At 54.5% G+C, this 69,357-nt stretch overlaps 3 protein-coding genes across 10 annotated transcripts in view; 2 read left to right on the top strand and 1 right to left on the bottom strand.

Moving 5' to 3' along the window:
• The window catches only part of LMAN2L (lectin, mannose binding 2 like), a 17,727-nt gene extending 12,007 nt beyond the window's left edge, over positions 1-5,720 (bottom strand). Inside the window, exons 1-3 of one of the 2 annotated variants that reach the window (XM_032790312.2) lie at positions 5,571-5,720; positions 4,759-4,877; positions 1,154-1,271 (exon numbers count right to left, since the gene is read on the bottom strand). In XM_032790312.2, coding sequence (XP_032646203.1) covers positions 1,154-1,271; positions 4,759-4,877; positions 5,571-5,700 — 367 coding nt within the window. In that variant the 5' untranslated portion in view covers positions 5,701-5,720. The remainder of the gene's footprint in view (positions 1-1,153; positions 1,272-4,758; positions 4,878-5,570) is intronic. The other variant, XM_032790311.2, reaches the window with a different exon arrangement.
• A 5,130-nt stretch (positions 5,721-10,850) lies between these two features.
• On the top strand, positions 10,851-62,634 carry CNNM4 (cyclin and CBS domain divalent metal cation transport mediator 4). 2 transcript variants are annotated; one of them, XM_032790351.2, is made up of 7 exons: positions 10,851-12,150; positions 38,454-38,597; positions 38,971-39,108; positions 41,196-41,365; positions 41,739-41,838; positions 52,344-52,525; positions 55,462-62,634. In XM_032790351.2, the coding sequence occupies exons 1-7, from the start codon at positions 10,875-10,877 to the stop codon at positions 55,666-55,668; spliced, it is 2,217 nt and encodes a 738-aa protein (XP_032646242.2). In that variant the 5' UTR covers positions 10,851-10,874; the 3' UTR covers positions 55,669-62,634. The 2 variants fall into 2 exon arrangements, with proteins under 2 accessions (XP_032646242.2, XP_074918811.1); XM_075062710.1 differs by lacking the exons at positions 52,344-52,525; positions 55,462-62,634 and adding an exon at positions 50,063-50,723.
• A 6,382-nt stretch (positions 62,635-69,016) lies between these two features.
• The window catches only part of CNNM3 (cyclin and CBS domain divalent metal cation transport mediator 3), a 330,211-nt gene continuing 329,870 nt past the window's right edge, over positions 69,017-69,357 (top strand). For 4 of the 6 annotated variants that reach the window (XM_075062715.1, XM_075062716.1, XM_032790317.2 and 1 more), the window contains exon 1: positions 69,235-69,357. This exon is cut by the window's right edge and continues 554 nt beyond it. In XM_075062715.1, the coding sequence (XP_074918816.1) occupies positions 69,320-69,357 (38 nt within the window). In that variant the 5' untranslated portion in view covers positions 69,235-69,319. The other 2 variants (XM_032790318.2, XM_032790316.2) reach the window with 2 other exon arrangements.

Raw genomic sequence — 69,357 nt, 5'->3', positions numbered from 1 at the left:
AGATGGCAGATTGTGAACAATGGGCAACACAGCCTGTGTGCTATCGCAGTCTAGTAGAGACAGTGGAGTGAGTGCTTTCCACCCCGTGTGCGGGTAGATTTACTCCCCAAGCCATCGATAGGCCCCACCTTGGAGCAGAACCACAAGAGTAGCTTGAAGAGGCTGCAGTAATATTTGGTAGGATCAGACAGACATTTACCTCCTTGTAGCCAACGAGAACCAGTGGAGCAGCCTCCATCTTCATGGAGATGCCCATTTGAAGGAGTTTTCCCCTAAGGATTTATGCCAGAGATGCCTCCAAAGGTAGCTTTGTCTTGGAGACAGTAGCAGCTCATAAGGAATGTTAGCAAGTGGCAGCAGATGAATCACCCTTTACCTTCTCCCTTCCCCACAGGGGATTCATTCCTTGGTCTGTGCTTAGGGGGCCTGAACCCCCATCCACATAGCACCATTCAGCACTTACAGAACAGCAGAGCCCAGCACCCATGTTACAGGTCCAACACCTCGCAGTCCCAAATTCAATCCCTGGGTCTGCCACTCCCCCTCTGTACCTCTCTTCCCCCATCTGTCAAATGCAGACAGCAATACTCTCACCTGATGAATCACTTTGCAGTCTACATAGGAGTGCTAGATATCAGAGCTCTTTACAAACAATAACTCATGAGGTAGGCAGGCACCCTTGTTTGACAGATGGGGGAACGGGAGCAGAGTTTCAGAAGATAGGTGTTCCAGGCCCGTGCTCAGCCCACACAAGTCTGATTTCCTGAGCTTTGGAGCCACTGCACCCTCTAGTCCTGCAGTAGGAATGGGGCTTGCTTTGCACCTCTGAAAATCAGAGCAAGCAGTTTGCTACTGCACAGCTGAATTCATAGCCAAGTTGGACTCCTCCAAGCCCCCATCAATGGTCACCCCAAGCTTTTGCAGAGCAATGTCAGTACTAGCTACAGTGGGTTCACAGTCGCTCCTGGCTTCCTCCTTGTCGGTCCCTGCAAAAAGGAGCAGGATGGCAGCAACTACAGATGCACTCTACATCCACAGCCAAGGGCGACGCTCGTCTGGCCAGCGTGTCTCCACTGGGGCAGAAGGCGGCCAGCAGCAGAGGCTCTGTGCAGCACTTCCCCTTGCAGACAATGCCTCCGTGAGAGCATTTTACCTGGCTGCATGCGATCCTTGGTGTACCAGATGGCAAAGCCATCCCCATTCAGGTTCTTCTTGCCTTGTCCGTGGATTTTAAAATGGACCTGCATCTCCCAGTCTCTCAGGTAACAAGGCTGCAAAAGAGAAAGGGGGAGAGTGCATGCAGCAGTCAGGGGGACTTTTGATAACAGACTACCACCCCTTGCAATTCACAGCCCTTCCGGCTATTGGCTTGCAGGCAGATAACGTTAATAATGGACACCATTTCCGCTGGTATCTATTCTGTCTGGATGGGGAGGGACAGCTGCAATTGGCTGCAGTGTCCCCAGCCAGACAGTACAGCTGCTTTTCTGCAGCCAGCAAGCCGTGGCACCAACACACCCACCACCTCATGGAAAAGTGCTGGCCTGCCTTAGCACAAATACATCTGCTAAATGGAACATGTGGCAGAGATTTCTTCATCCTTTATTTCCCTTGCTAATAGGCTGCACTGCCTTACTTTGCGTATTTCAGCAAGAGTAATTAATCACAGGGGGCACTGTTAAGATTAGGGAACCATGGATATAAAACCAAAGAGCTTGATTCTGATCTTGCACTGTCCTAAGCCAGGAGTAACCAGTGAAATCAGGAAGAGAGATCAGAATTGGGTCCGGAGGGGCTTGAATTTCATCACTATAGATGAACAAGCTACACCCCCTTATGAACATTAGATGAAGCACAGAACCAATCGGGGCAAAGAATGTAAATAGTTTTATAACAGAGTCATCCAGACTGGATACGAGTTAGTGGCTAGACAGGTATTTCGACTCCCGGACTCACACCATATAAGCAGTCAAAAGCCCACTTCAAAGTCACATCTGTACAATATTATCAATGCCACAAGACAATAGGTTTTAAGAATCTAGTGCATTTTTCACTATATAAGCAGTTCAGTGTCCTGTATTTCATTCAGCTTCAGCAACAAAACTATACTTGTCAGGTTAATTTTGAGCTGATGTGAACCACAACCACTTCAGGGGAACTACCAATCCAAAACATACACACACACACAGTGACATTTTTTTTTAAAAATGAAAAACATTTTACGACTTCTCAAAAAGCTACATTTGGGTCCTTGACTACAGCCCTTTTTAAGCACGTTATTTGTACTGAATTTCCATATAAAAGAACAGAAAGATCCACAGTCAGAAACATCTTGCAGTAGTGCCCATAGCTGAGGATTGATTGCCAAATGCAGCAGCATCAAGCCCACCCTGTACCAGAGGTAGGTGGCAACTCACTGTGGAAGGTAGACTCACGATAGACAATTAGAACAGGTTCAGGTCAGAGACACGCACTTACATCATACAGACAATTGTACAGAGATGAAGGCCTCCAAGCTCCATGGAGACAATTTACACAGCTCTTTAATATAAAGAGGCAGCTGTCCAACCCGCTCTGAAGGCTTGGAGATGTCTGACTTAAAACGGTCTCATTCCATGGACTAAAAGGACGTGGCTATTAACTGACAGGACTCTGCCCTCCTGTGCAGAATATCCCTGACACAGTGAGCTGCAAGAAGAGTACTGACCTGGAAAGGCTTGGTACAGCTACAGTGCCTTTGATCTTGGAACAAGCTACCTTTCTCCAACACACGGTCAACTAGTCTGAGACTCAAATGGCCAGGCAGAATCAGACAGGTACTTGTGTGGAGAGAGCAGAAGTCATAGTAGTTCTACAGGAAACTTTCTAGGGAACCACAGTGATGCGCTTTCATGTACTATCTACCCCACAGTAAATTCCATCCCAAACTGTCATGTCTTTGAGTGGCTCCTACTGTATATCCCGTTATAGGACTTAGACAAGGCAATTCATTGCCTGCGCAAAATGCAGACAAAAACTGCAACATTAAAAACAACTGCATAGCCAGGCATTATAAGGTGTGATCTGTAGTCCATGACCCCAACCTGAGCCAGCAGACACAGGTGTGACGGAGGTGTGACCACTCTGGCCTTTCCATACTACTAAATGGGAGGGGGCTTCCTGCTAGACCTGTGAGAGACGGGAGAGGGTCTTAATCTGGAAGAGATTGGGAATCACTGCTCCAGTTACTCTGCCAAACAAACACACACTTATAAGCTATGTCACAATCCTGCACCATGTGAATATAGACACAACAAGATGATGGGCGCCACGGAAGACCCTAAAAGAAAGCCTCTAACAGCAAGCCCTTCTGTGTCCACATCACATCTAGAAGACCACACTTCCCTTCGCCTGGCAATTGCACTCACCAAGAATAGGCATTTTTCAGCTTTGGAAAGAAGTGTGTGATTACTACTATAATCCAGAGAAACATCCCATCAAAGCTTCAGTTTTGTGTGATTGAAGCTTGGACATCGTATATAATTACTTGTTTTAAAAAGTAGCATCCACTATAGGCACTATAAACATTAAACAACTATAGTCCAGCGAAGTAAGACTATATGACTTTGTTGGAGGGCTCAAGCAGATATAAGTTGAGAAGGCCTGCACTGAACAGCACAGGAGGATATACAGATCATAAGACACTTTCTGGCTCAAATTCCAGCTTTTCACTTAATAAGCAAATTATATCGACTCCTTAGGCAAGACTTAAGTTAGCTAAACATTCGATGAGAGCTGAATTTGTGACTCAAACTGACAGCCACCAAAAAAAGGCAGAGAATCCAGCTACATGTGCTGCTGTGGCCACGTATTAAAGGTAGATGTGAGGTTAGTTGTTTTCAGATTCTGGTGGAACCTTTGCACATGGGAGCAGGAGAACGTCAAATCAAGTTTACAGGATAAACTCAATGTGCCCAATTCATACTGGTATGAGCAGGTACGAGTCCACTGACTTACCTGAGTTGCAATTACTTATACCAGGTCTGCCTTTGGTCTAGTGTTCTTGTGTGCATCTACACAGTTCACATTCCCCCAGAACAAAAAGCCTTTTTCATAAGTTACTGTATTCAGGGGATATGGATCTGCGTCTACTCAGGATCTAAAGAATGTGCCCCGTACATGGAGCATAACAGAATGGTGATCCTGAATGGGATTTCTGAGCTATAATCATAGAGGGAGTTAGGATCAAATCCTATAATAGAATTGGCAGGGCTATTGCACAGGAGCAAGCCATTTAGATGCACCGCCTTTTGGCACTTTTAGTCAAAGGAAAAGCTCAGTGGAATGGAATATTGTCACAAAGTTAATGATCTCCTGTAGCTACACCAAAAGCAGAGACACTGCCAAGACTCTGATTTAGCAACAGTCTTGTTTCAGATTAACCGTAGCTACCGTAGTTTTGCACAACCATTCCACAAATCTGTCTGGCCAGTAGTTTTCATGAGAGCAATCTGCCTGAGGCCCATCCACCCTTCATTTCGCACTTGAGCTAAGGATTCTCACCATCAGTACACCACTTCCGGTGACCTGCAGCAGCAGATTCCCATGAGAATCTTGACTCCATAAATCAAGTCATCTCAGTTACCTTCTTGTTACCCCTCACCATCTTGAATTCAGACATACTGGCTGCAACCCAAAGATAGAAATCACTTCTGCACAAGATACAAAACCCTGGCGTGCCAGCACTCCTCACAGATTGCTAGAGAACATTATTCTTACCACTCTGTTCCACACGGCCCCCTGTTTGCTCTGCATGTCTGGTGTGAGGCGGACATACTGAGTCGTGACCATGGCATTGCCCATAAGGTCCCAGAGAGAGGAGCTGGAAGATCCAACACCTGGGGGGTAGAGGGAAAATATTTGCACCACCCGTACAAGGGTACAGTGCTGTGACTTTGTCAAGAGCACTGACTGCCCTGTGCTCTCTCTCTTCTCACCCTTCCATCCATCTTCCCACCCACCTCCCTTCTCTGCGCTGTTTCCCTCCCAGACTTTCCACCTGGCTACCCTTCTCTTTCCCAGGTGCACAAAACACCACAGATATTTGCTTCCACCCACCCCACCTACATAGTTCATCCCCCAGCCCTTCTCTCTCGGGGTTCCCAACCCACTCTCATTCTGCTTCTTCCCTGCCCCCCAAATAGTGTCATACTCTAGCCACTGCCCACAGCTTCCTCTGCACCCCCACCCTGCCTTTCCCTTCCCCCAACACGAGCTGCCCACTGAACGCACTACCTCCAGTTCTTTGCCTGCCCCCTCCCTATTCCCCTTCTCACACCCTTTGACTCGTGCCACCACCCCCATCTTCCCTGCGCCAGGTACTGCCTTCGCTTATCCCACGACCCTGCTTCCCAAACATCCTAGCCCCTCGCACCCAGCTCCTCCTGCATCCCCTTCCATCACCCCCACACTCCTGCTGCCCTGGCCGCCCAGCCGAGCCCCCACACCGCAGGGGGCCCCCCAGCCTATCCTCCATCGTGGGTCCCCCACATGGGACCCCCAGCCTAGCGCCGCCCCGCGGGGCCCCTCACCCTGGTAGGGCTTGGTGAGCGAGTGCTCCCGTTTCAGGTGCTCCTCGGTCTGCTCGGCGCGCGCCCCCCGCAGCAGTAGCACGAGCAGCCCCGGGAGCCCAGCCCGCCACCACCGCGCTACCGCCGCCATCTTCCCCCGGCCGGACGGGCGGCCCTAGCGCCCGCCCCCGCGCTTCTCATTGGCTGCAGGGAGCCCCCACCCCACTCCTCCATTGGCTCTCTCCAGGCACCGCCTACTGAGGCGAATCGTGATTCTGGTTGGTTGAGGAGCACACCCGTCACTGGGCCGAACTGCGCTAGCCGCGCGAAAGGCTCTGGGAAATGTAGTGCCTTCGCCGCTTCCGGGCACGGAGCTGCTTAAAGGAATCAGGTCCCCATTTCTCGGGGCAGGGGCTGCGGGCCCTGGGTCCCCAGCGGGACTGTGACACGCACGGCCACAGTTGCCTAGCGACATGGGGACAGCGGTGCCATGGTGACGGTGGTCTGGCGACAGGCACCGTAGTGATGCAGTGATGGGACCAAGCGTGGTGCTGGGGGCCAGAGGGTGCCCCGCCCTGACTGTGCCTCCCTGCCTCAGTTTCACCATCGAAATGTCACTGTTACTTCCGTGGCACTAGACATTGCTCAGCCCTCTCCCCCGCCCCCCACTTCTTGGAGCCTGTGCCCATCTCAGCAGTCACGATGCACTAACAGGCCCTTTTACACCGTCCATCGCTGCATCTCCCCCTGCGGCAGAGACCACAGCTCCCTGAGTGCTGGGTCAGTGTGACTGACCCCATTGTGTGTGGGGAAACTGAGTCACAGGGAGGAGGAAGGGCCTTGCCCTAAGGTAAATGATGGAGCTAGAGCCAGCTCTCCCACCCCCTAGTCCTGCTGGAGCACAGGGTGTCCATGCTGCGAGAGACTCCGCAGCATCAGCAGAGCTGTGGCTTGGGGGGGAGAGGGATGGGGTGGCCAAAGAGGAACCAGGCGCCATCACTGTGGTGTTCATGTCAAGAAGGGGAATAGAAATCATCTGATGCAGAACTTTCCTAGGGTTTCTCTGAACAGAAGTGCCAGCTGTTTCTTCCTAAGACCAGCTCCGTTGAGAAGCTGAAGAATGCTCTCCTTGGATGTAACGAGCAGCTCTGACAGGGACTGCCAGCCTCGCTCAGACCCAGCCTCTGCCAGTGCTCAGTGAACAGGCTGCCATAGCCCGGATCTTGGCATTGTTCAGCCTGGATAGGAAATGGGGCTGCAACATGCTGCTTTACTGTGGCAAGGCACCTTGAATGATGTCACTTGACTCCCATTTGTCCAGAGCTCACTCAGGCGTTGTGCAAACCATGTTGCTTATGCAGCTCTGCCAATGCCTTTTAAGCCTGATCTCCAGCACCAACTACCTGTTCCCTTCCTGAGCTCCCCCCACGCACTCTGCTCTGCTGATGCCCTTCAGAATCCTGACCCAATTACTCTGGTCCTGCATCCTAACGTAGTCTGCCTGTCCACCTCAAGCCTGACTCATGGCATCCCTTCCTGGTCTCACCTCGGCCCAGCCCTAAGCAGAGGTGGAGAACCAGCCAGACTAATCTCCACCCAGGAGCAGAGCCAGCCAGACTGATCTCCACGTGTGAATTAACCCAGGAGCCCAGCTCTCCAGCAATGATAGTCAAGGGCTGCATTAGCATCATGCATCTTCTTGCTCTTTCTGCCTGAGCCCAACAGCTCCCTCACAGGCAGTTATTTTGCTGGTCCTTGTTGCTATAGAAACACATTCCAGTGGACTATAGATTTCTGATGGTGAATTTGAGGTTACGGTTCCCAAAGGCAATGCATTAATTACTGCTTGCTTTTCTCTTGGCAAGAGCAGGAATGAGACCTGGCTCTTTCTGTTGCCTGCGGTTGGGTCACGGTAGTCTGAGACTGGGGAACAGAAGGAAAGGAGCAGTGTCAGGCCATCTGTAGCTAGGTCAGAGCTGCCCAGCGAGTGATCTCCTCTTCCTGATGTAATCGGGGGTGAAATCACCAGCGCAAGTTGGAGCGACACCAGCCCGAGCGAGAGGAAAATGAAGCCCAGCTGCTCTAGGATTGTGCACCTGGCAATGCTGGCAGAAGAAGTTCTTTACATCCGCCTGGAGTGCCTGAAGGAGCTCCTTGCGGCAATGGGTCCAAATATAGCTAGCACAGAGCCTGTGTTTATAGAAGGCCCTCGCACTAGTCTATGTGATCATTAAAGTCATGGGGAACTTTTTCTGGCTGGCAGTTAGAGCCCTGTTGGAAACTTTAAACTAGAAATCCATTTCCAGTCTTTAAAAGGGATATTTTTAACACGTTGTTAACTTGTTAACACGTTAACATGCACTGAGTTGTTCTGATAGAGTTGCAGTGGGTTATTATCGTAAGGCACTAGAGCAGTCACTAGGAGGAAGAGGCGGAGCCAGCTCTGGTTAAGTGGAGCAAACGTAATGCTGGGCATCAGGACTCCTGGGTTCTACACCTACTTGTGCCCTTTCTGTGAGTCCATCACTGTTGCCGGGCCCAGAACAAACCCTGGGTGCAGTTTCTGGTAGAAGAGAGGAATCAGAACTGGTCTCCTTGTCCCCTGGAAAAGCTGCATGAAACCCCCTGCTGGAGGTGAAGAACTGGGGCTTGATTGCAGTGCTGACCCTGGGGTCATTATATTGTTTGTGAGCCAAGTAGGCATTCCCACCACCCACTGTCCTGTCTTTGAAAGTCTCTGACTCACTAGGTTTTGTTTCGTTGCATCATACACTGACATGACTCTCCTGGAGTGCTGTAACCCCAAGCTCACCTGGTAACTGAGCACTGTCACTCTGGGGTTCAGTGAATGAGCCATCTAATCACTAGCCCCACAGAATTGCCTTCATTCAAACATCCCATTCCCATCACGTCCCCACACAGGCCTGCTTTGTGCAACTCAACTTTATTCAGCTGACAGGCACCAGTGACTGGGCAAAGCCGCTAAGGGCCATGGGCTGTTTAAAAATACTGAGGAACTTGTGTCAAGGGACCAACCAGGTTGTTTCCTCTCTAATCATTCAGGGTCAGATTGAGCTGATCTGATGCGCCTGGTAGGGCTGTTGCCCTTCTCTACCAGCTACCTGGGGCCAGCACTGAAGAGGGACTTTGCTCAACAAGGCAGCATCAAAGCTGTTAAAGGAGAAGTGCGCTCTGTGCTGAGCTGGCTAAACTCTTTATGTATTAAAGTGCTCTGAGCAGAACAAGCTTCCGTCGTTCAATATTCAGTCCGAGATGGGAACTGCCGGTACTTGGGCAAACGATCCAGTTGGTTTGGCTGGGTCTGTCTGAGTGCCTTTGGGCCATCTGCCGAGATGCTTTTATTAGTGACTTCTTGTACATCTGTCCTGTTCACTAACTCCTGACTTACCGCCACCCCCCTCTCTGCCTCCTGAAGTGGAGGTACGAGGCATGTTACCTAGCCAGGGCTCTTTGTTCTCCGGGGTGGAGGTGCAGCCTCCTGGCAGAAGTCAGCATGTCTTAGCCCCGTTCCAAAGTCAGTAATTACATTCCACCTCTTTACATCCCTCCTGCAGTTTATTTGGGTACAGAATTTCCTTCAACTTCCTTCCTACAGCCTGATTCAAACCAGGCTGAGTGTCTTCAAATCCCCTTTAAAGGGAGTTGAGGATGGTCAGTACTGCACAGACTTGAGCGCCTAAACTGTTCCTAGTGTTAGTATGAGCTGTTAAACAGCTCAGATGTTCCACCCCAGAGATAGCTGCATTTCAGGCCCGGTAGGAGTGACCACTGTGTGCTTTGTTATAACAGTTTGCAAAGCAGTCTAGGATCCTCCAGGGATGGAGTACAATCTAGAATTGCAAGATATTTATAGACCCCTTCACATGCCAGCATTACCCAGCGGCACGGTGCCAGGTGCACAATGCAGGTTTTCTCTGATGCTACAATAGGGAGCTATTTCTGCATGCTGTTTGGAGGACAATTGCCTCTGCTGTAATGTGTCTGTTACAAAACCCACCGCAAGGAATGCAAAGAAATGCACCTTGGAAAACAAAATCCCAACTATACATATCAAATGATGGGGTCTAAATTCGCTGTTACCACTCAAGAAAGAGCTCTTAGAAACAATCTGAAAACAGTGGCAGTCAAAAAAGTGAACAGAATGCTGGGCATCATTAAGATAGTAAGACAGAAAATACCATATTGCCTCTGTATAAATCCATGGAACGCCCACATCTTGACTAGTGTGTGCAGATGTGGTCGCCCCATCTCAAAAAAAGATATATTGGAATTGCAAAAGGTTCAGAAAAGGGCAACAAAAACGATTAGGGGTATGGAACAGCTTCTGTGTGAGGAGAGATTAAGAAGACTGGGACTTTTCAGCTTGGAAAAGAGATGACTAAGGGGGGATATGACAGAGGTATATAAAATCATGACTGGTGTGGAAAAAGTAAATCAGGAACTCTTATTTACTCCTTCTCATAACACGAGAGAGATTGAAGGCTGCAGGATGATGCTGGGCAAGCCGCCACAGTGTCGTCCCCTTCCTGTGTTTACTGACTCCTGTGTTTTATGGCAAATTGTAAAAGTCATGAATCAACAAAAGGAAACAAGGGGCAAAGAGAAGAAAATTCCATGCAGTGGGTGGGTCATGATGTGGGGGGGGTTTAAGAGGCATGAGTCCCCTGCCGCGCCCTAGAGAGTATCATCATGTCCCTCTGTAGGCAACTAGCCCCCATGTTAACTATGGGATAGCATTTTACACCCAGGGCAGAGAGGCTTAGGCATGGCAGGGCTGCCTCAAAGGACCCACCACCATATATCCCTACACCCCCTTCCCTACCCCCTAAGAATCACCCTCGCCCCATAACAGCCCTCCCCCGCCCCAAGTATACCCACCCACAGCACAACCCCACAACCGGCCGCCTTCCCTCCGCACGTCACACTGCCCATAACACCCCACCCACGAGAATCCCGCCCCCCCCATGTCCGCCCACTCCCGGCTCCACTCCCAGGACGGGCGGCCGACGCCCCTTAAGCTCCCAGCCGGCGCCACCTAAGGCGCGCAGGGGGCGTGGCCTGGGGCGTGGCCTGCCCAGGGGGCGGGCCGACCGCGGCGGGTGACGTGCGCGCCGCCAGCCCAAGCACGGCGCGGTTGTGCCTTGCGCAAAGCGGGCGAGGCGCGGGGCGAGCGAACATGGCGCTGGGCTGTGCGGGGTGCGGCGTGCGGGCGCTACTGGGGGCTGGCGCTCGCGCTCCCCCTGGCGGCGGGGCCGGGCCCGCCCGACACAGCGCAGCAGCAGCAGCAGCAGCGTGATCCTGGGCATGCGGCTGGAGCGCACCAGCAAGCCCGCGGCCGCGGCGCCCGACGGGGGCGTCATCCAGGTGACCGAGGACAGCGAGGTGCAGCTGCGGCTCTTCGGGCTGGACATCGGGCCGCACACCGGGGCCCTGGTGGCCTTCGCCGATCTGGATGCCAGGGCCGGTGCCAACGCCAGCGCCCGCGCCAACGCCAACACCAGCTGCCCCCTGCACACCCAGGACCTGGTGGTGCAGCCCAACATGAACGACACGCACAACACCTCGGGAGTGCTGCACGTGCAGGTGCAGCCCCTGCGCAAGAATGAGCGGGCCAAGATCTACGTGCTGTGCACCAGGCGTGACCTTGGCCAGCCCTGGCTGCGGCACGAGGGCAGGGACGGCCGCCTCATGGTGCTGGAGGAGAAGAAGTTACTGCTGCCCCTCTGGTTCCAGGTCATTCTCATCCTCTGCCTCCTTGTGCTCTCCGGCATGTTCAGTGGCCTCAACCTGGGCCTCATGGCGCTGGACCCCATGGAGCTGCGCATCGTGCAAAACTGCGGCACCGACAAGGAGAAGCGCTACGCCCGCAAGATCGAGCCCATCCGCAGGAAAGGCAACTACCTGCTCTGCTCCCTGCTGCTGGGCAACGTGCTGGTGAACACCACCCTCACCATCCTGCTGGATGACCTGATCGGCTCCGGCTTAGGCGCCGTCATTGCCTCCACCATTGGCATCGTCATCTTCGGCGAGATCGTACCGCAGGCGCTCTGCTCCCGGCACGGCCTGGCCGTGGGCGCCAACACCATCGGCATCACCAAGTTGTTCATGCTGGTGACATTCCCCCTCTCCTTCCCCATCAGCAAGCTCCTGGATTGCATCTTGGGCCAGGAGATCGGCACCGTCTACAACCGTGAGAAGTTGGTCGAGATGCTGAAGGTGACAGAGCCCTACAACGACCTGGTCAAGGAGGAACTCAACATGATCCAGGGAGCGCTGGAGCTCCGGACCAAGACAGTGGAGGATGTCATGACGCCGCTTCACGATTGCTTCATGATCAACAGCGACGCCATCCTGGACTTCAACACAATGTCAGAGATCATGGAAAGCGGCTACACCCGCATCCCTGTCTATGAGGAGGAGCGCTCCAACATCGTGGACATCCTCTACGTCAAGGACCTGGCCTTTGTGGACCCAGACGATTGCACCCCCCTCAAGACCATCACCAAGTTCTACAACCACCCAGTCCATTTTGTCTTCCACGACACCAAGCTAGATGCTATGCTGGAGGAGTTCAAAAAGGGTAAGCCAGCCCAGGCTGGGTTCTTCTTGTTCCGCTATTGTCTTGAGGCGGGGCTGGAGCACTAGGGCAGTAGGTGTGAGGCATTAGTGGGCAGAGGGAGGAATGCCAGGGGGCTGTGACTAGAGGAACAGTGAGAAAGGAAACTCTAGGCTGACCATCACTGGAGACTTTCCACCACCGGGTTCAGTTACACCAGTGCAAATCCAGAGACATCCCTGCTAACCTGAGTGGAGTTAGATCAGGGAGTTGACATCTAGTGACATCTGCCAGAGGTGTCTTCTCCCAATGGGAAGTGCTAGAGTCCCAGGCACCTGGGGTGTTTAAAACTAGACTAGATCAACCATTTGCAAATATGCTGCGAGGACCAATTCTGAGCTGGGACCAGTGAAGATGAACTAGATGGCCCCTAGTAGGGGCAACATGTCCATCTCCAGCTTCTATGACATGTACCGGCTGCAGCTCCCAGGGGAAGGGATGCACTCCTTCCCGACTGTTTAGCAGTGAGGATATTTAAAACCGAGCACTGTGGGGGAGGGAGAGACTTCTATTTATATCGAGACGAGGCAAATTCTGTTCAATGCAAAAATTTAGAAATACTTTGTCTGCAAAAAAGGCTGGTTTATTCTCTGATCAGCATCCCCAGAGACCCATTCATGGGCACTGATGGATTCCTTAGGCCTCAGATGGAGGTTTTGCTCTAAAAAGTTTCAGAAAGCTAATATTTACATAAAATATTATATGTGCACACAGCCTTTGTTTGGGGTTTTATTGGTATCTGGAGCTAACCACTTCCCCACGTGTTTGCAACCCAAACATTGCAGGACCCGCTAAAGCAGAGAACCTGAAAGTGAAACTGATGTAGGAGTGCCAATGAAATTGAGGAATCTGTTTTCTTTCTGCATTTCATTCCAGTGGGACAACAAAGTGTGTGTGGAGGGTCAAGTTGTGTCTCGGGGGGGTGGGGGGTGGGGGGGTCAGTTTAGTGTTTTTTTTTATCATTTTGGATGTTGTTAGCCCAGGGAAGCAAATGTCTTTACTCAAATATGGGGTTTTTAACTTGGTAATGTCTCTTTAATTCAGACTGGGGGTGATTTTATTATTTGTGTTTGAGCATTCCTGGTGCCAGGTGAGCCAAGTGCATGTCAGAGACTCGGGGTTCAGCCAGCATGAAAGGGTGGGGGGTCCAAGACAGAAGTGCTCCCCCCTCATGCTGTCCCTTAGATGGCACTTCTGTGTAATGTGCTGAGGGGGGTCCCTGTGTTCAATCTGCAGCTTGTGTTACTGTGTAAACCAGAAAGTCAAAGCAACAAATTGCTTGTATGCCCCTTACCACTCCCTCCACCCCCCAGCAATGGCAGTGCTCAGAGCTTCTAAATATGGGTCACTCTCTAGCCTCCGTATATGTGGGGCAGGACTTGAGCCCACCAGCGGTGCGGTGACTGGGACAGTTAACTAGCTTTGCTCTCCAGCTTAGCGGGAGGAGACGCAAACAAGCCAGGAAGCGCTGCATGTTGTCATCTGATCTCTTTCCAGTCTAACAGCACTTGCAGGGTGCCCCTGGGCACCAGGGTCACTCTGCTGCCTTCGATGTTACCCGCTGGACCCAGTGGTTCCATTCAGCAGACTCAGGGCCCTGGCAGTGCGCTGCAGAGACGCTTTGGAAGCGAGTCAGCTCTGGCCCAGAGTCCTGGCAATGCGATGCCTGGTTTGGGGCCTGTGCACAGAGGGGGGAGTTGTCACGCTCCAGTTCCTGATGGAAAGGGGTCCAGCCCCTCCCCACCAGCACCCGAGGACAGTCAGAGCAACGAGTCCAACATCTGAGCAGGCCATGGAGACAGAAGTCCCCTCTCACCCTAGGCCTTAGTGCTTTGTTTGTGTCTCCTGGGAGTAGCTCCAGCAGGGGCATCCCAGTCTGTTTGGGGCTTGATCTGTGTTTGTTCTGTGTTGTGGAGGTTTTGTCCTTGTGCTGACCCCACAGCCAGGCTGGCAGGGCTGGGGCAGGCGATGCTGTCAAGCCTGCAGCCTTGTGGGCACTGCACTCCGAGAGTCCCACCCCAGGCAGCACAGGACGAAACACTGGGACCATGTTTACTGCTTCTTATTCAGCAGCACGGGGCTGCGAGTCTGCAGGGATCACCTGAGCCTGCTGGGGAACCTGGTGGGAACATATTACCCACGTTCCCCCTCCCAGCTGAACAGGAATCCACTCTACCTGTTACCCCCCTCCCTCCCCAACCACAGGCCCAGCTCGCTCACATTGTAGTGAAAGGGACTTTTCCCCTTGGCTTTGAAGGGAGCAGGATTGGGACCCTTGCCAGTCCCCTTCCTCCCCAGGCCAGGCAGCGATGGAGGTGGGGAGAGACTTGTTTGCTAGAAGCGTCGCTGGGGCACTGCCAGTTAGCGCCTGAAAATCTGGAAGCTGCCACTGTGCCAGGGCCCCGGTGCCTGCCCTGTTCACCCCCGTGATGGGCACCATGGACACGTGACGTGGGTCTGGTTTGAGGTTGGGACAGGAGCTCAGGTCACTTTCATCTGATCCCTTGTCCCCTCTGGGTTTGGTTCTGGCTCTATCGCCTGAAATCCAGATGCAGCCTCCCGTCTGGGCTTTTCTGCTCAGCTGGTCCAGGCGTGGTTCGCGCTGCACGTTGGACCCAGTGAACCTGGTTCCCGCCTGCCCCGCCTGGCAGTGGCGAGAGGCTGACAGGAGTTTGCACAGTGAGAGCACTTGGGGGAACGGTCACATGGGTCTCTGGAGTCCCCACGCCCCAACAAGAGCCTGTGCAGGCATGCACCCCTGAGGCACTATTGTGTGTGTTCTGGGGCCGAGGGCATGGGACAGGTCACACCCCGGCCACGCTACCCCCATGACGCCAGGCAAGGCCTCAGTCCAGCCAGCTGAAAACCTCACTGAGCTGCAGCTCTGGCCACAGACTTCCCTGGAAGGGGAGGAGAGGGGTTATGAGCCCCTGAATGTCAATATCCCCAGTCTTCCCCACCCCCCCTTAAAAAACCTAAGTCAAGGAATTAATGGCTAAGCTTCAGATTTACTCAGCCCCGCCTGCTGGACAGGACGGTGGCTTGTTAAAGCACAGACCCAGCCTCCCACTGGAGCCTCTTGCTGCTTTTTTTAATTATTTGGGGGACATAATTGGCCCAGGGTTGAGCCCATGTGAAGATCAAGCTCCTTTCTCCTTCCCCCGGAAATCGGTCCCACAAGGGTGGGGTGAGGCCCCTAGCAAAGTCAGGACCCTTCTGCCAACTTGCTGGGGTCCCTGGACAAGTTCCCACCCTCTCTGTCCCTAGCGACCCAGAGCCCCCTCTCAGGGAGCATGTGCTCTGAGATCCTCGGCTGGGCGGGGCTCGAGAATGGCCATGGGTTAATGTCCGTGATTGAGGGTCTGTCCACACCTACGGCTGGCCGGGCTTGTGAGGCATTTGGGCCAAGGGGCTGTTAAAGTGCAGTGTAGATGTCCTGTGCTAGGACCCTGCAAGGCAGGAGGATCCCAGAGCTCAGGTCTGAGCCTGGGTGTCTAACAACCCTACAGTCCGGGCCAGCCATGGGGGTGGAATTGCTGTGTGAGGTTCCTGCTGTGCGATGTGGGGCGAGCGCCCGCTAGGAAAACATACTCACTTTGTAGAGGGCTGTGGAAGCTCTTGCAGGTTTTTTCTCCCTTTACCCCTGAGGCCTTGTGGGGCAGGGGCTCCTCACTCCAGCTGTGGCTGAAGCTCTCTTGCGCCCATGCCCTGCACCTCGAGGGCAGCACAAAGCACTCCCCCCACCGCCACCCGGGGCTGCTCCGGGGTGCAGCCAGGCCCTGGTGGGCTGAGGATCTCGGGAGCTTGGCTCTGCTCTCTCTCAGTGGCAGAGTGACAGGTTGCAATCGACTGCTGGGCTGGCTGACGTTTTCTGAGCTTGATCCTCAAGGGGAGATGAAAGGCCTTTAACAATAAATACCCTCTTGCCTTTGGGTTTCCCCTCGGGTGCAGAGAGTACGCAGCCTTCAAGCCACCATATGTGAACCCCGGTTCCTCGTCGTCCTCTCTGCCCCAGCCCTGCTAAAGTGGGCGAAAGCTTCTCAGTTCACATTAAGATCCTGCTCCACCATCACATCTGGCACCTTTTTATGTCACCCCACCACTGCCTGCCCTCCTTGTCACCCATTCTTCTCTGGGCACTGATCCGTGCCCCCCATTGGATCTCCTTGCCCTCCTTCATCTCTGTATTGATTACATCCCTTGCCATTGATCTGAGAACATCCTCCCCATCCGCCACTCCTCACCACAATGCTTATCTGGCCCCCATGGCGGTAGTATCTGAGTTTCTCACAATCCTCCCTACACTGATCTTTGCAGTGCCATGAGGCTGGGCAGGGCTGTTCTCCTGCTTTACAGTCACGCAGCAGGGGCCCAGAGAGACTAAGTGACTTGCCAAGGTCGCCCAGGGAGTCTGTGGCAGAGCAGGGGATTGATCCGGGTCTCCCAAACTCCAGCCAGGCTCCTTGACCTCTGGCCTGTCTAGCCTAAGTCTTGGTTCTTTGCACATTCAGTTCTCTCCTCTCCAGTCTCTTCTCTGTTCTGCGCCATTTCCCAGTTCGGGCTGTCCTCCCCTTCCCACACCACTCTGTGTGCTTCAGAAAAGAGATCTGGTGAATTTCGCTTTGCTGCTGGCTCCTGGAGCAGAGCAGGAAAGCTAAGGGTGGGTGCTGGTGTCCTTTACCAGCTCGTCCTCGGCCACTTTCAGCCCTGCCCCGAGGAAGGAGACTTCGTGTCTCTTGCACCTTCAGATGTACCTCAGATCGCTGTGAATCAGCCTTGCAAAATCAGCTGCAGCCCAGGGGCAAAAACCAGGGGGCGCTGGTGAATATTTGTATTAGCATTGCAAATCACTCCTCACCTCTCCAGTTCCTGGTCCTGGGTCAGGCAGGAAAGTGGAAGCTCACAGAGCATCTGTAAATACTATTTACTCTTCTAACACCATCCTAAAGTCATGCAGGAGCATTTCTTTTCCCTCATGTAGCAGTGAGTTCCACAGGCTGACTCTGCACTGGCATGGGGAAGGGCACAATAGATCACTGTTAAACTTCTTGACTTCCCAGTTCATCAGCTGTCCCCCTGCTCTCCCTTCCTGGGGCTAACAGCACGGTGGCATCTTCCATCCTGTCTCCATAGTCCAAAACCTGCAAGGTTACTGTGATATCCCCCCTCACTTGTCTCTTCTGCAGACTAAACAAGCCAAATTCCCTCAGCCTCTCCTCAAGTCATGTGCTCCAGCCCCTTAATCATTTTTGTTGCCTTCCGCTTTTGTTGACTCCCTCCAATTTGTCCACGTCCCTTCTGTAGTGTGGGGCCCAAAACTGGACGCAATACTCCACATGTGCCCTCACCAGGGCGAATAGAGGGGAATGGTCACGCCCCTCGATCTGCTGGCAATGCTCCTACTAATGCAGCCCAATGTGCCGTTGGCCTTCTTGGCAACAGGAGCACACTGCTGACTCATATCCAGCTTCTTGTCCACTGTAATCCCCAGGTCCTTTACCAAACACCTGTCTGTGAGCTTGCGGGGTCAGAAGACATTGGATCTGCTCTGGTCTGGGATGAGGGATTGCGCTGCTCAGCGTCCTTTTGGGTGGGCACGTTCCCACACACAGACGTTTGAGTGCGCTCAGGCAGAACTGTGGGCTGGATGCAGGAATGGGGCAGGGACAGCGGGGGCTCTGGCTATTTGACCCCTGCTAGTCTGCCGGCTGTGTGAAATCCTGCCTTCAGGGCAGCCCGGGCAGAAGGGGCCATTTCTGAGGCAGTATTTGGTCTGCGAGTTGCTGGGTGGGCAGTGGCCAGAGCTGTCAGCTGGGCGGGGTCTGGTGCTGTGGAGGACCCACGATCTGCAGAGAACTGGCTGATCAAATAGCGATAATAATAGCCACAGGGCTGGCTCCGCTTCTGGGGCCTGATGCAAAGCCCATTGGGTCCCTGGGAACCTTTCCATGGGCCTCAGGGGGCTTTGGATCAGGCCCCCCTTTCCAGTTGCATGAAGACATGGTCACACGCTGGCGGCTTCCTGGGTGCTGCGTCCACGTGAGCAGTTGCTGCTGCTGCCCCAGGGCTTGTGCGAGGAGGGGAGGTGGCCCCAGGGCTTGTTGTGCGAGGAGGAGAGGTGGCTTTTGGGCATGCAAGGAGGGGAGGTGGCCCCAGGGCTTGTTGTGTGAGGAGGGGAGATGGGAGGTGCCCACCTGACGATCTGTCTCAGAATGCGCCGCCCACGGTGAGAAGGTGAGAGGAGGCCTGGCTGAGGTGGGCAGAGTGCAGGTGAGACAGGTCAAAGCGCGCAGCACCCAGAGGGGAGCTCGGCTTCCCTGGCACGTCCCTTCCCAGCCAGGGCAGCCGGCACCATGGTGGGTTCTGCTCTCCTTCCTCCTCGTTGCACTCAGCTCAGAGACTTGCTACAGCTGGAAATCCAGGCAGGCTGCACTGTGTCCGAACGATGCTTTAACCCTTTCCCACCTCCCGCCCTCACTGAACTCCAGCCTTGCCTGGGTGCACCTTGTTATGCTCCCCCAGCTGCCGTGCTCTGGGAGGAGGAAATGGAGGGGCAGCTTCTTCTGTCACAGCCCCCTGATAACACTCGCCATCCAGGATTGCTCCTGACCTGCCCCCGACCTGCAGAGTTTGCTCCAGTCCACCTCAGCCAAATGTGGTATACGTGGCCGAGAATGAGATCAGTCTCTGAGCAGTGGGCAGATCCTGCCTCCTGCCAGCTCCAGGGGCTCTGGGTCCTCAGAGTGCAGTATTCCTCTGCACACAGAGCCTTGCGTCAGCAGGGGGTGAATGAAGCCCTGGCTGTATCTGCATAATGAATACACTGTGCGTTCCTTTGGCCAGGATGGGCTGGGCTGGGGGTCTCCCAGGGGCACCGGCACAGGGTTACAAACAGCTAATAGTGCTTCTGATGATGATCAATGATCTGGAAGAAAACAAAATCATCCTTGAGAAAGCTTGCAAGTGACACACACGTGGCAGGAGTGATAAATAGCGACAGGGCCAGGGCGCTGCTACAGAGTGATCTGGATCGTTGGGTGAGCTGGGTGCAAGCAGTGTGTGCTTTAATACGGCTAAGTGTAAATGTGCACGTCTGTGAACAAGGAGTGTCAACCGGACTGACAGGCTGGGTACTCTCTCCTGGGAAGCAGGGACTCTGGAATCAGCTTGACTTGAGGTCCCAGTGCGATGCTGTGGCCAAAAGAGCTAATGCAATTGTGGAATGCGTAATCAGGAATCTCGAGAAGGAGCAGAGAGGTGATTTTTTTCCCCCTTACTTTGGCCCTGGTGCGAGTGCTGCTGGGATCTGGTGCCCACAATTGAGGAGAAGTGTTGATAAATTGGAGGGGGGGCAGAGAAGAGCCATGAGAATGATTAAAGGATTAGAAAACCTGCCTGAGAGTGAGAGACTCGAGGAGCACAGTGTATTTCGCTTACCAAAGAGAAGGTTCAGCGGTGACTGGATCACAGCTTATAATTATCTACACAGGAAACAAAGATTTGATATTGGGCTCTTCAGTCTATCAGCGGAAGGCCTAACATGATCCAGTGGCTGGAATTTGAATCTAGGAAAATTCAGACTGGAAATAAGGCACACATTTTTAACAGTGAGAGTCACTACTCACTGGAACAACTTAGCAAAGATCATGGTGGATTGCACCGTTGGCAGTTTTCAAATCAAGACTGGCTGTTTTTCTAACAGATCTGCACTAGGGGTTATTGTGGGGCAGGTCTCTGGTCTGTGGTCTGCAGGGGGTCAGACGAGATGGTCTTTTTTGGCTTTGGAATCTCTAGTCTGTGACCCTAGGGAGCTGCATGGAGAAAGGCGCATGACTTGGGGTCCTGAGGTTACGGCGAGGATGAAAAGTTGGAATTGAGAACAGCTTCCTGCCAGCGAGGTCTGTTAGACTTTCAGATCCTCTACCCATTCCTTGGGGTGTTTAAAGCGTTGGAGAATGGATCTCGCAGTGTGTCCTGGGACCCGGCTGGATGGGACCCAGTGGGGCTGTTTCCATCTGCGACCCTTGCGAGAGGAGAGTTTGTTCTCAGCCATCAGAGCTGTTCAGCATCCCGAGGCCGAGGGCAAGGGGGGCAGCACCCAGCTGGTGGGAGCTGTTGTAGCCTCCGCAGTCACTTGGCCTGTGCCAACGGAGAGCAGCTGAGGCTCAGCCGCAGTTCTCAGGAGCTTGGCGTGGCCTGCGGGCAGCCCTGAGTCCTCCCTCACTTACACATGCTGCTCCTGCCCAGGTGCCAGGACATGGCTCGGATTCACCTGTGGCCGTAACTCCTCCCTTCCCAAAGCAGAAATGGGCGGGGCCCCTTCATCCTGGCACTGATTGGCTGAGCCAGGGAAAGTGCCTGCGACCCTGTGGCTGAGTGGGGCCTGGCGGTAAAGGCAGCCTGGGCCCCAAATCCCTGGGTTGTTGTGTGTGTTACAATCCCCTTGTCACTTGTGTCGGCCAAGTGTCCAGTCCATTTGCACAGATGCCCTGGGTGCCCATCCCCTCCTGCCCCGTTATTTCATTGTCTCCCTGCAGTTCTCCCTGATTCCTCCCATGCCAGGGGCTCTGTGTGCCCCCCCAAACATGGGCCCCCTCTTGCCTCCACACACCCCGACCCCTCCCAATCATTGTTATGTGACTGGGAGTTAAGTCACAGGGTGCTGGCCTGTGAAACCTGGAGTGGGATGGGCAGAGGAGCTCGGCTGCTGTGCTGGGAGGCAACAGTGGCTAGGGTCAGCCCTTGATTGACCATAGACAATTGCAGAGGTGCTCGATGCTGGGGCTGTGCTAATGAGTTGGCAGGGGCTCCGTGTGCCTCTCAGCACCCTCTTTTGACTTGCTGATTTCCCCCTATCAATCCCTAGGACATAGCCTGAAATTGTGGCATCCAGTAGCCTTGTTACAGACAGATCCAGGTGTCTCTGACGGGGCCTAGTGCTTCCTCCTCTCCCGCCCCCCCCGCCCCCCCGACACCATGCACGGAGCCTGGGGCCCTGCTTTGGCAGCAGGAGCAGTGATCCCAAAGAGCCTGCAGCTGTTCTCCCAGCCAGGAGAGGAGCTGTGCAGGCTGTAATTGGGAGCTCCTGGGTTTCTCTCTGGGGTGAGGCACCGGTGCTAATGTGACCACTTCTTGCACTGCTCCTGGTGTCCATCAGGATCAGGCACCACATGGACTCCCAGCCCCTTCCCCAGTTGCAGTTGTGTTGAATGTTCCCTGCAGAAATAGAAGTGCATTACTGTGTGGGGCTTAGTGCAGCAGCACCGTCTATCGCTCGGACCCCACGAAGAGCTGGGCTTGGGCACTGTGTCTCTGTGCCGGTGCCTGCCAGGTGAGGCAGCTTTGTTCCTCATGCTATCAGCTGCCTACCACACCAGTCTGCCAGTGCCGTTTTCTGTCCTGCAGGGTTGTGCGCTGCAGGGCTACTGGGCACTGTGGTTGCTCTGATGGGTCGCGCCAGAGTAAGGTGGGCAGTGTAGAGGAAACACAGCGGGTGGGAAATGTACCGAGCACCTGGTGGGAAGAAAGGTGAAGCTGGTGGCTCTCCCTGCCCCCTGGCTGAGGGTGCCCTTCTCAGACTGAGCTTTTGGCAAGTACGGTTCTGAGTAACTGGAAGCCCCTCACCCCACCCCAGGCCTCCTCTAGCTGCTGGAAGGGAGAAGTCGCTTTTTCTCTCCTTCCTGATGGAGCAGGAGAGGTCCCCACTAAGGCGCTGCCACTGGCTGGCTATGAGACTCCTCGTGCCTCAGTTTCCCATCTGGGCAGCGGGGAAACTGATGCTGACGAGTGTTGGGATCTCAGCTGCCCAGTGCTAGAGAAAAGCTGGGGATTGTCCCTGGGAATTCAGCGCTCTCTGAATGACGTCGGCATGGGGCCTGCGTCAAGGCTATGTGTTGGGAAGATCCATTTTCCCCTCTCTGCCCTGGCTCAGTGCTGAGCTGGTCCCTGTGCATCACTTCTTGTCAGTGCGTGTGAGAGCAGGGTGCCGAGACGGGGAGCCTCACCTCATGGGGGGCAGACCAAAGGGCAAACCGAGAGGTTCGGCAGGGGAAGGAGGAGGAGCTAATGCCGATGGAGAAGGGTGTGCAGACCCAGGCAGGTGAGAGAGGGTGTTGTCTAGTCTGTGCAAACACCCTGCCGAGGCTGACTGCCCCGTCCCGTGGGGATGGACCTTCCTGCCAGCCCCAGGGTGGTTGCTTTTTATTGTTTTCCTCTCTGCCCGGCAGCAGCTTTTCCAGTATGGCAGGCTCAGCTGGTGTGGCTGGCAGGGCGAGCGAGCAGGTTCCCTGCTTCCTCGTGGCGAGGGGGCTGAGGGAGGGACACCAGGGTTGGGGGTGAATAGGAGAGCTTGGGAAGATTGCCAGCCATGTGTTGATAGCAGATGGAGTCCCGGTCCCACTCCTGACTCGCTGAGTGACCTTTAGGGGAGACATTTCCTTGCTATGCCTCTGTGTCCACGTGACCTGTAAAGATAAGGCACCCATCACCTCCAGCTCATGTCTGTGAGGTGCAACCCCGGCTGACCAAGGCATCCCTTTGTCCTCGGGCTCGTTCACCGTTTCCATGGACTCCTTGCTCCAAAGTGTGGCTGGTGTCTATGGAGAACGTTGCGACTTGCTCTGGGGCTAATGCGGCAGCTGGTTCTGTTTTAAAGGTGAATTTTTGAACCCTCCCAAATCCAGGAGCACCACGGGCCAGGCGAGCACGGGTGCTGCAAGCTGAGATCACTTGGCAAAGAGGCTGCTGAGATACAGCCCCCCAACCTTTCCTCCAATGCCCTGTTTCCCAGACCTGAGGAAGACTCCGTGCAGCTCGAGTATTCATCTCTCTCCGCAGAAGTTGCTTCAATAAAAGATCTCACCTCCCACATCTTGTCTCTAATATCCTGGGACCAACATGGTCACATGACTGTGTTTTCTGAAATGTCAGCTTTCTGACCGTCCTTTTGTGCACAAACACAGAGAGATCTAGAGGCAAAACTCCCATGAAACTCATCCCGCGGGGCTGGTGCTGCGGAGATCCAGCACCTGGTACCAAGAACAAGCTACAAAGGCTCGTCGTTATCAAGTCATTCACCTTTTGTTTCTTGTATGCTGGACCGTGAATTGAATGCCAGCACAGTGCAGAGGGAGGCCTCTTGCCAACAGAGCCTGTTTTCTAGGGGAGCATGCACTTGGCTGGAGACCGAGAGTCCATGTGTGTTCTGCTAACTGCTATTCATGTTTTGTGCCCTTCATAACCCTGGTTTTTAACCCATTTGTAACGTAGAGACAAACAACTGTCATCCGCGTGAGGGTGCAAGTGGTCATGCTAGCCAGACCCGGAAAGAGCACCCAGAGCTGACCGTCTGGGTCTCATTAACTCAACCTCGCTGCCTTTCAGAATGAATATGCCAAACCTAGAACACAAGATCGGCCAGACTGGGTCAGACAAATGGTCCATCTAGCCCAGTGCCCTGTCTGCCGACAATGGCCAGTGCCAGGTGCCCCAGAAGGAATGAACAGAACAGGGAATCATCAACTGATCCATCCTTTGTCGCCCATTCCCAGCTTCTAGTAAACAGAGGCTGGGGAAACCATCCCTGCCCATTCTGGCTAATAGTCATTGATGGACCCATCCTCCATGAACTTATCTAGCTCTTTTTTGAGCCCTGTCATAGTTTTGGCCTTCACAACATCCTCTGGCAGGGAGTTCCACAGGTTGACTGTGTGTTGTGTGAAGAAATACTTCCTTTTGTTTGTTTTAAACCTGCTGCCTATTAATTTCATTTGGTGACCTCTAGTTCTTGTGTCATGAGGAGGAGTAAATAACACTTCCTGATTTACTTTCTCCACACCCATCATGATTTTATAGACCTCTATCATATCACCCCTTAGTTGTCTCTTAAAAGTTCCAGTCTTTTTAATCTCTCCTCATACAGAAGCTGTTCCATACCCTTAATCATTTTTGTTGCCATTTGTAACTTTTCCAATTCCAATACATCTTTTTTCAGATGGGGTAACCAGAACTGCACAGTGTATTCAAGATGTGGGTGAACCATGGATTTATATAGAGGCAACATAATATTTTCTGTCTTATTATCTATCCCTTTCTTAATGGTTCCTAACCTGTTCACTTTTTTGACTGCCGCTGCACATGGAGTGGATGTTTTCAGAGAACTCTCCACAGTGACTCCAAGATTTTTCCTGAGTGGTAACAGCTACTTTAAACCCCATCATTTTAGGTGTATAATTGGGATTAAGTTTTCCAATGTGCATTACTTTGCATTTATCAACATTGAATTTCATCTGCCATTTTGTTGCCCAGTCACCCAGTTTTGAGAGATTCTTTTGTAGCTCTTTGGATCCTGCTTTGGACTTAACAATCTTGAGTAGTTTTGTATCATCTGCCAATTTTGCCACCTCACGGTTTACCCCTTTTTCCAGATCATTTATGACTATGTTGAATAGCACTGGTCCCTGTATAGACCCTTGGGGGACACCACTATTTAACTCTCTCCATTCTGAAAACTGGCCATTTATTCCTACCCTTTGGACAGGTTCCTCGCTGTTCCTTAGATCTGGGCTCCTTGGAAAGTACAGACTGAAGAATCACTGTATGTGGATGATGCAGGGTCGTTGTACCCGAATTGGTCCCAGGATGTTGGAGAAACAAGATGGGTGAGGTCACATCTCCTATTGGAGCAGCTTCGGTTGGTGACAGAGACGAGCTTTCGAGCCACCCAGAGTTTCTCCTCAGGTCCAAAGGCCGCCGTGGCAGAGAGAGGTTAGCAAACGTACATCTTCAGATCTGCAGCAGAGCTCTGTGCAGCTCTAAAGCTTGTGTCTCTCACCAACTGAAGTGGTTCCAATAAAATATATTACCTCACCCACCTTGCCTCTCTATGAGTCTGTGAGTTTTATGAGCCAAAATAGCTTTTAAAGCACATAAAAAATTACAGAAAACACAATATAGTTGGTTAATGGGTTACAGCGTCACAAAATGTGCTCAGCGCACAATCCCAATTATCCAGAGACTAAATCAGTTCAGTTCATTCAAGGTCTTATCACAGTCCTGCTAAAAGGCAGCCATCCCTAGTTCTGTGCTAGGCTTGGCAGGGTGGGGTTGGTTTCAAGGTGGAACTATGGATCGTTAAACATAGACCCTTGGTGATCTCCAATCCCGTTTACTAGCTGTTGGAATTCGAGGACTGCTTGTGTCAGTCCAACCGAGCAAGTGTAAAGTCAAATTGAGAAATGTAGCTGTGAGATTCTATACCTTGGGGGAGGGTACTGGAACCCCCATAGTCCTCATTTTCATCTGATCGTGATCTCACATAGAAAGCAGGACTTGTAAGGTATCAGGGGAAGGTTATAATCTGCTGAAAGTCATTTCTCTACCCATACATGTATACCATTCATGCATATGAAGTTATGAGAATTGTGTAGTATGGTTGTCACTGTCACGGAGTCCCCGGGCGATGCTCTGGAACTGCTCCCCACAAAGCCAGTCAGGACTTTGGGGAGCCTCCTCTCCCTTGGAGCAGACTTGTTCAGGGCAAGAAGCTCACACGTCTTCCACCTCCTGGTCTCTCCTTGGAGCATTCAGCATCCTCTGCCCCTCCGTGTGCTTCCCACAGCGAGCCCACCCAGGCGGGGTCCTGGGGAAGCCACAGGGTTCTGCACCCCCACTTTGCAGTCAGACGTGACTGTCAGCCAGCAAAAAGCAGAGGTTTATTCGATGACAGGAACAGAGTCTAAAACGGAGCTTGTAGATACAGCGAACCAGACCCCTCAGCCGGGTCCATTCTGGGGACAGTGAGCCAGACCCCTCGGTCTGCCCTTCACTCCTCGTCCCCAGCAAGCTCCAGACTAACTCCCCTCCAGCCCCTCCTCTCTGCTCAGCTCCCTTTCCCGGGGAACCAGGAGGTCACCTGATCCCTTTGTCTCCAACACTTTCAGTTGGCACCTTTTGCAGAGGAGGGGCCCAGGCCATCAGTTGCTAGAGAGACAGAGTGCCCGGCATTTAGGTGCATAACTGGCCCCTTCCTCTGTAGCAATCCCCACACCCTTATCCCACCACCTAGATACTTAAGAACTGCCTAGGGGACACTGAGGCACCAACACAGTGTTCAGAGCAAACATTAAGAACAGTCCCAGTTCGTCACAGTCACTAAAGCATGTTGTAAGTGGGGGAATCAGCTAGATACTAGCTCCCCAGAGGCAACAGCAAGGAAAGAAGCAACGCCTGAGTGGGGTGTCAAACAACCCATCACCAGCCATTGTCACCTCTGGAAGGTGAGGAGCCCCAGTGGGCCAGCCTATACTCTACTCTGGTCCCGAGGCCCGCCGGGGATATCATTTGGCGGCTCCTCCATGGCGCCGTGAGCATGGGCGTGTATTTGGCGTGGTTTACCCCTGTCCCAGACACCTGCCCCTTCAGCGGCGTGAGGGAGACCCTGGCGCACATCTACTTAGATTGCGCCAGGTTGCAGCCCCTATACCGGCTCCTCACCAATCTCCTGTTGCGTTTCTGGCTGCACTTTTCCCCTCACCTCCTTCTCTACACTCTCCCTATCTGTGGCCCTACAAAGTCGCGGGATCTCCTGGTCAACCTCCTCCTTGCCCTGGCTAAAGTGGCCATCTACATGACCAGGGAGAGGAGGTTGGCTGATGGAGACTCCGGTGACTGTGGGGCTTGTTTCTGATCTATGGTCTGTTCACGTATCCAGGCAGAGTTCCTCTGAACGGCGTCCGCTGGCTCCCTTGACGCCTTCGAGGAGCAATGGGCGCTGTCTGGGGTTCTCTGCTCGGTGTCACCGTCAGGCTCCCTTCTTATGACCCTTTGACTGCGCTCCTGTCCCTGTTCTTTTATTAGTTGTCTCCCATAATCAGTGGGGTTCTGTGGTCCTGTGGATCCTCCCCTTAGGCTGGGGGGGGGGATCCCTGCCCACTTCCCAGAAACTCAATAGTACCAGCCATTGTCCAGCAAGGGAGCTACAATGCAATGACTCCCCTGCATGCGGCCACACCCGGGGAATTGCTCAACCTTGCCTGGGGACTCAGTAATGCCCCCAGACATGCCTGGATTTCTGTTCTCCAAGCACATGGACTGAGGGTATAAAACAGGCAGAGTGGACACATACTGGACTTTCTCCTGCCCCAACCTTCACTGCAAGCAACCAAGACACTGAGAAGAAGACAGGACTCCAACAGAAGAGACTGGCCCAGGTTTAAGGAATAAACCTATATGCTAAGGACTGCGATATCCTGTGGGATGAGAAAAACTGCTTAGTCTAGTTGCTGCCCAGTCTAATCATAGAATATTAAGGTTGGAAGGAACCTCAGGAGGTATCTAATCCAACCCCCTGCTCAAAGCAGGACCAATCCCAACTAAATCATCCCAGCCAGGGCTTTGTCAAGCTGGGCCTTAAAAACCTCTAAGGAAGGAGATTCCACCACCTCCCAAGGTAACCCATTCCAGTGCTTCACCACCCTCCTAGTGAAATAGTGTTTCCTAATCTCCAAACTAAACCGCCCCCCCCTGGAACTTGAGACCATTACTCCTTGTTCTGTCATCTGGTGCCACTGAGAACAGTCTAGATCAGTGGTCCCCAACCTTTTTGGCTGGTGGGTGCCAGCCGAAGGACCACAGCGGCGGCGGAGCACCAGCCAAAATGCAGCGGCAGCGATGCCTCTCGATGACGTTGCGTGTCGGTGACAAGCAGCATCATTGAGAGGCGTCCCTGCCGCGGCATTTTGGCGGATGCTCTCCCGGGGGCCAGGATGCGGGCACATTAAGATGCCCCCATGGGCACCGCGTTGGGGACCACTGGTCTATATCCATCCTGTTTGGAACCCCCCTTCAGGTAGTTGAAAGCAGCTATCAAATCCCCCCTCATTCTTCTCTTCTGCAGACTAAACAATCCCAGTTCCCTCAGCCTCTCCTCATAAGTCATGTGCTCCAGCCCCCTAATCATTTTTGTTGCCTCTCGGCTGCGACTCTTTCCAAATTTGTCCAGTTTCTCCAAATCCTTCTTGTAGTGTGGACCCAAAACTGGACACAAACTCCAGATGAGGCCTCACCAATGTCGAATAGAGGGGAATGATCAAGGTCCCCTTGAATCTCTGGCAGTGCCCTACTATACAAGCCCAAAAGTCTGTTAGCCTCTTGGTCAACAAGGGCACACTGCTGACTCTATGTCGCAGCTCTCGTCCACTTGTAACACCTAGCCTACTTTCTGCAGAACGATTGCTTAGCCATTCGGTCCCAGCCGTAGCAGTGATAGGAGTCTTCCACCCTAATGAGGACTCTGCACTTGTCCCTTGTGAACCTCGTCAGATTCTTTGCCCAAATCTCCTCAATTCAGAGGTGGCAACTACATGCAATGCGGGGCGATCCAGCCCCTCAGGGCTTTTGGATTGGCCGTTGGGATTGCCCCCCATGTTGCGTGGGCCCCGCGCCGCTCTCACGAAGCATGCCGAGCACCACGTCCCTCCTGCCCCCTGGGTTAGGGGAGGCAGAGGCCCTGTGCGTTGCCCATGCATTCAAGGCACGCAACCCCTCGCAACTGCTTTGGCCAGGAGTGGGGAACCATGGCAAAGTGAGAGCTTCGGGGGAGGTACCTGGAGGCCAGTCAAGGCAGAGCACATGGAGCCCTCTTCCCCCCTCCCCCAGGGCATGCTTCCGGAGCGACATGATGCATGGGACAGGGAGGCAAGGCAGACAGGAGCCTGCCTTGGCACTGGGCGCGCCGCTGCACACCGGAGCGCTTTAGGTAAACGGTGCGGGAGCCTGAGCTCTCCGACACCGCCCCCAGCTCCCTGCCCTGACCCCCTGCTGCACCACACACCTTCCTGCACCCCACCCATTCCCTGAAACCCCCCATACACTGCGCATGCCATGCGCTCCTCGCCTAATCCTGTCCGACCCCCCCTCCACATCCCCACTCCTCTCTCACCCAACCCTGTCCCAGCCCTGCATACAATTTCCCCACTCAGAATGTGGCCCTCAGACCAAAGTTTGCCCACCCCTGTTCTGATTTGTCTAGGTCCCTCTGTATCCTATTCCTGCTCTCCAACGTATCTACCACTCCTCCCAGTTTAGTGTCATCTACAAACTTGCTGAGGTTGCAGTCCAACGCCATCCTCCAGATGGTTAGTGAAGACATTGAACAAAAACTGGCCCCAGGACCGACCTTGTGGCACTCTGCTTGATACCGGCTACCAACTAAGACATGGAGCCATTGATCACTGCCCATTGAGCCGATGATCTAGCCAGCTTTCTATCCACCTTATAGTCCATTCATCCAATACATACATCTCTTAACTTGCCAGCAAGAATACTGTGGGAGACCGTATAAAAGCTTAGCTAAAGTCAAGGAATAACACGTCCACTGCTTCCCCTCATCCACAGAGCCAGTTATCTCATCATAGAAAGCAATTATAAGAAAGAACAGGAGTACTTGTGGCACCTTAGAGACTCACAAAATTTATTTCTGCATAAGCTTTCGTGGTTACAGCTCACTTCTTCAGATGAATAGAATGAACACACAGACAGGAGATATTTATAACATACAGAGAACATGAAAAAGTGAAAGTAGCCCGTACCAACTGAAAGAGTCCAATCAATGAGATGAGCTATTGTCAGCAGGAAAAAAAAACCTTTGAAGTGATAATTGAGATGACCATAGAAGGTGTGAGGAGACTTAACATAGGGAGATAGAATCAATTAGTGTATATGACCCAACCATTCCCAGCCTCTGTTTAAAGCTAAGTTAATTATATCTTAATTCTATATTAATTTGAGTTCAGCAGTCTCTCTTTGGAGTCTTTTTGAAGTTTTTTTGTTGCAAAATTGCCACTTTCAAGTCTGTCACTGAGTGGTTAGAGAGGTTGAAGTGTTCTCCCCACTGTTTTTCAATGTTATGATCCTGATGTCAGATTTGTGTCCATTTATTCTTTTGCATAGAGACTATCCGTTTGGCCAAATGTACATGGCAGAGGGCATTGCTGGCACATGATGGCATATATCATGTTGGTAGATATGCAGTGAACGAGCCCCTGATGGCGTGGCAGATGTGATTAGTCCTATGATGGTGTCACTTGAATAGATATGTGGACAGAGCTGGCATCGGGCTTTGTTGCAAGGATAGGTTCCTGGGTTAGTGTTTATGTTGTATGGTGTATGGTTGCTGGTGAGTATTTGCTTCAGGTTGGGAGGCTGTCTGTAAGCGAGGACTGACCTGTCTCCCAAGATCTGTGAAAGTGAGGAGTCATCTTTCAGGATAGGTTGTAGATCTTTGATGATGCGCTGGAGAGGTTTTAGTTGGGGGATGAAGGAAATGGCTAGTGGCGTTCTGTTATTTTCTTTGTTGGGCCTGTCCTGTATTAGGTGGCTTCTGGGTACTCTTCTGGCTCTGTCAATCTGTTTTTTCACTTCAGCAGGTGGGTATTGTTGTTTTAAGAATACTTGATAGAGATCTTGTAGGTGTTTGTCTCTGTCTGAGGGACTGGAGCAAATACGATAGTATCTTAGAACTTGGCTGTAGACAATGGATCGTCAGCCACGAAAGCTCATGCTGAAATAAATCTGTTAGTCTCTAAGGTGCCACAAGTACTCCTGTTCTTTTTGCGGATACAGACTAACACGGCTGCTACTCTTAAACCTGCTGAATATTTGACCATCTTTCAAAGGCTGTGTGCAGTGCATGAGATCCCTGAGGCCAAGGTTGTTCCTTCTCTGATTGCAAGATGAACTGGTAAAGCTCTGAATATATTCAGTGAAATATCCATTGAGGATGCTTTAGACTACTGTAAATTTAAAAACACTCTTTTGCAAAGGTTTCAGATTATCCCTGAAACGTATAGAGTTAAATTTAGGAATCTGAAGAGGGCTATTGGGATGAGTAATGGGGAATATGTGAACAAAATGAAAGATTTGATGGGAAAATGGGTAAGGGGCAAAGGTGTTAGAAGTTTTGAGGGACCGTTGGATCTTGTTGCTCAAGAGCATTTCCTAGGCATGTGTAAGGCGGATGTGAAGCAGTGTCTATGGGATAAAGACATAAGGTCTGTGGATGAGATGGCATCTCTTGCTGATGCCTTTCAACAGACCCAGGCATCTAATGAAAACAAACCACCAAAGAGGTGTTTAAAGCTGGTGGGAAGAGCAGATTCCTAGGAAGAGGTTGGGAGGCTGGGTATTCACCTCCCCAAAACCATTCCTCTAACTCTCATCCCAAATCTCCTGTAAAAGCAAAGAGTCCAGGTGCTATCAGTGTAATTCCACGGATCACCTGAGGAATAATTGCCCTGTGCTAGGAGGCAGCAGACAACCAATAACTCATGTTAGTTCTGCTGTCCTCACCACAGAACCCTCCAGGCAACAGAAATGCTCATGTTGGTTTTGTGAGATTAGCCTCTGCAGAGCCAGATATGGAGCATGTTTCGGCTATCCAAATTGATGGCCGGGAGTACTTGGGGCAGAGGGATACAGGGGCCCAGATATCTCTGGTTAAGCAGAGTGGGGTTCCAAAGGCCAGTATGTTACCTAGCCAAATGGTAGAGGTTGCGGGAGTGGGCGAAAGCAAATTCCTCGTACCACTAGCTGAAATCCATGCACTGTGGGAAGGTTTGGAAAGTGTTCTGACCGTGGGGGTGATGGAACACCTCCTAGTTGGCCTGCTCCTGGGTAGTGATTTTTTTCCATGTAGCTCAGGTTAAAGTATTTACCTGCGGCAGGAGGGAGTGTTCCTTCCATCAGCGCTTCTCTGGTGCAGAAGTGGCCAGAGACATTAGAACAGGGGCTTTATAGCAAGTCTCCTCGCACTCAGGGACCTTGCTGGGTAGTGTCATCCAGCAGCCTTCTATGGTCACTGACTCATCTCTTGGAGCGAACAACTCCTCCATCCATACAAACCAGCTCTGCACCCCGCTGGGCCAGGCTATGAGCAGCTCTAGGTGTCCATGAGAAGCCAAGGAAGATCACTTTTCTCTAGTGATAAAGGAGGCCTCAGGGTTCGGGACCCCAAAGTGGGTTGCGATCCCATTTGAATGGGGTCATCAGGGCTGGCATTAGACTTGCGGGGGCCCAGGGCTGAAGCCTGAGGGTGTTGGGACTCAGGTTCCAGGCCCCTGCCCTGGGGCCGGACAGCAATGGTTGTCAGAAGAGGGTCGTGGTGCAGTGAAGTTTGAGAACCCCATGGGGCCGTAGGTGATTGTATCGAATGGTGTCGCTTGAGCTACTGTTGCTCTCGGCTCTAGGCAGAGAGCTTAGAAAGTAGAAGGAAAAGGCAAAGGAGGAAGTTCCTCCCCATTGGAGTGAGGGTTTGCGTTTGACTGGCTGCTGCCAGGACCCACCCTCTGTCCCTTCCTTGGCTGCTGTTTGATGCAGGCCTGAGTTTGGGAGGAGTCTGGCCTGGCCCAAGGTGTCTGTGACTCCATTATTGTTAATAGGCTCCCCCTCCCTGCATGCTCTGTACCGCTTGGGCTGCTGTCTGGCCTGGCCTAGCCCTCCAGCAATGGGGTTAATGTCTCAGGGAACGGCAGGCCGGGAGCAAGCCATGCTCCGTCGGCCTTGGCAGTGATGGGGTTGGTGGCTCAGGGGGGCAAGGCTGTTAGAACGGGGCGGTTTGGTGCTCCGAGGATGGGCATCGCCCCTGGATGTAGAGGGGAGCTACTGACCCAGAGGTCCCCAGAGAACTATGGTTCCTCCAGTACTGAAAAACAAAGGGACCCCCCAAACCCCACACCCCGTCGTACCATTCCAGCTGGAGAGCTACAGCCCTTTGTTGCTCTCCCATCTGCCCCCTCTTGGAAGCTGGCTGCTCTCCGCACCTCAGTCCAGGCCCTGGGGTGCCCCTCTCTGAGGAACGGCTGCATCTCACCCCAAGCCCCCAGCTCCTTGCATACTTCCTGGCCATGGGCGGCTCTGCCCTCCTGCGGGCTCAATGCCCGTCCATCTTGGAGGGGCATTAATGGTGGGGGAGTGGGAGGCTGGGTTATGGGTGCTCTGGGGAATTGGGGATGCAACTCCACCAGGGACGGATTTGGCCCATGGCCTGCCTGTGGAAAGCAGAGCCGTGTCTGGGCTGGGGGCAGTCGCGGGCTAAGGACTCTAGATTTGAATGCATCTGTGAGCAGGCAGAGTGTGAATGCTGCGCATTGTGGGGGTATCTAGGGGAACCCAAGGGGGCAGCAGGACGGAGGTTCCAGTGGACAGAGCACTGGGCTGAGACTCAGGAGATCCAGGTTCAAGTTTCTACTCTCCTGCTGGCTCCCTGTGTGTGCTTGGCTGAGTCGCTGGCTCTGCCCCCTGCCCCCTGGGGATGTGCCCTGCGGGGGAGCAAGGCTGGAACCCAGCGGGGAGGGGGAGGCTCACACCCCCAGGGAGGGGCCAGTGCACATCCTGCAGGTGCAAGAGCCTGGCGGGTGCAGGGGGGAGACTGAGTGGAGGAGAGTTGGGGCAGTGTTGCCTGGCAGGGGAGCCACCCAGCTGATGGGGACGCGGAGGTGGGGCAAGGCTGTTTAGTCAAGTCCAGAAGGGACCATTGTGATCATCTACTCTGACCCCTCATAGAGCACAGGCCAGAGACCTGCCCACAATAACTCCTAGCACAGATCCATTAGACAAACATCTTGATTTACAGTTACATTTAGCCAGGTTAAAACATGTCTTGTTTGCCAGCCCCCAGCTTCCCACGTGAGCGATCACTCTGGATCAGTGTCTGTCCTCCTCAGTATTTACCTCTCCTGCAGTGCCTGTGTTGCTTCAGGCATGACTTTGTTTTCTTCCAGGTTGTTGATAAAAATGCTAAATAGCGTAGGGCCAAGAACCGATCCCTGCAGGACCCCACTGGACACAGATCTGCTCAATGAGGAATCCCCATTTACATTCTGAGATCTCTCAGTTAGCCAGATTTTAATCCATTTCCTGTGTGCCGTGTTCATTTTATTTCCTTCTAGTTTTTTTAATCAAAATGTCATAAAGTTCCAGGTCAAACACCTTACAGAAGTGTAAGTACTTGACATCGGCACAGTTACCTTTATCAACCAGAATTGTAATCTCATCCCAAGGGATATCAGGTTAGTTTGGCAGGATCTGTTTTCCACAAACCTGTGTTGATTGGCATTGGTTATTATTCATACTACCCTCCTTTAGTTCTTTATTAAGCGAGTCCCACATCAGCTGCTCTATGTGAGTCCCACATCAGCTGCTCTATCTTGCCCGGGATCAATATCAGATTGACAGACCTGTAATTACTCAGGGCATCTGTTACACTTTCTGAATAATGGCATGACATGAGCTTTCTTCTGGAACTTCCCTGTTGTTCCAATACTTATTGAAAAGCAACATTAATGTTCTAATGAGCTCCTCAGCCAGCTCTTTTAAAACTCTTGGATGCAAGTTATTTGGACCTGCCGATTTCAAAATGTCGAACTTTACTAGCTTCTGTTTAACATCATCCGAAGATACTAGTGAAATGGAAAGAGTTTGATCATACACTATAACTGCATCATCTGTTTTTTCAAAATACAAAAAAGAAATATTTATTGTACACTTCTGCCTTTTCTGCATTATGGTCATGGCAGCAGGACCCCTCTCTTCCCAAACAGTTCCTGGCTCTGGCCCAAGCCCTCGCCGTTACGCCGACAGACTATTTACTCATGGATTTCCTTCTCTCCCAAGGCCATAATTCTGGCATTACGAGGCACAGACAAGGGGTGGCAGGGAAGGGTGCAGCGCGCTGCCTGGGGTGCTAATGGCAGCAGCCCCTGCACTCTGCCCTTGGAGGGGTGGATGGGGAGCCCCCGGGCTGGCTTCTGGCATGGGCTGTGCAAATGCTGCTCACTGCCTCTCTGCGCTTCCCTAATGCTTCCACGCTGAGTGGCCCCAGTTTGTGCCAAGCAGCTTCCTCCCCCTCCTCCCACTGTTCTTTCCTTCCCTGCCCAGCCCTGCACTTCCCTTTCCCAGCAGGTGCTGTGGCTGGCCCTTGAGCAGAGGGAGCCCCTCCGCCCCGCCTCACCCCGCCCCTCCCTGTTGGTAACAAGGAAGGGAAAGGTGAACGGGCTCCTTCCTTTCTGGCCTGCCTGCTCCTTGCTGTTCTTGGGCTGCTAACACCAGCATCCTGCTCAGCTCCCAGGCTGGGCCCTGCCGGTCCACCTCCCTCAATTCTCCTGTGGCCCACCTGCCTCAGCTCTTCCCAGAGGTGGCTGCATGGCAGTGGTGGATAGTGGGGACAGCTCAGATTTCACAGGGATTCGGGGCTGGAAGCCAGGCTAGGTCCAGAGCTGCATGTTCCCAGCGGGCTGATGGGGCCCGCAGCAAGTGCTAACCGTGTGTGTGTGAGGGAGGGGGAGCAGCCAGCCTACGTGTAGCCTGGGCTAATGTCATTTCTGTGGTGGGGGGTGTAATGCCTTTGTCCTCTTCAGTTACACCCAGGAGGTGCTGCTCAGATTTTGACTTTGGTTTCTGTCCCTGAGGCCCGCTTGTGGGAAGGGGGCCTGAGGGGGGAGCAAGGGCCGGGGTTGGAGAAGGCTCAGGCGCTACCCTGCATGCCCAGACACAGGCTCCAGGTCCCCTTGCCCGGTGCAGGGAGCCAGGAGGAGGCTGGCAGTGAAGGGAAACCCCACACACACATACTCCCTGGGCCCGCACGTCCCAGGAGCCACCCTCAAGTGCTGGGTAAGACCCTCCCCATGCCCCGCAGGTGGGATGAACCTGCAGGTCACTTTGCCTTGGCCTGTGGCTGAGTCCACTCTGGCTGCTCTGCGCAGGGTCTGCGGGCTGAGGGGAAAAGCTGGTTCTCCCCGCTGCAAAAGGCATTGATGCCAGTCTCTGGCCTCGTGTTTCAGGCTGGGCAGCGAGGCTATGGGCAGTGGGGAGGGCATGGATGGACAGTGCACTAGTGCTCACACTGTGCCCGGCTCTGGGAGGTGAGAGGGTCTCTCTTTCCTCGCCCCAGTCCCATGTGCCCCCCATATGGATGCAGCTTGTGGGAGGGTCAGACTGTGGCTTAAAGGGCCTGCCTGTCCGGTGCTATGGGGCCTTTGAGCGGGCAGCCCTGGGCACATGGTCGCGGGTGAGGGCGGAGGATCTGGAGGGGGCGCAGCTGGGAACAGGCAGCGTGGGGGGTCCATAAGGCATGTTTCCCAGCGCCTGGCTAGCACATGACCATATGCCCGCTGAGTGGTGCCCGCTGGCCTGAGAGCAGGGTGAGCAGGGGCCGCCCTGCGTTCACGTCCCCTGCGGCTGGCGTGTCTCCCCCTCCTCTGACAGCACCAGCTGCAGCTAATCCCGCGTCCCCTGCCTGGGAACAGGTTGAGCACCCTTGTCCCATCCAGGGCGCTGGGATATCAGCTAGTCAGGGGGTGGGCATAGGTGGCCCATGTGCCACTCGAGGATGCTGAGCTGGCTGAGCAGGTATCCTTGTGGGTGATTCAGCCCCAAGACCCCCAGGGAGCTGCCCCCCCCCCCGAAATGTCCCAGCTGGGGGAGGAGGTGTGATGCTGCAGGAACAGCAGCGCTTTATGTCAGCTTTATGCAGGGAGAAAATGTTATTCGGGGGGTGGGGGGGCAGGACTCCAGGGTGCTATCCCCCAGTTCCAGCCCTGGCTCTGGGAGGGGAGTGGAGTCTAGTGGTTAGATGGGGAGGGTGAGAGCCAGGACTCCTGGGTTAGAATTATAGAATCACAGAATATCAATCATAGATTATCAGGGTTAGAAGGGACTGCAGGAGGTATCTAATCCAACCCCCTGCTCAAAGCAGGACCAATTCCCAACTAAATCATCCCTGCCAGGACTTTGTCAAGCAAGACCTTAAAAACCTCTAAGGAAGGAGATTCCACCACCTCCCTAGGTAACCCATTCCAGTGCTTCACCACCCTCCCAGTGAAATAGTGTTTCCTAATATCCAATCAAGACCTCCCCCACTGCAACTTGAGACCATTGCTCCTTGTTCTGTCATCAGGTACCACCAAGAACAGTCTAGATCCATCGTCTTTGGAACCCCCTTTCAGGTAGTTGAAAGCAGCTATCAAATCCCCCCTCATTCTTCTCTTCTGCAGACTAAACAATCCCAGTTCCCTCAGCCTCTCCTCATAAATCATGTGGTCCAGGCCCGTAATCATTTTTGTTGCCCTCCGCTGGACGCTTTCCAATTTCTCCACATCCTTCTTGTAGTGTGGGTCCCAAAGCTGGACACAATACTCCAGATGAGGCCTCACCAATGTCAAATAGAGGGAAATGATCAGGTCCCTTGATCTTCTGGCAATGCCCCTACTTATACAGCCCAAAATGCCGTTAGCCTTCTTGGCAACAAGGGCACACGGTCGACTCATATCCAGCTTTTCGTCCACTGTAACCGCTAGGTCCTTTTCTGCAGAACTGCTTCCTAGCCATTTGGTCCCTAGTGTGTAGCAGTGCATGGGATTCTGAGGGGGTAGGGGGAGATGGGGTGTGGGTGTGAGTGGGGGGGTGAGATGGAGCATGGGGGTGAGAGGGATTGTGAGGGGGAGAGGGGTGTGTGTGGGAGACAAGGCATGGGAATGAGTGAAGGGTGAGAGGGATTGTGAGGGGATGGGGGGAGATGGGGTGTGGGTGTGAATGGGGGAGAGGGATTGTGAGTTGGGTGGTGAGGGACTGTTAGGGGTGGGGGAGATGGGGTGCGGGTGTGGGGGGGTGAGAGGGATTGTCACGGGGGTGGGGGAGAGGACATGGTGAGTCAGAGTCTGATGTTGGCTCGGGGAGTGCGGGGTTCTCGGGTCCAGATGTACTCGCTCAAGACAGGTCAGAGGTCCTGCAAAGGCAGGCGGGCAGCTGGGGCATGGCACTGCACGGCATGGGGTGGGGTCACAGCCGTGGGCAGGGCTGGGCCTGCCGGGAGCCAATCTCCAGCTGCTCTGGGAGAACTGACACAGCAAGCTGGGGCCTTGCTGCTGGCACGGCCGGTGCCCGTTGGAGCTCAGAGGGCTGCACCAGCGTCTGGTGCCACTGGGATTTGTGGATCTGATCCGTCTGGTCCCTATGTAGCCGCAGGCTTCCCCGGGGTTCCCGCAGTGCGGCTGGCTGCTATGGCGTGCTGTTCGCAGGCTCTGACCAACTCTGGCTCCTGGCCTGGCCCAGCGGGGTCTGGATCTGGGGTTTTCGTTGCTCCCATGGTGCTCTGGGCGTGGAATGGCAGCGTGGAGGCCAGGCAGCAGCCAAGCCCAGCGGGAGCAGGCTGGCCAGGGCTCATCACTCCCCTGCACTCGGCCTGCAGTCCAGGGTGATGATGTCTGTGTCCCCAGGCAAATCGCACCTGGCCATCGTGCAGAAGGTGAACAGCGAGGGAGAGGGCGACCCCTTCTACGAGGTGCTGGGGCTGGTGACGCTGGAGGACGTCATTGAGGAGATCATCAAGTCGGAGATCCTGGACGAGTCGGACATGTACAGTTAGGTGCCCCTACCCCCCCCCGAGCGCAGTGCCACTGGCCTGGCCCTGGCCTCGGCCCCCTCCCACTCCGCCGCAGGGCCGGCCTGAGGAAAACGGGCGCCTGAGCAGCAGGTGCCACTGGCAGGCAGAGCAGCAGCAGGTGTCGTGCTGGGGAGGAGCGGGGGCAGAGGCGGAGAGGGGACGTGTTGAGCACCCGGCTCTCACCTCCCAGCCCCCATTATCCCCTCCCCTGCCTCCTGGTGGGGGGCATGGCCCTTCTGCAGCCTCTTGACCCTGGCGGCCCCCGGCCCTGGCTGAGGCAGCGGGCGCTGGTGGGGCATAGGGGAGCCCAACTGGGACTTGTTCCCCCTTGACACCTCCTCTCCCCACAGCTGACAACCGCACCCGGAAGCGTGTGGCCAACCAGAAGAACAAGAGGGATTTCTCCGCCTTCAAGGACTCCGACAGCGAGCTCAAGGTGAAGATCTCGCCCCAGCTGCTCCTGGCTGCACACCGCTTCCTCGCCACGGGTGAGCCTCTGGACCGGGACCGGCCAGCCCGGGGGTGGGTCGGGGGAGGGCGATGGGGGTCACGACGTGGGAGGAGTGGGGTGCATTGGTCATGGGAAGGCAAAGGGGGTCGTGGGATGGGGGTTAGGAAGGCCAAGGGGCTGTGGGAGGACCAGGGGGTCAGGTTGATGGGGTGATCCTGGCTGAACGCTGTCAGAGCCCTGGCTGGCAGAAGGGGGGCGCCAGGGGAGCAGGGGTTGAGAGCGGGTGGCTGGGGCAGATCTGGGCCACAGATGGCGGCGCGGTCCTTGGCTTGCTGCTGGGGCTTTGCATGTCTGGCAGCTCCCAGGGTCCATCCAGTGCCAGAGGCGAGGGGCCTGGCCTCCTGGCACTGCCCTGAGACGCTCCGGGAGGTGGTGGCCCCAGGCCCTCAGCTGTGTTGCGGTGCAGCGCAGTGAGGGCTACAGGTGGGGTTGTAGGGGAAGCATAGGGCACCTGCTGGGTTCTGGTGCTCAGGGATCCACCCATGGCCTCTCCAGGGCGTGCTCCTTTGGCGCTGTTGGTGGGTGGGCCCAGCGTGACTGGACAGGGCCCTTAACGGGGGTAGGACGAGTCAGCCCCTAGCACACCCCTTGTGTTTATGTCTTTGGCACATATGTGGCCTGCGCCAGCTAAGCAGCAAACACTGGTACAGCTCTCCAGGCGGATGGAGACCCCCACCTGCACACAGCCCAGCTGAGCAGGGATGAGGACACACGTGCACACACATCCACCCCTACCTACCTAACAGGGGGTACCGTGGGGCTCGGTGCACCGTCTCGGACACGCATACACAGACACAGACACACACATACGTACCTACCTAGCAGCAGGTACCGTGAGGCTCAGTGCGCCATCTCCCGGCGTGTAAAACCTACTGCTCTGATCCCTGCCCGATGGGCTTGTGGAAGCAATGCCGGCCATAAGGAAGGGTTCCATTGACTCTCTCATTCCAAAATCCCGGGGTCTGTGTCTCATTAGCAGCCCCTTGTTATCCTGTCTCTGCGGTGTAGGACTCCCCAGCGGGGGACTGGGCCCTGGGTCGGTTTCTTGCAATCGAACCAAGGAGCAGCCTGACGGTGGTGGCTTTGTTCAGGGAAAGGAACCGGGGGGGAGCTGGACTCATGCCCACAGTCCCAGGAGGTGACATGCTCTGGCAGTGTGGGGCATGGTGCCCACCCTGCCACGGGAGGAGATGGAGTCCCTGTAGGCAAACAGCAGCCAGGTTTGAAAACACATCCACTGCAGCCCAGGAATTAACTCTCCTCACCCCCCACCGAGAGACAGAGCAGTTTATGGAGGAGGAAACCAAGCCACAATGCCTATCCAAGGGGATCCAGCAAGCTAGGGTCAGAGCCAGGTCTCCAACGCCTAGCCCTGTCCCTAACCACTAGGCCCCGCTTCCCTTGTGCGGTCGGGGGTCCCGGCTGCCAGCTGGCCCGTCTCGTCACTGCGTTGTGGTTCTAGGCTGTGGTTGGGAGTCACGACTCCTGGGCTCTGTGCCTGGCTCTGTCACGGACTTTGGGCAAGTCACCTCTGGACCAATGGGCCACAGTACAGGCCCACTTCACGCTGTCAGCGTCTGTCGTGGTGCCAGGCAAGTGGGCAGGGGAGTGGGCTCCCCGACCAGGCATCCCACTGGCAAAGGGGCGGGAGCCCCGTGCCCAGGCATGGCAGGAAGGTTGTCCATGGGTGATGGTTAGCTGGCGCAGGGCCTTTCCGTCCTGGGGAACCAGCAGAAGACACCGGGCCCGTCCGTTAGTTCCACGCTGCAGCGCCTCTTCCAGGCAGGCCTGCAGCTCCTTTCCCCCAGCCCTGGTGCTCATCCCATGGGGCATGGCTCATGCATGCCAAAGCTGCCAGCGTTCCCCTCCCTCTTCCCCGGCCAGGCGCTCCACACCAGAGGTGGCTGCGTGGAGCTAGCTTGGGATTGGATGCAAGGGGCTTGGCTCAGTCCTCTGGGGGCACTTGGTTCTGTGGAAGCTCCTGGGGCAGGGGGTTTGTGCCAGGACCAGGGGCAAGGACGTGGCCCCCGGGGGGCATCTGACCCATCTGCCCTCCCCCCACAGAGGTGACACTCTTCATGCCGACCCTCATCTCAGAGAAGATCCTGCTGCGGCTTCTCAGACACCCCGACGTCATTCACGAGCTCAAGTTCGACGAGGAGAACAAGAAATCACCCCGGCATTTCCTGTACCACAGGAACAAGCCGGCCGACTACTTCATCCTCATCCTGCAGGTGTGCTGGGCGGGGAGGGACGGGGCCGGCCTGTCACCTGCCATGGAAGGGGCAGGGCATTCGGGGGAGCCCAGCGTGTCCACCTGCTGCGGGGGGTGGGGGGGAGCGGCTGGATGCAGCCCATGGGAGAGGAGGGGGGCTGGGCAGCTGTGGGGGAGTGGGGAGCAGGGGAGTCTGGGTGCAGGCTGGGAGGAGAGGGGTGCAGCCTGTGGTGGGGGCAGCTGTGGAGGGTAGTGGAGGGGGGGCTAGGTGGGACTGCGTGGGGGGACTGGGTGCAGCCGGTGGGGGGCGCTGGGCACCTGGGGGGTGGGGACAGGACTCCATGGGCAACCCATGGGCCAGCCTGGGGCCTGACAGTGTCTGTGCCCTGCAGGGGAAGGTGGAGGTGGAGGCTGGCAAGGAGAACATGAAGTTTGAGACGGGAGCCTTCTCCTATTACGGTGTGATGGCGCTGAGCCTGCCCCCTGCACAGGGTAAGTTTCTCTCCCCACCCCCCCTTGGCCTGTGGGGCCAGAACCACTCCCACACTCGTGGGCGGGCCCAGTCAGGTCACTGGCAGAATGGACTGGGCCAGGGTCTGGGCGCTGTCACCTGTCGCTGGGCCCAGAGCCCAGCTGGGAAGGTTGGAAATCTGTGTCTCCAGGGAGCTGGAGTTCCTGCCACAGGGAGCGACCCCACAGGACCCCCCACCCACCCTGGGCATGGCCAGGGGCTTGCAGAGGTGATACGGCTCGTGGCATCAGGTAGGGATAGGTAGACATGCCAGCTCCCCACCTAGCTCGGTCGGTGCCCCTCACTCCCGACCTGCAGCCCCTGCAAGCCCAGCCCTGCTCCCCCCAGTTCTGCTGACACCCCTCAGTCCTGACATGCACCGTCCTCCCCTCCCTGCTGTCCCAGCCCAGGGCCTTTTCTCAGCGTGCTGGATAACACCGGGCCCAGTATGGGGCAGGACATCTGACTGTCGTGCAACTGGCTCTGTCTAGTGGTTACATTTGGGTATCTCAGCCTATCACAAATGGTTCAATATCATTTCATACGACAAACATCTATTATTAGCGACGTTCTGGGAGTAGTGCCTGCGGGTGCTGCACTTGAAGTGTGTTAGCGCTGCCTGCAGCTTTGATCAGCGATTTCTCCTGGCAGTGCCCGTTCTGCCCACCCCTGCGTGCTAGCGCTGTGAGGGCAAACACCCTCCCTTCCTTCTCAGCCGCCTCGGCTGAGTTGTCCCCATGGAGATTTCCCCAGCTCTGTCCTCATTTCGGACTCTGATCGCTGGCTGTGAGAGCTCTCAGCGTCTGGAGCAGCAGTTTGAGCTTCCTAGTTTTTAATTTTTTAAAAAGCCGGCTTTAGTGGCTATCAGAATAGAAGAAGTGAGTTCTTTTTCACTGGGAGGCTGCGTCCGGTTCCAAACCTTCTCTGTTGTGCCAGGAGACACTCCCAGTCACGCCGGGCTCTCCCACTGTATCCACTGCCTCAGGGAATTGCCAGTTACCCATGAGAGCAACTTCTGTCTGGCACTAAAACCAAGAAGCAGAGAACCAAGGAGGTGAAGCTGCGGCTCTTGATGGAGAGTGTCTGAGCCAGGCCATGGCCCCTCCCAGGCACTGGGCAAGCAAATCCGCTACCTCTACATCACCACAGCCCCACTCCTCCCAGGCCTCAGAGAAGACACAAGGGTCCTCTCGTAAGTCCTCCAAGGATGTGTCCCATGCTTGCCAGGTAGAGAATCTATCTCTGAAAAGCCGAGGTTGTTGGTCTCTTCCGCCTTCCAGTCGGGTGGCCATGAGCCGGCTGGTTCCTCAGGTCCCCATGACATGGCCTGACTGAACGACGGCAAAGCTTCAGGCCTGGAGAGCTTATCGGTACCGTCAGCGGACCAAGGCAGCAAGAAGAGATTGTTCCTCTGTTTCCTTGGTACTGAAGCCCCCATGGGCTCCGACCACGCTTCCCTCGGAGCACCTGAACTGCATGGCACTGTAAGCACCTGTCCCACCATCACCGTGGTGTGCAGCACGGACTTGGCGCTGGTCACACGCTCGCTGCTGAGACGTTTCCCCAGGACCTGGCTCTGTCTGAAGTGCCCAGTTCTCCCACCTACTTTCAGGACTGAGAATGTCAGGATGGCCTGAAGTTTGCCCAGTACAGATGGTTTCACCGCAGAGCTCTCCAGGCCTGCACCGTTCCAGAGTGAGCTTCATGGGGAGGAGCCTGAAAGCCTTGCCTCAACTTCCCAAATATCAATTCAGGGTCTCCCCTCGTCTGTTCCTAGAAGCCTCTGGTGAGGCGAAGATTGCAACCAATGTTTGGCTGGTATGAGCTCCACCTCTGTGCGGTAGAGCATCTGGCATAGCATGGTGCCCCCCCCCCCCCCCCGCTCTGCCTCCGCGCGGGAGAGCATCCGGCCAGGCCCCCCCCCCCCGCTCCGCCTCCACGCGGGAGAGGATCCGACATGGCCCCCCCTCCCCAGCTCCGCCTCTGCGCAGGAGAGCGCCTGGCACCCCCCCCCAACTACCCTCCACGCGGGAGAGTGCCTGGCATGCCTCCAGCTACCACTCTGCTTCTGCACAGAAGAGTATCTGGCACACACCCCTGGGCTACTCCTCCTCATGGGAGAGCACCCAGCATGGCACAGCTAGGTTACCCCTCCATGTCTGAGCAGGAGAGCTCCTGGCACGGCATGGTCTCTGCTCTGCCTCCGCACAGGAGAGCATTCGACACACACCTCCCCGGATACCCCTCTGCCTGTGCGCAGAGCGTCCAGCATCCCCCAGCTGCTACTCCACTCGGGAGAGTGCCCAGCATGCCCCTGCTTCTGTTGCGTGCGGGAGGGCGGATAAGACCTGTTGTGTCCTAGCAAAGGACTCCTGAGTTTTTCTTTTCTCATCCCTCCCCTAACTCCTCGGCCGTCAGTGCAGTTACCGAATGTGGAAGGCAGCGCCATGCACAGACCAGCCGCGAGAGAAGCCATAAGCTGGGGAGGGAATCTTAATCCTCAGCCTCCTTACTATTTAGATTCACCAGTTCCCAGGCGCTGATGGCAAAATACAATCCCATGAACTGTGCCAGCCTGAACTCTTGTGCTGCCTACTTACCAGCAGAGCTCAGAGCAGTTCCAGGCGGTCGTTGCAGAGGGCCAGCTACTCACCAGAACATCTCTGCAATCCTCCCTCAACATCACAGATTCTGCCGCCCGATTGGTCGCTACAGGGACGTTATGAGATGAGCCTTATGGCTCCAGCACGCCGGATCTCTAGAAGACTCCAGCAGACGGTGGAGGACCTTCCTTTCCAGGGATCTCCGTTGTTCGCAGCCAGCATGGACAAATCTAGAGACCTTTGACTTTAACAGAGAGCCACCTGCTGTTCTCTTTGTATTCATACACCCACCCACAAGGACAGCCCAGCAAGTCCCAGAGGGCTCAGAGATCCCACCCTGCCCGATTCGGCCCCTCTGAGGAGTCATATGAACCTCAGCAAAAGAGACCAAGCTTCCAGAGAAGGAAACCAGCCAGTGCTCAGCCTCCCACCTTGCGCCCGTCCTCTCCCACGCAACAATTTGAAGGGCCTAGGTGAGGGCCTGAATTCCCATCCTGCCTTGCCCCCTTCGGCGACTGCCTTTACCACCACAGGTGGGCTGGGGATTCGATCCCTACAGACATGTGGGTTTTGGAGATCATCTCCCCAGGATACACCCTCCACTTTCTCCAGCAAAGCCCCTTCCCCGTCCCTCTGCAGGGCCTCTTGCCTGAGTGTGCTTCGTGGAGAAGCAGACACTCTCATGCTCAGGAGCGCTAGAACCAGCCCCTTGCAGCACGAAGCGAAGGGGTTTTAGTCTAGGTACTTCCCAGTCTCTGCCCACCCAGTGCCAGCATGATTCCCCCGGGGACTGGAAACCTCTGGCTGCCAGTCACCCACCCTGCTCCCACCCTATTTGGGACCTCGGCCTGGTCTTTTTCTGCCGCACAAGGCCACCCTTGGAACTCTCTGCTCCATGTATCCACGACGACAGCACCCCTCAGCCATGGCAGCTGCGCGCCGGGTTGGGGAACTCGGGGCCCTGGTGGCTGGCCCCCTTTCACAGTACTTGTTAAGGACAAAGTGACGCTGTCACCGCCCCCCACCACACACAAACCTTTACCTAAAGTTTCTTCTGAGTTTTTGAAATTAACCAACCATTCACCTGCCTGTCTCCCCCTTGCCCCCCACCAGCTAGATCACAGGGGCACTACTGCCCACTCTCACCAGCAGGGGAGCCCAGGCAGGATGAAGCCCTTCAGAAAGACCCCAGAGTTTTGTCTCGCTAGGGGTCTGCAGTCTGGAATCAGACCTCCCCAGGAGCTACCAGGCTGCATTCGTTCTCGCTGCCAGTCGTGCAATATTCCAATACCTGGTCACATACAGGTTCATTCTCCTGGGTCCCGTTCCACCCTACGGCCTCCCTGGCCATTATCGAGATGCACAAAACCGCTCTGTGTCCGTTCATCAAACACTGTGCTCTGCTGCTGGCTTTGCATTCGGCTCACTGGCCCCAACTCCAAACCTCTCCCGACACAGAGGAAACTGCTTGGCAGTGTGCTAGAGCGCAGCACTCAGCGGGACGCGGCTGGGGGGAGCAGGACCGGTTATGCACTATGTGCAGTAACTGTGGGTTTTGGAGATGGCTCCTCCTCCTGTTTCGGAGCTGTTTGCGGTGGAGCTCGGCGGGAGGGAAGGGCCTGACGGCGGTCTGCACGGTGCTATATAACAGGCAGGAGGCTGACTAGCATGTGGGCTGGCCACTGCTATGAGTCATCTCCAATCAAAGGCGCAGGGAACATGGCTCACCACCCTCGCTGCCCAGGGCAAGTAACCTCTACTCGTGCCTCTCCTCCGAGGGTCTCGAAGCGCCTCATGATGGTGGGTCGGTGTCATTTTCCTCATTTTACAGCTGGGGAAACTGAGGCCCGAACGGGGAAGGGACTTGCACGGAGTCCGTAGCAGAGCTGGGACGAAAACTCAAGAGTCTTGGTTCCGAGGTAGTTACATGGGCATCTTTATCTGCTGCTCTGCGTTGGTCTGAGCTCACCTTCGTGTCCGTTTCTTCTCCTCGTTATAGACGCACCAGCAGAGCACTTGCTCACAAGCCGAAAGCTGGGATTAGCCCCTGTAATAAGGCATCCCCACCTTGGGTACCGTCTTGTGGAAGGTCGTGACGTGGCAGGCATGCCTGCCTCAGTTTCCCCGTTCAGATACCCTCAGGGACAGCAGGCCAGGCTCTCTTCACCTTGTGGCTTCTTTATCTTTGATTCCTGTCCATCCGCGCAGCAGCCCCAGTGAGGCCAAACGAAGTTTTCTCACCGCTCTCTGCCTTGGACTGGCTTCATTCATCTTTAAACCTTCCTCTTCTGTGCCGTCCTGCAGGGGGGCTGGAACAGTGTGTGAAGTGGGGGGGCTGGGGGCCCTTGAATCAAACTAAACCCTGGGTACAATAGAAACCACTTGCAGCCAGGGGGTTTGGCAGCCCCCTAGTTCCAGCCCCTGTGTATCAACACATCCTCGGCCTTCCTCCATTCCTAGTCCTATGGATCGTGCTCCAGGAGCAATCCAGGACCCAGCCCCTGCTGTAACCGCGTGATTTCCTGGCTTAGCCATTTTCTTACTGCTTTATTTTCATCTTTGCAATTCCCCCTCCTCGATGAGCCTCCCTGGAACTTACGTGTCTCCTCCACTTGCCATAATCTGTGTCTTTTCGGCACTGGCCTTCACGCCCAGTTTTCTGCTTTCCCGACCTATCTTGTCGGTTACTCCCTGTGAATCCTGATGCTGTGAGATCAGGATTGGCCGCCAGGCTCGAGCGGCTCCCTGTGCACTCTCCGCATGCTCCTCGCCGTGCTGGGGGGCGGGTTCCGCCCTTTGAGTGATATCTTGGAGATGCCCGTGCTGCCAAGAACAGAGAACGGACCTCTTGTACCTGGTCCTGCTCCGGAGCCAACCACTCCTAGGGGTTCGTATGTTACAAAAGCACTGAGTAAATAGTCCGAAGTGTCATCCATGTATCGCCCCTTTACAGTCCTGCATCATCTCACCCACTCCGCCATGTCCGTCTCCTCGGTCCCTGGGCCAGGCCAGTCCGCTCAGCCCTCCCAGCCGGCAGGAAACCCACCCTCCTCAGCGGGGTTCCCTGGCGCCTGTATGCTGGGAGCGCGTTCTCACTGCCCAACTCTCTCACCCTGCTTCCTGGGCCCAGCTCGCTGGCCTGAGCTGTGAATGGGCACAGCCCCTCCCACCTCTAGCCCTGGCTTCCAGCCATGCCCCCCCCACTTCCCCCTGCCTCCAGCCCTGGCTTCCAGCCACACACCCCCACTGCCCCCTGCCTCCAGCCCTGGCTCCCGGGCCCCATTTCCCCCTTCTCTCCTGCTGCCCCTCCAGCCCTGGCTCCCGGCCATGCCCTCCCCTCCCCTCCCCCGGCCTACAGCCCTGGCTCCTGGGCACAGCCCCCCACCCCCACTGCTCTCTTGGCTTCAACGCTCTGGCCTGGGGCCACCCAGTCAACCCCCGCTCTCACTCCTCCCCTCTGCTCCCAGGCAGCCCTGGCTCCTGGGCTCTCGCCCCTGAGGGCCCACAGTAGGAGTGACCGGCTGAGGTATTCAGGTCTTGTCCCCTCTTACGGGGCCAGCGTCACCCCATGATGCTGCCAGCTCCAGCCCAGTCCCCCTCCCCCCGCCGTGGGGGCCAGCGACGGGGGCTCTGCGGCCAGCCGCAGAACTTCAGGGTGCTGGTGAGGTGCCTCCACGGCCGACTGCAGAGCCCTTGTCGCTGGCCCCTACGGCCAGGGGGTGCGGGGGAACTGGGCTGGAGCTCTGCTTGAGTCTAGGGCTCGGGCAGCTGATCAGAGAGCCCTGAAGGGCCCTGGCCCATGCCTCCGTCCTGAGGGTAAGGCAGGCGTGGAAGCCGCACCTAGCCTGTATGGCTGGAGTTCCTGGCTGCAGGGTTCTGCCCTCCACAGCAGCATCACGGCCCCTCCCCGGAGAGCTGTGAGCCACATGGGCTGGGCTGAGAGCCGCAGGGAGGGTGCAGCCTAGGTCTGCAGGGGGAGCGTGCCCCTGGCTTGGGTCCAGCCACCAGTTTCCTCCTGCGGCCATTCGTTTCCCCCGTTGCTTGGTCGTGTGGCCACATGTGGGTCCTGCTAGGGGGGTGGAGAACCAGGCGATTTCCTGCCCTGCACCGCGGTGCCTACCTGCCCCCTATTCCCGCTGCCCCCGGCACTCAGGGCCCCGTGGGCCTAACCCCTGTGTGCTGGGGGGCATGGAACAGGGGCTACGTTATGATTGCAGAAGCTACGCACCAGACTTGTCGGCATGGAGGCAGCAATTGCAGAGAGAAACTCTCAGTTCCCTCCATGTAGGCTGGAAGTCCAGCCCCGCTGTCCGCACCCAGGACTTGAGACGAGACGTGGCAGGGACTCGCCTCAGCCCTGCCAGGGGCCTCATGCTTCCCTCCTGCAGCCAGGCGCGATCCCTCTCCACCCACAGCCGGACCTGAGCTCTGAGCCCCTGCTGCCCAGCACAGCCCTGTCCCACACCACGCCTGGACCAAGGCCCCACCTTTGCCGGGTTCCTCGCCCGAATGCCCCCCTTCCCGCGTGGCACCAGCTCACAGGCAGTCGGTCCAGCAGTTGAACATAGGAGGGGCCAGGCAGCGGCTATTTTGGGGTGTTTGTGGCAAATTCCGTCCCCTTGGAGCTGGCAGAGCCGAGCTTTGGTCTCTCTCCTGAGGGTTTCTTATGACGTTCTCCTCCTGCATGTCTCTGTTCTGTCCTCTGTGTGTTTCTGCCTAGCGCAGCCGCCCGGTCCTAGGGAGAGGGCTGTTGGTTTCCAGGCTGACAGGTAACCGAAGCCCGTGCATGGAGTGCTAGACTCCCCTGTGAGGGGATTAACCTGGGCCTTGCCTTCCCGCATTAATCCAGCACTGGGCTCGCCCTGCGGGAGGCACAGGGGCAGACAGGGCAGTACTGGCTTTGCTGCTATGACTCTGTGTGACGAGCCACCGGCAGATTTGAACTCTGGTCCTGAAAGGGAACTCATCCCGCCTAGCAGCACGTCCATGGGGAGCAGGGGCCTGGCCATGCCACGAGCACCTGGCTCTCCCTCTTTGGCACCAGGGGCCGTTTGGGAGAAGTCTGTCCCATCCCTCCCTCTCCAGTCGGGTTTGTGAGCATCTCCAGGGATCCGCTCTGCACTGCCCCCTAGTGTAGACACATGGTCATACGCAGGCCTGGGACTGGGGCAATCCCCCGGCTCTCACAAGTCTCGTGGGCGTGGAAGTGAACAGCAGGGACACAACGCAGGAGTCTTCCCTGCCCAGTGCAGCTGCTGCGCCGGCCTCGTGATACCTGCGCTGCCGGCTGCAGCTGCTAGAGGGTGACGTGGGACATAGGTGAGCACCTCTGACGTCCAGCCCACACATTGCAGCCACCATCTTGGCCCCGTCTGTGCCCCCCCATAGCCTCTGCCGTTGGCCTGTGTTCCCTCTGTCCTTGCACGTGCTCTGGGGGAGAGTGCAGGGGTAGTGTTAGAGCATCAAGCGGGGGTCAGTCAATTGCAGCTATCCCACCAGAAGGTGAAAGCCTTGCCCTGCAGAAGGGGACCGTGCCCACCCTCCCCTGTTCCTCTAACTGGTGCCAGGGAGACCTCCCTAATATCTCTCCCTCATACTGCAGGAATGCCGCGTGGTTCTGTCGCTCGTAACCCCCAGCCCCGTCTCGAGCTCCCTGCAGAGAACTGGGTTTGCCGAGGCGCTTGGAACTTTCTCGTAGGCCTGTAACAACTCAGGGCCCCCAGTGTTTCCAAACTGCTGGCAAGAAAAGCCTCCTATGCCTCCCGCTGTGGCCCCCAAGGTCTCAACTCTGCACTTCAGGGCTTTGACTCTCTGCCTGGAAGCTTTCATTGTTGGCTGCCTGCACAATGCTCACTCGGAGAAGTGGTGTCATGGGTGGAAAGGGATAGGTGCTTCTCCCAACCCCAGCTCTCTATGGCTGTGATTCTACCCACGCGCGAGTGACATGCCATGCACGTCGGAGCCCCCGGTAGAACTGCAGCCTGGGAAGGGTGGCTCAGCGAGAAAACATTGTGCATTGTAACAAGAGCAAACCATTTTCGAGAGCCTATTATTTTGTACCCGGCACTGCACATTTTGTATGGCAGTACAGATCCTCCTTTCCATAGAGCGCTCTTGGAGCACAGCGTGAATGTGTGCCGGGCTTGAACGGGCAAGAGAAAGAGGGTGGTACTCTGCAAGCTCCACCCCCAACCAATCTCCACTGCCGTCAGATGCCAGAATGGAGCTCCATGCTCAGATGATGGCACCGATGTCCTGGCTGTGACCATGTATGTTCTCTGGGCTGGACAGGGTTCAGATATGCTGCTAGGCTCCTCCACTGGGCTCTCCCTTGGGATGCCCATGCCTTGCTGAGCAGCTTGGGCTTCATTGCCTCTTGGCTGGCAATAGATATAAGCAATTAAGAACAGCCATGCTGTGAACTGCTGGCTCGGGGAGGGAAAGGGTTAAACTGTTGGATCAGGAGCCTTTTCCATGTCAGCCAGCAGAGGGCACTGTGGAGTGTCATAGGCTCCCCCTGCTGGCCAGTGCTGGGGCCAGGGCGGCTTCTGCTCCCTCCATATGGGACTCTCCCCAGGCAGAGCCCTTTGAGCCGTTCACAGCCCCTGCCTGCCGGCCGTGGGATGGAGGGGCTGGAGCTCTCCTCTGCAGCTGGCTGGCACTGCCTCCCCTGCAGTGCTTCCACCCCTGGATCGGCTCCTGGGCCGTTCTCCAGCCAGCCCACTAAATGAGAGACCTGCCAGGCCCAGGCACATCCTCCACAACCGCTGCTCTAACCCCACTTCAACTCCGCCAGGCTCTCTAGGGGCTGAAAAGGGGCAAGTGTGTGGGGACAGGGAGGTGCTGGAGCATCTGCCAGCTTGGGCCCAAGCAGTGACTGTCTCTCAGGCCACTCAAAGTCCTGCCTGGGCCTGGCTTGGGGACACACGTTCCACCCCAGTCTGTGGATGGTGCCCACACCCTGTTCCCCTCAGGGCTGCAGGGTGAGGAAGCTGGTTCTGCCTGGGCGCTGGTAAGCACAATGCCCTCGAACCCTCCCCCGGCGCACAGCCGAGTGCTGCTGCCAAGCGCAGTATGGGCTTGATGGGTCTCTAGTACCCAGCCCTGTCAGGGGCCACCCAAAAGAGAACGTGTGTTGGGGGCTGGCATGTCACCATGCTCCCGTCCCCTCCTTTGGGGTCCCTGAGAGAAGCAGATACCCTGCAGCCGTCCCAGAGTGGGGATTCACTCCCCGTGATCCCACAGCACCTGCAGCCAGGGCCCCCCGCCTCGGACAATGGGGAGGGGGAGGCTGGGGCTCCAGCAGAGGCTGGTTCCCAAAGAGTGGGATTGGGGCGGAGCTGGAGAGGGGGAGAGCTCTGAAGCTTTCACCCTCTTGGGGCCCTGACTCCTCGCCCCGCTGGGGGAGCTAGTGTAGGGGCCAGGTGGGTGTCTGTCCAAGATGGACGGACCCCAGGTCAGATTTGTGCTTGAGTTCCAGGGGGTTCCAGTGTCTGGGACACTGGGGGATGTTTCGACTGGCGCCTTGGTCACATGCCTGGGGCTTGGCTGGCCCCAATTATGGCTTCCAGTGGTCCATGTGCAGTGAGCTGGAGGGTCTCAGCCCCGCTCCCAGCAGAGGTCTGAGTGCGAGCAGGGTGGAGCTGACTCCACCCTGCAGGGCATCCGTGGGCCAGGGACTGAGTGGTGGGGGGCCCTTTGGGACTGCCCGGGGCCGGCTCACCTCGCTGGATGGCAGGTGCTGGCCAGGAATCAGCACATGGCCCTGGAGCAAAGGGGCTTAGAGCTGGGCCCAGAGCGAGAGAGGGAGGTGAGCCTAGTGGGAGTGGGCAGGGTGAGGCAGGAGAGGGGGTCCCCAGCTAACCCTGCCCATGTCTCTGCAGAGCTGCGCTCCCCGTCCCATATGAGCAGCCTGAACCGCTCGGCGTCACTCAGCAATCCTGAGCGCTCGGACTCCATCTCCTCCCCCATCAGTGGCAGCAGCAACCAGCTCAACGTTTGCACCAGCCCCCAGTACGTCTCCGACTTCAGCGTCCGTGCCCTCATGGACCTGCAGTTCGTCAAGGTGAGTTGTGCTGAGTTGCAGGGGAGGTTGGGGCTCAGTAGGGAGTACTGTCCTCAGTGAAGCACTAGGGGGTGCTGTGCTGCTGTCAGATGAAACATAAACTCAAGGCCCTGAGCATTTGCAGTGCTGCAGATCTCAGGGCATAGCCCAATTCCTGTTTGGCTTTTCTACACTGGGCCTCTTTGAACCCCCCTCTAGCATTTGCTGGATGCTGGATGTAGCATTGTTGTGTGCCGATTAGCAGCTTCCCAGCCCACGCCACAGATGAGGTGTTCTGGAAATCACTTGGGTCCCCCGGATGAAACGTGTTTTGTACAGGCCAGTTACAGTGCATTCTCTTTATAAGAATTACCAGTACAAGAACCAATCGCATATAGTGATTAAAAAAAAATGGAACAAGCTCCTTTCTCTAACCATGCTGAAGTACTCCACTTGTAAGACTCAAGCGATCCGCTGATAAGACTCATTCCGGGTCAGACTGACTGCATGTAATCCCATAGTCAAGTGCTGCAACTTGTAATAAGCCAGCATAGCTGTTTTGAATTTGATCACATCTCGCATTGCTGGGCATGTAGCCTGTGTAAAGGAAAATCCCTGTGTAGAATAAACAAGTCGTGTCGTTTATGTGAGAGTCAACATGGCAGGAAAAAGAAAGATGTTCTCTGCAGATGAAAAATGCCACCTTCCCGAGTCCTACCCTAGTCTTCCCAAGACCATCCAGAGAGACACACCTCAGAAATTGGGCATTCCACAACCTACATTGTCTAAGCTTCTCACACAGGGAGAGCATCATACAAAACGAAGGAAACAGAAAAAGACTGTGATCAGGCAAGGCACCTGTGGTTGAGGTGGTGCATATAAAGTGGATCAAAGATGCCAGAGAGAGAAATGCCCCCTAGGTGGGCTGTTGGTGAAGTGGAAGGCAGAAGAACTGGCGGTGACCCTGGGCGTTACCACCTCGAAGTGTGGTGGATGTGAGCGCTTTAAAAAACGAGAGGGGGTTGGTTTTAGACGGTGTGTGGAGAAGTCAAAGCCACAAACGTTAGGTCATGCAGAGAATGGTTAGAAAACAAGTGGATCAAAATGAGATGTGACCTCGTGGAAGAAAACATTTGGAAAGCAAATGAAAGTGGGATTGACTTTGGAGCCCTGCCTGGTGGCACTTTTACGTTTAAGTCAGACAATAAAAAAGGAGGAAAGTCATCTAAAGACACGATTACTGCTCAGTTCACCTGTTCCGTGGCTGGTAGGGAAAAGGACCTTTTCATCCTTGGGAAAAGTCAAAATCCAGGTGTGAGATGTATTCCAGTCCGCTCCGCTGCCAGTGCACCTGCCTGGATGATGGGTGAGTGGGATCAAAGGTTGGGCGAGGAAAGGAGAGAGATTTTGCTACTTGTGGACATCTGCCCAATCCAGGTGAGGAAAGATATAGCACTGAGGCATAACCACTATGAATTCCTCCCAAGGAACACAACTTCTATCCTTCAGCCGTGTGGCCTGGGAAGTATCAGAACTGCCAAGGTGTATCGCAAGCAAATGGTTCGCACAGTGTTGCACCGCATTGATGATGAGAACAAGAAAGCTGCTGCTGTGGAAATGGCCAGGAAGCTCAGTCTTTTAGGTGCCATTCTAGTGCTCACAAAGGCCTGGTCTGATGTTGATGCTTCAGCAATCCAGAATTGCTGAGAAAAAGGAGATCTGGTCACAGCTCCCATGGCAGAAGTAGTTGTTAACCACCCGAATTTGAAGAGTGGCGAGCCATCGGTGAGTGTAACGCAGCTGACTTCTGATGAGGACTTTGCGACTGAGATCAGAGACCAGTTGGAAGTGAAACCTGAAAATGATGCAGAGGTGGACTCTGAATGCAACAAAAACGTAGACAAATGGCCTGCGGTCAAGGGGCTACAGTGATTTTAACCTCCTGCATTGCCTGAAAAGGAGGTTAACAAGGGGGTGGATCATGCCGTGATCCAGGAAACACGAGACAAGTTTGTAATCAAACAGTGATTGTGCCACTACATTGTACGTTCCCAGGGCCAGACACTCCACTCCGGTGACGGACGGTGACACCCCAAAATGAATCTGAATGTGAGCCAGTACTGTTAACCAGTCCGTTCGGGTGTTTTACATGAATAGTTGTGCGGTCACACTGCGCTTCCATATGTTAAGGTTGTTGCAGTTTGAGAGATTTTTAAGATATGTATCTTTGGCTCCGTAAGAGGTGTATAGCTCCTCTAGTTTACACCAGCTGCAGTTGTAAACAAGCTGCACAATCGTAATACAGTGATTGCCTTGAACAAAAGCACCAGCTAAATGTTTGGGTAATAACAATGTCTCACTCAGTTAGGAAGTTGGTGTGGTTTTGTTCCATGGTGAATATGTTGAAAGTCTAAAGAATTCAGTGACGGGAAATGAGACGTTTCTCAACTGGGGGGAAAAAAGCCAGTTGTTTAAAACATAATGGCCGATTTCATCCATTCTTTGCAATTCTGCTTATAAGAGTCAAGTGCTTATAAGAATCAAATTGTCCAGCATGGATGTGATTCTTATGAAGGGAGTGCACTGTGTTATCATGCGGGGGAGGGTTGTGGGGGCAGTTCCTGAGCAGGGCGCCTCATCCCTGGGGGGGGGGATGGCCAGGGCATGCTGGGATCTGTAGTCTCAGGTGTGAGAGGGTGCGGTGGAGCATTGCATGCTGGGATCTGTAGTCACAGGTCAAGGTGGGATGGTCAGGATAGAGCATTGCATGTTGGGGTCTGTAGTCTCAGGTCAGGATGGGAGAGTCGGGATGGAGCATGGCATGCTGGGATCTGTAGTTGGTGCCGATCTTCTATATTTAAGGTGCTGATAGCCACAGGCCACGCTCTGGAGCTCAGCTGGGCCAGCAGGGCTCGTCTCGCTGGCTGACCACATTTGCTCCTCTCCCCCCGCTGCAGATTACGCGCCAGCAGTACCAGAATGGCCTGATGGCCTCCCGCCTGGACAGCTGCCCTCAGTCTCCAGACAGCGGTGCTCCCAAAATGGACACCAGCTTGACGGAAAAGGCGGAGTCCTCGGTGGCCGACGAGACCACCAGCCTCCTGAACGAGAGGAACTGCCTGAACCTCAGGAGCAGCCACAGTCCCCAGGAGAACTCCATCTGAGCCTGGCACCAGGGCACCCGCCGGTGCCCCCGCCAGGACACTTAGCACCCTTCGGGGTGGGGAGCCTTCCTCCCCGTCCAAATAGCTCTGTCTAGAGATCCCCCTCTCTGTGAGACGCTTTGATCACTCAGGGCATCCCCTGCTGCCAGCGTTGGTGAGGATGTGGGTTTGTGGCACCATGGCCATGCAAGGATGCAAAAGGGAATCCCCCACCCCTTACCTGAAAATGGGCCCTGGAGCTGTTGGATCCCAGGGACCGACTTTACCTTGGCCTGGGCCAGGCATGGGCTAGGGGCAGGGAGGCTCACTTCACAGAGGATTTATAAAGGGAGCCCATTGCCTGCTGTTTCTAAACTGGCTTTTATTTAAATGAATAAAGATGGAAACAAAGGGACAAGGTCTCAAACCCCAGGCCGTGCTGGGAGTGCCCCCGCCAAGAACAGCTACGCTCACCCGCTTGGCGCCTCAGCATGGCCCCTCGCACTCCCTCCCAGCATGGCCCTGTTCCCACCCCTAGTCCAGCAGCACAGCAGTCCTGGCCATGCAGTCTGGGGACGGGACAGCGATCAGCCTGGGCAGCAGTTGCCAGATGTGGGAGTCACTGGCCCAACTCAGGAAGCCTTGGTGTCTCATCGGTTTCTTTTTTTTGTTGCCGGGTGGTTGAAAGTTCGGAGCAGCCAGCACTGAAGCCAGTTACAAGAAGGGTGGTTAGAACCCATCCTGCCTGGGCACTGGCCTTGCAGAGCTCTTCGTTTGTCTGTGTCATTTGGTGCATCTCCAAGATGGAGCCCAGAACGTACCCAGGATTCAGCTGAGGGTCGAGGGGCCAGGCTCCAGGGGTACTTCTCATGTCAAGCGCTGGATGCGGGCACTGCTGAGCGGAGCGGTGGTGCTGGCTGGGATTCGGCATCACTTCAGCGGCCATGGTGCGGGTAGGGTTTTGAGCACTGCTGTGAATGGGTCTGGGTGGGAGTGGAGCAGCCAGGCCATGGGGGGGGCAGCCAGTGAAAAGCCCCTTCCGGCCGATATGGCTTGTGAGGAGCCTGCTGGTTTTGTCCCTGCCTGGCCGGATTCTGCTCTCGCCTGCGTGGGGTTTGCTGCATCAGTGGGGTACTCTGCGCACAGAGTGGCCGGCTGCACGCCGTTGGGGCAGACACCTGGGCTTCTCCACCCACCTGGCCAAGAGAGACTCAGCTCTCATTTGCGCCAGTGAAAATCCAGATTGACTCTGTCGACTCACTAGCTGAACCCGATTGACACTGGAGTAATAGAGCAGTGGGGCAGCCTGTGTCCTTGTGAGAGCAGTATAGCTTGTCCGTTCCCACGGGCTCAGGTAACTCTGGCCCCCACACCTGTCTGTGTCCTCAAGGCTGCTGCCTGGGTAGCTGGGAGCCCTGGTCCGAGGGCACCGCTAGGGAGAGAGGGCTGGGCAGGGAACCTGTCAGGGAGCAAACCAGCTCCAGGGATGCTCCTCAGTGGAGTGAGATGGTTGGCAGGGGGGTTGGCTGAGGGGGACCGTGGCGGCGGGGAGGGACAGTTGATGGGGGAGGGCTGTTGTGTGTGTGGGGAGGGGCAGTTGATGGAAGGCTGTGGCATGGGGGTGGGCAGCTGATTGAGGGGGACCGTGGTGTGGGGGAGGGGAGGAGGAAGCCTGACCTAGCCCTTGTGGCCTCTGGGCTCTCCAGGGTGCAGAGGTTGTGTGGGAGGCTCGCTGTGAGGGAGCTGCTGTAGCTGGCTGGTTCACACTCCCCATTGACACATCAAGGGGCAGGGTGCACAGCCTCAGTGGATCCAGGTCTTCCCACTAGGGCATAACTGCTCCGCTGGGGGGATGGGACGGGATGCCAGAGCCCTGGGTCCCTCTGTCCCTGCCCACAGCCTGGTGCCAGGACAGCTTTTCGGGCTCAGGGCCTCCTGTTTGAACTGGCCGTTGGGCCACGTCCGCTCCCTATTTTCAACCAAAGATCCAGGCAATCCGCCCCGGAGTCCAGGCAGCCCCCATCAGCAGTGCAGTGAGCAGAGCTGTGCAGAGACGCTCAGCCCCTGGCTCTCGCTGGCTTACACTGAAAGGGGAAGAGTAGGGTGCTCGGAGGGGCAATCACTACATCTGAGCATCAGCAGAAATTAAATGTAATTGTTAATTTGTAACGATTCTCAGCAGCCTCATGGAGCTGGGAGGGGGGAAGCTGGACAGATCTGTGTGGTTTTAAGGCAAATTTTAAAGAAACGGTTGGGTTCATTTATTTCCAGTTGCTTAAGTTAACCATAAGTATTTGGCTATGTAATGAGTTATAGGAAGTGACTAAATCTGCTCTTCCGCTCCTCAAATTGGCTTGGTCTGAGCGGCATTCGATGATTCCTGCTTTGGCTCAGTCTCCGGATCAGATCTGCGTTTAGGCCACTCAGGGCAGACAGCAGAATGAACACCTAGTACACAAGAGCTGGTGCCCTGGTTGTCAGTGCTGCAGTGTTTGATAAAATAAGTGCTCCAGCCGGTGAGATGTTTATGGAATTGTTCACCTCGCAGGAGGAACTCACCTGACCCGTATGTCTTTCCCATACCGAGGCTTTAAATGTACTTTAGAAGTTAGTGCCCACAAGGACCACTGCTGATAGGCCCCAGAGAACTTTTCTGCTGGTGTCCTTAATGACATTGGTGATGTTAATGTTCTGACACCACCTGCTCAGGGTTAGAAGAATCAGGATTGGTTGCCCCCACCATCAGTGATACAGTATTCCTGCTTCTGAGCTCTTCACAGGGCAAGTGTACCTTATCCCAAAATGTGCTGTTGGGAGCCTAGTTGTGTTCGGAAGCAGCTCTTCATACTGTTGGATTTATTCTGTTCGGAGTTAACGGTGCACAGAGAACAAATCTTGTACACTGATATATTGCATGCTGATGTTTTAAAAGGGTATTGCAAAGCATATGCTGGCTTCCACGGTCGAGTTCAGATCTGGAGCCCTTGTTTGGGATCTGGGAATAGTGTTGGGTATGTTTTGTTCCTGATGGAAGCCCTTCAGGGTCTAAGCAGAACTAGAGAGTCTGTTCCACAGGAATCATCCTCCTGGGCGAGATGGAGGGATGTCAGAAAAATCCCATTTGCAGATCCTCAGAGAAGTCTCTAGAGAGACATTTGAAATTTTCTGCAAAGTTTCTGAAGTTGTTTTTGCATGGAAAACATGGCTTTCCTGCTCCTAACCTTTAAAGTTGCAGTCATCTCGACCTGGAAAAAACTCCCCCTTCAGCCCCGGGAATTGTCTAGTCCCTGTTCTGTTCATGTCAAATCTTCCAGCTGGGGGCAGATGAACTCCAGTTTGACTCTCCAATCCCAGGCAGAGTCTGCAGCTCTGGCAGGTGGAAAAATCTTCTTTTGAATTGTAAGGGAGCCTGCTCAGCTTCCTGGTACACCTCTTCCAGTTTTCCAGGCTAATTACAGAGAGACCTTTGGTCCCCCAAATGTCTTTCATCCCTATTCATAATAACCACTATCTAAATGTGAAGGAAAGCCATTCAGTACATAGACACAGCTCCAGAGTTCCCCCAAACTCCCCCCTTTGGGTGCTCCAGGATGAAGGGTGTTTGGGACAATAAGATGAGCAGCTCTGATAATGCATTGGTACAGGGAGCTGGTCTTTTCGGGAAAACAAGCCATTTTGACATAGTCACTCCTCAGGGTACAAGCACATTGTAAAACAATGGTTCAATTGGTCTTGGTTTCCACTGGTTTCCAAGGCAGCTGGGAGATGGCTTCGTGTGTCATTACGATGACAGCCCCAAAAGAGACACTGTCTCATTGGTGTCATCTAGGCTGCTATGAAAATCTGCTTTGCTACAGTATGGCTAGACAGGGAGAGTCTGGCCTTCCCTTGCTGTGCTCCTTGTGTGCCCAAATATGCCTGGGATCGAGGGGTACAGGAAATCCCCTACAGCTTGAGCGGAGAATTCAGGATTGGTCACCTTCTGCCCATGAGGTGCAGAGAGATGAAGGATCAGGCCCAGGCACTGTGCTGTGTGTGGGTTTAACTGCACTCCGGCTCTGCTCCTGCTGAGCTCCTCTGTCACTGGCTATCCAGGAGAATTTGCCATCACTCTAGCCCAGGCTGTTGGCAACAGCTGTTATAACGCATGTCTCGCTTGGGCCCATTGGCTGGGGAGATCCATAGGCAGCGGAGCATGGTTCCCTTTACCTGCTGTACCATCTGATGCAGTTTTCGTTTGACTCCCTGCAACCAAGGTGCCAGGCAGCAGTGGGAAGCTGCGTCCTTCCCAAGCATGCTCCATGGATAGAGTCACTGAATTCTTCCTCTGACCGATTTGCTGTGGCTCTTCTGAGCACTATATTCCAGGGATGGGACCCCTTGTGTAGAAAAAGGTCCTGCAACCGTCAGAGTGGTGGCATGTCTGGGGCACAGGACTGGGGCCTCAGGAGACGTAGGTATTAATTCCAGCTCTGCCACTGCCCAGCTGTGTAACCTTGGCCAAGTCCCTTCCCCTTCCTGTGCCTCAGTTTCCCCATCTTTGGAACTGGTGAAACTCTCCTAAGTTATATGGAGATGTAGAGCAAAGTGGCACCGGAACACGTAGTGTTTCTTCTTGCTCCAGCACTACACAGTGCTGCAAGAGCTGTTGGGTTTTAAAACAGGGCTTTCTCAAACGCTGTCCAGTGCATGCCATTTCTCTGCTGGTTTAGAAGCAGGTGCCAGTGTTTTGATTGCACCCTCCCAAATGGGTCCATGGACGTGCTCACACTCTGTGACCAGAGCCCCCAAGCTGCTCCTCAGATTTCACTGAGAGGCCGGTCCCATTGACTCATACGGAACCACAGGCCTGAGCCCTATGGGGCGGACTCTATTGCAGATAAATGAGATGAGGGTGGGGAGAGGGGATCCCAGGGGAAGTGAATCTGGCCAGGCTAGAGAAGCTGGGAAGGGAACGGATGTTAAGGCATCCTTGTGCAATTGGATCCAGCCAGGGCAGACCCTTGTAAAGTAACAGAGGTGCCGCATGGGCCGAATGAGCCATCTACCTGGACTGGGTTACAGGATTGGGGCCGATCTAGCACACTGCTCAGCATTTTGAAAGGAAAACTCCAGTGATTGGACTTTTTGCCAGGATTTCCCAATTCTCCCATCTGCAGAGTGGGCTTTTACTTCCTTACCTTGCATTTAATTCTAACAGTGTCCTTCCCATTGAAATTCAGGGGCAGATACACATTATGCATCTCCAGTCACCCTTCCAGAGAAGTCTGGCTCCCTCCTCCTAGGGGTCTGAGCCATCCGTTGCCATAGAAATACCAGAGCTTGCACAGGGATTTTTTGAGTGCATCATTGTCCCTTGGAATTTCTTCCTTGACTGGGTACAAATCTTTCACTTGCTGGCGCTTTTGTCTGTTTTTTAATGTTCTGATTGTGTGGGAGGTTTTTTATTCCAGACAAAAGCACAGTGGTTTCCAAATGCTGCCCACTGGGGCTGACTTTATGGAATTTATTTGGGGGGGACGTTATTTTTTAAATTGTTTCTAATATCCTTTCCTATGAGGAGAGACTCGAGAGATTTAAAAAGTCCATTTTTTTTTTTTTAAGAAGAAATATTTCTCTACAAAGTCTGGTTGGAAAAAAGGTGTTGTCTTCTGAAGCCTCTTTCTCCGATCACTTGTGAATTTGTGTATGGAAACACCCATGTTAATTTCACCTGTCTCTTCTGAGGCCTCTGGGTAGCAGTTCTTTGACCAGGGAGTAATGTGCTGATTAAATGAGTGAAAACAGGCGGCTTCTCTTCCGGTACATGTCATTTTCTGTTCTGTTGGAGACCAGGAAGTGACCTCAGAAGGGATGATACTTCAGCCATGGTCATGTTTCTCATCAGCTTGGCTCCAGTCCAGGAAAGCATCCCCTATATTCAGGACAGCACCTAAGCATGTGCTTAAGCCCCTTTGGAGTCACCAGGAGTAAAGCACATGGTTAACGTTAAGCACATCTGTCATGTTTTCCTGAATCGGAGCTGCATGCGTGTCTGTAACTTCAGTGGGTTGATTCGCTTGGTACCTGTTCTCTCCACTGACTTCAGAGGACTGACTCCTAATCTGTGCTGTTGTGAGAGTAGAATCGAGCCCCTCGTGTCCTTGGTTATCAGAGGCTAGACCTGTTTCAAGGAGCAAATCGATTCCATTTAAAGGCCCAATTGATGTTCTCTCACTGGGTTTCATGAGTCCTGTTCAGCTTTTATCTAGGATATTACAGTCTCCATGAAACAATGCCTCCATCTAGCCCAGGGGACTGGGTTTGCAAACTGCGCTGCTGGCACCAGAGTGCAGAACAGAGCGAGGGCATATGCCGATCCAGATCAGATCTTGTCCCCACTTGTCTCCAACGGCCCTTGAATGTTGTGGCCATTCCATAGTCCGGGGGCCTGATTCTGCCCTGCCCTGCCCTGCGTACAGGCACAAAGGCATTGCATTCGGATTTGGGCACGTTTTATACTCTTGTGCACCAGTGTGAGTGGCTGCACAAGGTGCAGGGTGGGAGAGAATCTCACACACATCCTCTGCAGGGAATTTTAGTACCTCAGTGCTGGTTGTCTCTCCCCTGAGCTCTCCTGATTCCTTTGGCTTTCCTTCTCCCTAGCCAATCAGCAATAACCCCCACACTGGACTCCCCAGCGTTGCTGGCTTGGCATCGCTGATGGGGCCAATGGGGGAGATCCAAATACTATAGACGGGCCACGCCAGGTAGCAAATGACTAATATTTATTTTGCACCAGATTTAATTTGTATATGTTTGTGATTATTTGGGGATCGTCGTTTCTTGTATATTTTTTTTCATTGTTCTGAGTTACACCCTTTTGGGAGGGGATTTTGTTTTGTTTCATTTTTGAGTCTGCGTCTCTTGTCACTAAGAAATTATGATATTTGCTAAACAAAATATGGAATTTATTTTTTTGATTGGGTAATAAAATATCTCTCTATATTCCCTTTCTTCTGTGCTTTGTGGCCCCTGAAGGTCCATTCCCAGCCATCCAGGTGGAGGCCAGGAGGCTGAATTTGCATATGTCTAATTTCATGGGCAGTGGAGTGTCTGTTTCTGTTTAATCGTTTCTCTGTTCATGTGTTTGGTGGGAAGCAAATTACGTAATGTCACAAAAAGCTGACATTTCGGCCACATCCTCAGCTGATGCAAGTTGTTGTAGTTCCCTTGAAGTCAGTGGAGTTCTGCTGATTTACACCAAATGAGGCTCTACCCTCTGTTGTTTATCCTATTTTCATTTCTTTATTCAGCTCTGAGGGCCAGGTCGCCAGCTGATGTAAATGAGCACAGCTCTATGGGAGTCAGCGGGCCAGATCCTAGCTGGGGCGAATGGGCTGTCGCTCTGTGGGAGTCAGTGGGCCAGATCCCAGCTGGGGTAAATCAGCATAGCTCCAGTCACATCAGTGGTCTATGCTGCTTTACACTATGTGAGGCTCTGGCCCTGCAAGTTTAGTAAAGAGATGAAACAGGAACTGGGGCAGCACTGAAAGAAACAGTTTCTTATATTTACTTCTTCATTTTCCATTCACCATTTCAAAGCTGTTAGTGCTTCCCTGCACCTCCAAAGCTAACCTACCCCCACCCCCCAGCACTGCTTTTGACTCCAAGAGCAACTCAGAATTTAAAGGGACGGGGCAGAGTTTGGGTCCTAAACTTACTTTAAAACAAAAAACTCTCATTTTCCTGATTTTGTTTTAAACGAGGATCGTGAGGGCAGTGGCAGCGCGTCCAGATTGATTGCTCTGTCTGTGGGGTTTGCAGAATAATGCTGCTTTTGCCAGGGCTTTGCAATGCCACTGCAGGGGTTTGCTAGGCCTGGAGAGCCAGAAAGTGAAAGTGACCAGTCCATTTTCACTGGGCTGGCGGCTGTGTGTGCAGCGCCGTGCATGGGGGGGCTTCTGGACACTACCGTAATACACCGTATATAACACCACAGCATGAGAAAGAGGTTCCAAGACTAGGCCCATGCTAAGGACCTGAGGCTCTGAATACAGCCAGGCCGCAGCCTGTGGCCAGGGGGTGGGTGGCAGCGTTTCCCTGGGCTGTGACAGATGAAAGATGAGGTCTTTACACTTCCGTGGACATGAGTGATAATACGGAACCCCCCGAGATTTCCCATCTCCATGCTGCACCTCAGTTAGAACCGTGTCCAAGCTAGGCAGGCTGTTCTGGGCTGAACCAAAGATCAAGAAAACCACAGGATCGGGCATGCGTCCCTGCTCCCCCCTCCAGTCACTCCCCTTCTGTAGCACAGGAGAGCGGACCAGGTGAGGGCTAGGCCCTGAGCCAAGTTTTGCAGCGTATCCGTGGCATCTGAGCCTCCCACAATAACTAAACAAAATGAGCTCACGCTTACCGTGACGAACTGGGACTGTTCCTAATGTTTGCTCTGAATACTGTGTTGGTGCCTCAGTGTCCCTCTCTTGCAAAAGAAAGTAGTACCCATCGTTTTGTGGATGTTCATCCTGAGCACGGCGAGGCCAAAGCAAAACTCTATGAACAGGAGAGTCATTCAAATCAAGGACCCATTCTTCACCTCCTGATTCTTTCACCTCCACAAGCACATAATGCTTTGAGACATCCAAGTCCAAAATTTGTATCACATCCTTGATTACATCTGAAGTGGTGCTGTCCTTAGTTGCAGTCACTCTGCAGCAGGTGGTGCTTTCTGTCGAGAGCTGGGGGTAAATATGAAGATTATAGGCCGCCTTCTCCTGGCAAACTGCACTGCCAGCATCTTTTAAACTCATTCTGCCCCCAACCTGACTTCAGCATACCGCCCCAGCTTGCTGCTCAATGCCCATTATCTGCAAATGGAGAGTGAAGACAGTTAGATGTTAAAAGGTATCCTGTTCAACCGGTTTCCCTGAAATACAAAAGCAACTGAGCCAAAAAATAAAAAAAATCTGAAATATAAAATGAAGTTATTACATGGGCAAATTTATGGAAAGTAAGGTGTTTTCCTGAACATCAGTGATGTTATTTCAAACAAACTGCCCATTTTTACTTATGATCGCTCATTGGAAAGGCCTGCTTTATGACTGAGACTCAGATGGAAGAGGTTGGAGTGGAAAGAGTTTGAGCATCTGGGTTTCACAAGCTGTTCCTTCCAGCCTGCATTTTCTCAGGTAGTTCTCTCCTNCTCAGGCATTTCCTCAGAGCTCAGGCATTTCCTCAGAGCTCAGTAGGTCTGGGTTATGTTCCTAGCTCTTCCACCGACCTTCTGGTGACTTTAGACAAGTCATGGCACCCTCCCAGCCTCAGTTTCCCCTCCCACGCTTGGTTTATTTACACGGTAGCTCTTAGGGACAGGGCCTGTCTATTGGTGCGCAGGTCCATTACCGCTGACTGCTGCCGTGGCCGGTTCGAATCTGATTGCTAAGCCTTGGAACGGCAGACCAGGGAGGGCTAGGGCTAAGCTGGGCTCGTTCTTTGGGGAGGACTGGGTGCAGAATTGCTCCCGCCCCCATCCCTACAACACCCTCAGCTGGGACTGCCCCCAAGAGCCAGTGCTCCCGCCCTGCTCCTTACAGCACTGTCAGCTGGGGGAGAGGCCAGGACTGAAGTAGCTGGGAGCTCCCCCCACAGGTAGTGCTCCTGCCCCACTCCCTACAGCGCCCCCTGTCGACTGAAGTAGGGGTTGAGTCCCATTGGCAGCACTCCTGTGATGTTCCCTGTGGTGGTGTCAAGTGGAAAGCACAATATTTTTTATTAAAAACCTAGAATATAAAATGATCAGTGCCTTGGCGCACAATGCTGCAATAGGGAGGTGAGGCAAGGCTCTTTAGTCAAGTCCAGAAGGGACCATTGTGATCATCTACTCTGACTCCCTGTAGAGCACAGGCGAGAGACTTGCCCACAATAACCCCTAGCACAGATCTGCTAGACAAACAGCCTATGTTTATTTACAGTTACATTTAGCCAGATTAAAACACATCTTGTTTGCCAGCCCCCAGCTCCCTCAGTTAGCGATCGCTCTGGATCAGTGTCTGTCCTCAGTATTTACCTCTCCTGCAGTGCCCGTGTTGCTTCAGGCATGACCTTGTTTTCTTCCAGGTTATTGATAAAAACGCTAAATAGCGCAGGGCCAAGAACCGATCCCTGCAGGGCTGGACACAGATCTGCTCAATGAGGAATCCCCATTTACATTCTGAGACCTCTCAGTTAGCCAGATTTTAATCCATTTCCTGTGTCCCATGGTCATTTTATTTCCTTCTAGCTTTTTTAATCAAAATGTCATAAAGTTCCAAGTCAAACACCTTACAGAAGTGTAAGTACATGACATTAGCACCATTACCTTTATCAAGCAGGCCTGTAATCTCATCCCAAGGGATATCAGGTTAGTTTGGCAGGATCTGTTTTCCACAAACCCGTGTTGATTGGCATTGGTTATTATTCATACTACCCTCCTTTAGTTCTTTATTAAGGGAGTCCCACATCAGCTGCTCTATCTTGCCCAGGATCAATATCAGATTGACAGGCCTGTAATTACTCAGGGCATCTCGGTTACACTTTCTGAATAATGGCACGACATGAGCTTTCTTCTGGAACTTCCCTGTCGTTCAAATACTTATTGAAAAGCAACATTAATGTTCTAATGAGCTCCTCAGCCAGCTCTTTTAAAACTCTTGGATGCAAGTTATTTGGACCTGCAGATTTAAAAGTGTCGAGCTTTAGTAGCTTCTGTTTAACATCATCCAAAGATACTAGTGAAATGGAAAGAGTTTGATCATACACTATAACTGCATCATCTGTTTTTTCAAAATACAGAAAAGAAATATTTATTGTACACTTCTTCCTTTTCTGCATTATTATTGATAATTCTGCCATTTCTGTCTAGTAATGAACCAATATCATTGTTAGGGTGTTTTTGTTTGTTTATAATATACTGAAAAGCCTCCATCTTATTGGCCTTAACTTTTGCTGGCCATAGAGTGAATAAGAACATAATAACGGCCAAACTGGGTCAGACCAATGGTCCATCTAGCCCAGTGTCCTGTCTTCTGACAGTGGCCAATGCCAGGTGCTTCAGAGGGAATGAACAGAACAAGGAAATTGTAAGTGATCCATCCTGTTGTTCAGTCCCAGCTTCTGGCAGTCAGAGGCTAGGAAGAAACACCCGGAGCCACTGATGGACCTGTCCTCCAGGAATTTATCTAGGTATTTTTTTGAACCCACTTATACTTCCTTCACAACATCCCCTTTCTTACTTTTGTTTTTTTTTAAACCTGCTGCCTGTTAATTTCATTGGGTGACCCCTGGTTCTTATGTTACATGAAGGAGTAAATAACACTTCCTAATTCACTTTCTCCACACCAGTCATGATTTAATAGACCTCTATCATATCCCCACTTAGCCATCTCTTTTCCAAGCTGAACAGTCCCAATCTTTGTAATTTCCTCTGATATGGAAGCTGTTCCAGATGCCTAATCTTTTTTGTTGCCCTTCTCTGTAGTTTTCCAAATTTGAATAGATCTTTTTGAGATGAGGCAACCAGAACTGCGCACAGTATTCAAGGTGTGGGCGCACCATGGATGTCTTTCTGTGTCCCTTGGCTTTTCATCAATTTTTGACACTGTCTAGCTTCTGATTTATAGGTATTTCCTTTCTTCCTTCCTTTTTTTTTTAAATAGCTGCCTTCACTTCCACTCTAACCCAGGTTGCTATTTTACCCAAGATAGCCTTCTTCCTTGACTGAGGGATTGTGGCTTTCTTGGCATCTAGTAAAGTGTTCTTAACCAGGTCCCAATGATCATTCATGTTTTACTGAGTACATTCTTCCTCACAGCTGATTTGGCTCATCAGTGTTTTCAGCCCTTTTAAAGCACCATGTGCATATATCACTGGGCTGGCCTTTCTGTTGTTTGTGCAGTATAACCCTGATTCAGAGAAAAGGAGGTAAAATCCCGCCTCTCTGAGCTCTATCCCAGTTTGCTCAACCTCTGACTTGGACAGGGAGAAGTTCCACCCACACAGGTCTGAGGTGTGGGCAAGTCTAAATTAGGGTTTCCAGGCATCTGTTTTTTTACCAGAATGCCCGGTCGAAAAGGGACCCTGGTAGGTCTGGTTACCACTGGTACCTGGTTCCTGGGTGGGTGGGTGTGTGCACGCTCACTACTCACTGCCCTGTGTGTGCCGAGTTTTGCTCAGTACCCGTTGTCCTGTGTGTGTGTGGGGGGGGTGCTCAGTACCTGCTGCCCTGTGTGTGTGGGGGGTGCTCAGTACCTGCTGCCCTGTGTGTGTGGGGGGTGCTCAGTACCTGCTGCCCTGTGTGTGTGGGTGCTTAGTACCTGCTGCCGTAGGGGGCGGTGCTCAGTATGTGTGGTACTGCCCTGGCTGTGGGTGCTCAGTACCCGCTGCCCTGTGAGGGGAGCTCAGTAGGTGCGGTGCTGCCCTAGCTGGGGGTGCTCAGTACCCGTTGCCAGTGTCCAGGTGTTCAGGCCTAGGAGCATCCTAGAGGTGCCAGTCAGCCCCCTGACCCCTGCCTCCCTTCTGCAGTAACTCCCCTGTGCACGGGCGCTGCAGATAAATGTCTCGTGGCCATGCCTGGCTTGCGGGGGACACAGATCAGGTCCCCTCCCCGGCTGGGCACTGAGGGGTGCGACCTTCCCAGAGCCAGGGAAAGGGGCCTCTGGCCCTTTAAATCCCAGCCGCCTCCCTCTGCCTGTTTACATCACGATGCAGCCTAACTTGCGCTCCCCTTGCTTGGGGCCCTCTCCCACTGCCCATTGGCCGGAACCGGCAGCCGCGCTCTCTGATTGGCCGGCCCGCCGCGGGCAGGCTAAGGTGCGCGAGTGGAGGGTCAGCTGACCCCCTTGCGCTCCCCACTTGTCGTCATGGCGGGCGGTTGGGGGCTGCGCTGGGCCGTGGCCGCGCTGTGCCTGGGCTGCGCCGCGGGCCGAGGGGGCGGGGGCCGGGGACCCCCCCGGCTAGCGAGCCCCCCCGAGCCCGGCCCCGCCCCCGCGTTGTGCTGCGGCTTCCGGCGGAGAGGAGGGGGCCTGGGTCCCGGGGGCCGGATCCGGGCCGCCCCGGGGCCAACTTCCGCCTGCGCCTCTACGGCACGCCTCGAGCACGCAGCTGGCCTCTGGGGCTTCGCGCCCGCGGGGGCCTGCCGGCCCAGGGGGCCCCCATTCCGCCGCCCCGCCCTCTCGGCGCGCTGCAGGCGTGCTGCCCGGATGACCGCCCCCTGGGGAGCCGCGGTGCTTGGTGCGCCGTGGCCGTTCCCCCGCCGGGCCCGCGGCCGGTACCAGCTCTGCAGCCGCCTGGGGGGCCTGGCAGCCTGGGCCGGCCCGCCCGGCGCGACGCTGTCCGTGGCGAGGACGAGGGCGGGGGCGGGCGAGCTGCGGCCGTGGCCCCGCCGCCCCCCTTGGCCCCCTGGCTGCTGGGCACGCTGGTGGCCCTGCTGCTGGCCCTGTCCTCCCTGCTGCGGGTCCTGCAGCTCAGCACCCTGTGGCTGGACCCCGTGGAGCTGTACGTGCTGCGGGACTGCGGCTCGGAGGCGGAGCGCAAGGCCTGCAAAGCCCTGGAGCTGGTGAGGCAGCGGGGTACCTTTGCCCTCTGCTCCCTGCTGCTGCTGAGCTCGCTGGCCAACGCCGCCCTGGCTGTGCTGTTCTACTGGGCCGTGCGCATGGTGGCACCTGCTGTCCTGGCCGTGGCCGGCTTGGT

This window comes from Chelonoidis abingdonii, chromosome 2 (assembly GCF_003597395.2).
Source record: "Chelonoidis abingdonii isolate Lonesome George chromosome 2, CheloAbing_2.0, whole genome shotgun sequence".
Taxonomy (NCBI): Eukaryota; Metazoa; Chordata; order Testudines; family Testudinidae; genus Chelonoidis; species Chelonoidis abingdonii.
The sequence above is the reverse complement of the archived record's forward strand: the minus strand, read 5'-3'. Positions and strand labels throughout refer to the sequence as shown.

Excerpts from the sequence above, each read along its gene's own strand:
- CNNM4 (XM_032790351.2), top strand. The coding sequence starts at position 10,875 with ATGCGGCTGGAGCGCACCAGCAAGCCCGCGGCCGCGGCGCCCGACGGG. Across the intron at positions 12,151-38,453 it reads GCTGGAGGAGTTCAAAAAGG|GCAAATCGCACCTGGCCATC; the intron begins GTAAGCCAGCCC and ends CTGTGTCCCCAG. Across the intron at positions 41,839-52,343 it reads GAGCCTGCCCCCTGCACAGG|AGCTGCGCTCCCCGTCCCAT; the intron begins GTAAGTTTCTCT and ends ATGTCTCTGCAG.